This window comes from Centruroides sculpturatus, unplaced genomic scaffold (assembly GCF_000671375.1).
Source record: "Centruroides sculpturatus isolate CEXI.00-Female unplaced genomic scaffold, Cexi_2.0 scaffold1144, whole genome shotgun sequence".
NCBI lineage: Eukaryota > Metazoa > Arthropoda > Arachnida > Scorpiones > Buthidae > Centruroides > Centruroides sculpturatus.
In genome coordinates this window covers 53,979-120,276 of record NW_019385316.1, presented here as the reverse complement: position 1 = coordinate 120,276, position 66,298 = coordinate 53,979, and the positions used below count along the sequence as shown (strand labels likewise).

The 66,298-nt window shown below is 28.0% G+C and overlaps 1 protein-coding gene across 1 annotated transcript; it reads right to left on the bottom strand.

Moving 5' to 3' along the window:
* Window positions 1-6,238: 6,238 nt before the first annotated feature.
* On the bottom strand, window positions 6,239-40,187 carry LOC111637538 (ATP-binding cassette sub-family A member 1-like). Its single transcript, XM_023383046.1, has 42 exons — window positions 40,017-40,187; window positions 39,515-39,709; window positions 39,301-39,393; window positions 38,755-39,025; window positions 36,019-36,158; window positions 35,824-35,946; window positions 35,549-35,743; window positions 35,273-35,481; window positions 35,030-35,206; window positions 34,727-34,949; window positions 32,915-33,136; window positions 32,632-32,836; window positions 32,446-32,559; window positions 31,775-31,949; window positions 31,562-31,693; window positions 31,337-31,476; window positions 28,709-28,846; window positions 28,391-28,626; window positions 28,201-28,309; window positions 27,898-28,112; window positions 27,741-27,822; window positions 26,952-27,095; window positions 26,494-26,523; window positions 24,969-25,123; window positions 24,764-24,891; window positions 23,692-23,790; window positions 23,372-23,611; window positions 17,586-17,769; window positions 17,336-17,505; window positions 17,088-17,265; window positions 16,367-16,482; window positions 16,139-16,283; window positions 15,930-16,057; window positions 13,224-13,341; window positions 12,983-13,152; window positions 12,764-12,905; window positions 12,558-12,692; window positions 12,387-12,490; window positions 12,228-12,320; window positions 7,966-8,209; window positions 7,783-7,891; window positions 6,239-7,707 (listed from the first exon to the last, which is right to left on the bottom strand). The coding sequence occupies exons 1-42, from the start codon at window positions 40,185-40,187 to the stop codon at window positions 7,613-7,615; spliced, it is 6,492 nt and encodes a 2,163-aa protein (XP_023238814.1). The 3' UTR covers window positions 6,239-7,612.
* Between the last annotated feature and the right edge of the window lie 26,111 nt (window positions 40,188-66,298).

Sequence of the window (66,298 nt, the reverse complement as noted above, 5' to 3'; positions counted from 1 at the left end):
GTTCATTATTGCTGCAACATTTCAATAAAGTGCATACGAATTTTTCTTGAAAAAAGTTGTAATTGTAAAGGTTTTTATGAACATTTGTAAAGTGTGCAACGTATTAATGTGAATATGTAGTTGAAGTGTTTTTTAAATGGCTGTATTTTTAATCTTTTCCAACGTTACCAATTATACACCGAGGTTTTTAGAAAACAGAATCTGAGGTAACGTATAAGTGTAACAATTGTTTAATAGTTTTATGTCAGTAAATATTATCTACACGCGAAGAATTTTTGTAATCTCACTAATTGTATATAATTTTTAAGTAATTGTATATAAATTTTTTAAACAGTTTGTACTGAAGAGGGACTTAAATTACAATTGAGTCCGAAATGCATATGACAAATCAATAAAGGAAGTTCATAACCTGAATGCTGTATATGATAGTCTACCAAACTGAAAATCGGATTAAAGAAACAAATTCACAACAATGGAAATGTTACGTAACAATGGAATTGTTAAGAGAAAGCGACGTGCAATACGCAGATGCAGTTTTTTCATTTTTGCGGGAAATCGAACATATTTTTAGACACATCTAAAAATTCTCTAATTAGTCTGGAAACAAGGGGGACCCAATTCTTGCATTCTGTGAAAACGGGTAAGGTTGACTGTAACGTAATAATCTTTATCTTAGTTATCGTTACTTTTGCCCGAGCAACGCCAGGCCCACCTGCTAGTTAGATATATGGCAAGAAAAAGTACTGTATTTATTTCTAACCAAAACTTTCATTTTGTTTGTTGGTGTTTGACTTACCGCATAGTTATGTAGTTTTATCATCATGTGTAATAGCCAGGTTCTTCTCAAGCAGACTGTCTGTGCAAACAGCACGATGTTCGACTGGTGACTCAAGAGAGTTGCCACTCGAATCAGTGTAAATCAAGATCGAAGCGAGTCGTGGATTGTGTGCGAACGTAATGTAAGAAATTGAAATCCGATCTTTATTTTTAGTTATAGTTACAGTAGAGCATTTATTATCCAAATACCAATCAACCAAAATATTGGTTAACCAAAAGTGTTCCAGTCGGCAAATTCAAATTTCTGCTAGTGCTGTGGCTCTGCAATATTTGGCTATGTCTTGGGCTATTCCAATATTATTTTTGTTGGCAGCACTGGCATGACCATGAAAGGTACCCAAGGATGCACCAGTATTTGAATGAGGCTTTTTTTCCATCGTGAGTGGTGAGCTTTGTTTTGTGTGGTGTTTTTCTGAGGACTGTGTTGGGACGTGTTGTGCTGAATCTGAACGTTTTTGATACAAGATAAAAAATTTATATTTATTTTGTTTGTGCAAAATAAAGAAATAATTTTTAATGATACAACAGCCAGGATTATTATTTTAAAAAAATTTTCATTAGGCTTAACANCTGAGGACTGTGTTGGGACGTGTTGTGCTGAATCTGAACGTTTTTGATACAAGATAAAAAATTTATATTTATTTTATTTGTGCAAAATAAAGAAATAATTTTTAATGATACAACAGCCAGGATTATTATTTTAAAAAAATTTTCATTAGGCTTAACATTGACGAAAATTCAATGCAAAGCGACACACAATAGAGAAAAATTTCAACATGGGATAGGTTAATATATTTTTTCGTACATGATCAGTTATCCGAAAAACCCTGTTTTGAATAATCAATGCTCTATTGTAAAAAAAAAGATCTGAATAGGTCTGTTTTTTTGGTCAGAAATTCCTAAGAAATCCCCAAAATGTGCTAAAGTCAAAAATAGAAATCTAAATATACTAATTTACATCAGTGACTGATCTTGAGATGCACAGATATGCAAAAAGGCCAATGCAGATAAAAGATGACAAGCCCATCAACAGTATGGTGTAGCTCCCAACAGCAACCTTCATTGAAGTGAATTGCCTGGCATTCTTTGATAAGCAATCAGCTCATAAGAAGCATTTTAATAATAATCTTTAATTATTTTGCTGGAGATTTGATTGATTATATGAAAAAGAATTTCTTTCATTGATTGATTGTTTATTTTTTATATAATTGATCTTTACTTTTTTTTTGGACTATTTGAAATATTTATATATAAACAACAATTAGTAACAAGTATATATTATTGTGTTATTTTGGATCATTATATTTTGCTTCCCATTAAGTCCAGGCTTAGTACTTGATTTGAACCCTAAATTGTGTCGTGTGGTATATTACATAACTGGTGCCCACACAGTGATCTTATTGGTCAAAAACTTGATGACAATAAATACACCAATCTTTTATCTCCCAAGCGAAACAATGTCTGGCAAAAATACCATTACTCATGAGGAGTTCCTAGCTCTACAACAACAATTATTTGCACTGATTCAAAATATGGCAAGTATTGCCTCTGTCCTATCTTCCAAGCAGGTAGAACTGCAATCTGTGAAATGAACTGATCCAGAAGATAGCATTTCAAATATGCCGCCAACTTGTGTATCATCATCATCCAAAAAATTCAATGGCACTTCTGAGTATCCAGGATCTTGAACAATATTTCTTCATTATTCAAGTCTCAAGTAACCATTGGGTTGATACAGCCACCTTCTTATTAGACAGTTCACCTGCCAAATGGTGGCAGAACAATGGAAGGAAAAAAGTAGGTAATAGCTGGCAACTATTTACTATATTTACTTTATCCATCTGCTTAAAGAATTATATTTTCCTCTTACAGATGAAGTTGTTCTAACAAAGAAGGTGCATAACAGTACATTTGGAACACAGTTCAGTTTTATCATATCTGGAAACCCCTCACCAGGAATGAAGAAATCATCAACTGCATAATGACTCAAATGCTTCTAAACTTACACGAATATATAGAAATTAAACATTGCTATTCTCTTAATGAATTAGTGCAAACCACAAAAGAATATGAAGTTTAAAGATAATGGTCCAGTCAACAACTTTTTGAGAAAACTGATGCTTCAAGACAAATCATTCCTGAGTGCAAACAGACTCCAAGACCTGGTGTGGTGAGGGCTTCTAATATGATTCAAAGATTTCCCATGCGATGCTATACTTGTGGAACTAGTAGGCATTATTCGAGAGACTGTCCTGTAAACAAACAAACTTGAAGCAAAATCATTCCAAAAACTTCTAATCCTACCTGGGGCAAAGGTAAGAGGAGAAACCAGAATTTAAACTAAAACCAAGGCCAAGAGGGAAGGCTTGGTCCTCAAAACACAAAAAAAACTCTTCCATTTGGAACTTATAATGAAAACTAAAACTAACCATATTAATTAACGACCTAATGACTAATGTCAGAATTGACACTGGTACCAACTAATATTCACTAATAAATTTAGATATATGGCATCAAATTCTAAGGAAATCCCTGGAGATGACACACTGCCCAGGCCCTGATGATAAATTGGCCATAGAAGGAAGATACTACAAGAGAAAACACACCATATTACAATGAGTTCACTACCATGCCTGCTTGGAAAAGACTTGCTGCAAAAATATAAAGGTATCCTTAAATTTTTGTAATTTAGTAATGGAAACTGACTTCCCAGATACTGGGTTAATTACTAATTATGATGAAAAGGACCTACAGACTCCATTAAAAGAAGAAAATGTAATAAAACTAAAAAATACCTTGAATAATGTTTTGCATATTTTCAATGACAGACTAGGACTAACAAATTTTGTAGAACATACAATCGAGACTGGAGATGCCCCACTAGTCTCAAGCTGAACGTATAGGTATTCTCCAGTTAAACAAGAAGAAATGCATAGACAAATTAGTGAAATGTTAAAAGAAGGAATAATCAGGGCTACAGTGAAGCTATGGCAAATAGAATAATCTACACAGAGTCTTTTTCAAAGTTGAATAGTGTAACAACAACAGGCCAGGAAAATTTGTCTGTCATTTCAGAATTATTGAACTTGTTGAAGAATGCTAAGTTCATTACTACACTGGATTTGTCGTCAGGTTATTGGCAAGTGCCTGTAAAAGAAGGGGATAGGCCTAAGACAAGTTTTATCACTAACAAAGGACTTTACAAATTTCTGGTAATGCCATTTGCCTTGAAAAACATCCCAATGACCTTTCAACATCTAATGAATCAAGTTCTGCAAGGAATAAAGTTGTATTATTGTGAGGTATACTTAGATGACATAATCATATATTCTTCTACCTTTTCACAACACCTCCAACATATTGAGGAAGTCTTGTGAAGATTGTCAGAGGCAGGACTGACAATTAAATTAGCTAAAAGTCATTTTTGTTGACTGGATGTGCATTACTTAGGATTTCAGATAAATAATGAGGGGTTGTCCACAGAAAAAGGTAAAGTACAAGTCATCAATGAATTTTCAAGACCACACAATACGAAACAATTAAGTATGTTCTTAGGAATGGGTAGTTGGTACAGCCGAACCTCTGTATCAATTAAGATGGAAAAGAACCAAATGGAATTGGAGCCCTGAATGTGAGAAGTCTTTTCAATCCTTAAAAGAAAAGCTTATAACTGCTCCTATTTTATAGTTGCCTCAACAAGATGTTCCGTTTACTCTTTACACCAATGCTAGCACAGTTGGACTAGGGGCCATCCTTTGTCAAGAAAGACCCGTCACATATGCAAGTATAACACTCCAAAAGGCTAAAAGGAACTATGCAGCAACCAAATTGGAATGTCTGGCCATATATGGACTGTTGAAAAATTTAGAGAATATTTGGATGGAACCAAATTTATGATGGCTGTAAAGCTCTAAAAATCTCTCAGGTAGGCTAATGAGAATTTAATTTCTCTATTAGACACAGAAGCGGCAAAGATAACCATTTGTTAAAGCCTTTCATATCTTGATATGAAGGCTTTAACAAATGGGGGAGTTATTCCCACTTAAGATATAGTTAATATATGACTTATAGCTAGCTCATAAGTCTTGATATGAATTGTGGCTATTTAACAAGAACAGGTACTTTGATATCTTTATCATAGAACGAGTAAATAGAACATTAAGCAGATGATATCAGCATGTGGAGAAAAACCATCAAAATTGGGACTTGCATCTCCAGAATTAGCCTTTGCTATATGTACAAGTATACAAGACTCCAAAAATTTACAGTGGCCAATTTCATATAAGATGGGTACTCCAGTATTATTAAAAACTCATCCATTTTAGTGCAAAGTTTGCCCCCAAATGGTCTGGACCTTATGAGACTAATGGCAATATTACCATATTACCAGTCTATAAACTGGAGGACTCAGGCATGGATGGCATCATACATCATACATCAAATTACCTTTTTCTGCTACCTTTACCAACAAATTGACAATTGGAGACGACTTAGCCCTCAGGACTAATCATGAAATCCCCAGTGAGGGAGCACCACTAACAAGGTTGAACTTTTCTTCCATAATTTAGAACAGCACAAAAAGAGCAAAATTAGGCTCTTATGGCCTTGTGAAACCAACAACTGACGATTAATCTCCACCTAAATTGTATGAATGTCAACTGACTGCTCTATGACAATGTTGCTGTCTAATAACATTGTGGAAATGAGACAGTCACTGGTTTTAGTATTATAGATTCGGAAATAATTTCATTTCTTTTGTTAAGAGGGGAGGGATGTAAGGAATCAAAAGTCAATTTTCTTTTCGGACAGAAACTCCTAAGAAATGCCCAAAATGTGCTAAAATCTAAATATACTAATTTACATCAGTAACTTATCCCATGATGTATGGATATGTAAATAGGGCAATGTGGAATTACACTGACAGACAGATAAAAAATGACACACCCATCAATAGTGTGGTATAGCTCCCAACAACAATCTTTATCGAAATGAATTGTCTGGCATTCTTTGTTTAATTAAATGAAAAAGAATTTCTTTCATTGATTTGACTTTTTTTTTGGAATATTTGAAATATAAAGATATTGTTTATATATAAATAACACTTACAATTCTGAATGAAGACATTGTTCTTGTTCTCTGTAGTACAGGGAAAAAGCTCTTTTTAAGAATATGGTTAAAAGACAATTAGTCAATAAATAATTAATGTAATCCCACCATAAAAAGCCTAATTATTATGTAAAATCATACAATTTTGAATGCTATACAAGCCAGGATATCCGAAGATATTTGGCAACCCATTGATGGTACAGTAATACCCCGAACTTATGCGATAGGTGGGACCAAGCAGTAACCGCNTGAAATTGAAGAAACATTCACAAAATTATATATTTTTAAATATCACTTTTATGATAAATAAGATCACAATATATCACTCAAAAACAATTTAATTATAATTGCACGCAAGTGCTACCAATATTTAAAAATAAAAAGTGAGGATTCTGAAAACTTTGAGATTTTTTTTCAAACGTTTGTGTGACATGCATCAAAATTCTAAACACATCAGAGACCAATCTCTTATTCTGAACTGCCGACAGAATGTCTGAAACCCGTAGTGAAAGCAAATGCAGCAATTTGAGGAAAATACTAAATATATTATGACAGTATCACTTAAAAATCACAGACACATGCATGACGCAATTAATTTGACTACTACATAAAATAAAACAAATACAAATGCCCTTCCAAAGGGATGTAAATATTAAAAGAAAGAACAGGGTTTATTCTCCAAAGCTAGAGATGTGCCAATGCACGTGGAATGTATCTAGCACACAAAATAAAACTGACTACGTCCTCTGTGGAGGAAAGATTCCCGTTTCAATAAATGTACAATCAACAATCGGAACTAAACTATCACTAAACAAACATGGTAATAAAATAGTTCTTTTTCTTTTCTCCAGGAATATAATGGAAATACTTTTTTAAAAATTTTACAACTTTGAATAAGATCTGTCATATAACAATGTGTTTAATTATATTACAATGAACAGGATGATGGTGACATGAACTAAACTGAAACGCGCAAGGTTATCTACATTCCAACTCTTCCGACTCGATGCCTACCACAATTTGGGAACTTGGCATGATGTGGAAGACAAAAAACAACTGCCTAAAAAAATAATATGCACGTATACAATTGTCTAAAAGAAATCAGATCAATAAACAAAATTATGTACATATACACAGTAGGATAAGCCTACCGGGAGTGTGAAAACGAAAGTATCACAGGAAACTTTTACATCCAGTTTCGTGTACCAAAAACTGGAATTTATATACTGTTGTGTGTATGTATAAATTATTACATTGGCAAGCTTCGTTTAATTTTAGCTGGCAACTCTTAAATTATCAATTAGAGATAGCCAAAGATCAAATTTGATATTTTTTTGGGGGGCATGATTTAAAAAATAGTTTTCTGTATATTAATAATAAATACTTTTCTGTAATCTAACATTGTAAAAATAGGTAGTAGCCTGATAAATGTGCTAGGAACAGTTCTGTAAAATATAGGAAGTGAAACTTTGATTTGGGAGATGATGTTTCAACTGTGAAATGCATTATTTAATAAATATAAATTTCACTAAATGCCTCAACTGAATTATAAAATAAAAAAGATCATGTTGAATTGGGTTAATGGCATTTGGATATTCACATGTCCAAGATATTTAGGTCCTGAGTGAATGTATGAATATGAAACAAAACAACTTGGCAAGTCACTTATTCACACTAGCTCGGGTGGTATGTTGGGATTTGGTCTTCGGATGAACAGCTCGATATCTCCTGCTTGCTGTGTAATTTTGTTGTTTCCTTGGCCACCTAAATTTTATATATAATTAAACAAATATACTTTTAATTTATCAGAAAATTTAATATATATATATATATTTTTACTTTTCTTCTTCTTATTTAATGTAACTCCATTCTTGAAGATGCATTGAAAAGTTGTTTGTGGTAGTTCTTCACTGACATCTGCTTGCATTTTAGCAAAACTGATGAAAACCTTTTAACAAAAAGTTAATATTAAAATTAATAATTTATTCAAGTTAAGTAAAATGTATTAAATATTTAACTAACCTGATCTAGAGTTGTTTGTGAAATTGAATAATCCTCTATTTCAAGTAGCCTAGTGGCATTTTTTAATTCTTTAAATACATGAGAAAGAGAGAGAGTTGGTGCTAGCTGATATTCCATTTGATTCAGATGTTGCTCTTGAAGAACTGCCATTGATCCAAATGTTTTTTCAATATAAGATGCAACTTCTCTCATATTAGAAAGTTCACCTCCTACTCTTAATGTTAGTGTATATCCTGCACCATATCTGAAAAAGTTAATGTTAAATTTCTAGAACTTATAGATTTTTACAATTAAATACTAATATACAGAGCTGTATATAAGTGCTAGATTGTCAAAATTTTTCATTAATATATTTCACTCACTCAACCATAGCAAATGTAATCTGAAATGTATTTCTAAACCAGACAAAAGTTTTCTTTATGCTACAGTTTAATGAGACTTGAAGAATAATCCCTTTGCAATGATATTCTACTATAAGAACAGAATTCATGTTTGCAGTTTGAATTGATAATTTGGAAACAAACTATCTTGTCTCAGATGAGATAGATTCATATCTATCAATGGCCATTTTATATTCTGAAAGTCATTGATGATAACTATTAAATACCTAGTCACATCCCAATCACACATATGGGAATTATGCTGAAAAATGTATAACTTAGATTAAGATAGCTGTAAGTCAGAACAACCTGAAATAGGTTTTCATATTCATAAGGATCAGAGCTTAAAAAAAACTAAGATAGGTTATCAAAAATTGTACTTTTGTGATGAAATTGCATTTCATTTAAATGACAAAGTGAATCAATCAGAATATCACTTGCAAATAAGGAAATGAAATGAGCAATTGAAATTATTCTATTTGTGGATTTGTCACTTACATACTTAATTTGTGAATCTTTCTTTTTCTTCAAACTATAACTATTTTTGATATTTCTTATTTAACATGCTAATTAAAAGTACTTTCTCTTAAAGACAGCCACATATTATTTAAGTTAACTGTAATACCCGTTCGCACTGAGCATTTCAATCTAGATTGTGACCAAGGTCGGTGACTATGCTTGGTGCGACCTCTCTCGACCATTTCAATCATGATTGACTCAAGAGAGCTCCCACAATCCCATGTGTGCAAGAAAATACAAGATGGCTGCTGAACACACGTTGGGATATTGACAGAAATAAAAAAGATACAGTATTTGGAGAGACAATGACATCTATCTATTATCAAATATATAATCGAGACGGGTTGATGATAATAATAATAATAAGCGCAGAGCCCAAACGGTTGGGAGTTGAAAGTTGAAATTTGGTACACAGATAGGGTACGTCATGAAAACGCACACTAAGAAGGGATTTTTCGAAATTCCCCCCGGGGGAGAGAGAGACAGGATTAAAACTTCTATATACATTATGGATACGAGCCCAAACGGTTAGGAGTTGAAAGTTGAAATTTGGTACACAGTTAGAGTACGTTAGGAGAACGCATACTAAGAAGGGATTTTTCGAAATTCCTCTCCATGGGGGAGAGGGACAGGATTAAGGCTTAACACTTCCATCAACAATGGAAGTGTTAAGTAACAATAAAAGTTTTAAGTAACAATGGAAGTTCTCTTATGGCTGCTGCTATTTTCGTTATGAATTTATCTCTTTAATCCGATTTTCAGTTTGGTAGACTATCATATACAGCATTCAGGTTATGAACTTCCTTTATTGATTTGTCATATGCATTTCGGACTCAATTGTAATTTAAGTCCCTCTTCAGTACAAACTGTTTAAAAAATTTATATACAATTACTTAAAAATTATATACAATTAGTGAGATTACAAAAATTCTTCGCGTGTAGATAATATTTACTGACATAAAACTATTAAACAATTGTTACACTTATACGTTACCTCAGATTCTGTTTTCTAAAAACCTCGGTGTATAATTGGTAACGTTGGAAAAGATTAAAAATACAGCCATTTAAAAAACACTTCAACTACATATTCACATTAATACGTTGCACACTTTACAAATGTTCATAAAAACCTTTACAATTACAACTTTTTTCAAGAAAAATTCGTATGCACTTTATTGAAATGTTGCAGCAATAATGAACGTTTTTTTCAGGTTAATTACTATTAACACACTTAAGAGGATACATTCACACTTTTACAATATATTTTACTTTAATANTCGCATATAAATACATACAAATAATTTTTAATTGGGGCCGGAGACTAAAGAAAACAATAATTTAGAAAAAAATGTTTAATAAAATCTTAGATAATACATATGTATAACAAATTAGGCCTATATTATTTTAAAATTTTTCACATTTACTTGATTATTACGCCATATTTTTAACATTGTTTCCATCTCAGCAACAATACTGTGACATTTATGAATGATGCTTGAATTTAAAGATTGAGCATTTTTCACAGCTTCGAGAATTTTTTCTTTTCCTTTTATAATTGTTCTGACTGACAATTCTGGTAGATCAAACTTTTGCCAATTCACAAATTTTCATTTTTGTATCGAAGTCTTTAATAATGGGTACGTTCATAAAGTCAAACAAGTTAAATGCGTTAGACTTTTCGAACGATTCGTTACTAACGAAATAGGAATAACGATGACGTCATTCTCGTTTAACTCGTTCGACTTTACGAACATACCCAATGTTAACTTTACATTCCGAAGATAAAGTTTTTCTTTTCTTGTTTGATGCAGAAGAATTAGTTCTACTTCATTTGGATGACATAGTAGAGTCTCTCGAGTCTCCATAGATTTAACAAACACAGAAATAAATAACACAAAATAAATTGTAGCTATGTGTGGATTCCGCGCGACACATCTGAACATGTAAGCTGAACTATAGTGTGTGGGGAGTGAGTAATCAAGGGTTGCGTGGCCCTCAAACAAAAGACGAATCGACGAGATTTGAAAATCGCGTAAGTCGGGGTATTACTGTATTAGTCAGTCAAAGAATTGGCCCAAGTGCACATGACGGCCACTATCATACTCAGAAAGTGGGTCACTCCTAACATGGAGTCAATCACCCTGACAGTCACCCTTAACATAGGGAAACTGATGCTGTTTTGTTGTTTTCCCTGTAAGCATTTTGCTGGGCATATTGGGAAGACTTTCACGCTTTGGGAGGCCCTACCAGGAATATATACTATATTCCTGATGTACATTGCCTTCCCCACCAGAGTGAGGCAGCTAGCAGGGCATTGGGGAGGGTCATACAATCTAAAGAAAGTATAGGAAAAATGACATATGCAGAATCAGCCATTGGATTCATACTGTGAAATGCAAGTTTTTATCTTAACATTTATATATAGGTGATGAAGGGTTCACCTAGGTTTTATTGTATTTTTTTGGTATGATCTATTGTACGAAGATTTGAAACAAAAATGGAATGTGATAAATTCATCCCTGGTGGACATAGCAGGATATGGCATCACCACTATATCATCAACTTTCTTTTCAATAGAAAAGTTAAACCAGCTGGCATTCAACACAAACTCTCAGCATAGTTTGGTGAATTGATCCTATCACACACCACTGTCTTTGATTGGTACAATAAATTTTCTGAAGGCAGAGAGACAGTTACAAACCTTCCCTATGCTCACATGAACACACCATAGTGACTGAGAGGAACTTGGAAGCTGTATGGAAGAGCTCATACTGTCTAACTGGTGCATGGTGTAGCCATAACATGGGAAAAATCTGCAAAGGTATTTGAGTATTTGATTCCTGCATGATAAAACATGGCCTTTACAGTGCATCTGTCATCACATTGACCCAACTACAGTGGAAGATGTTCAGTCATCTGTCCTACAGTCCTGATTTAGCCCCTAGTAACTTTCATTTGTTTGGTCCATTAAAGGAACACCTTAGTGAAATTAAATTCTCATCTGACAAGGAGCTCATGCTCAGGATAAAAACTTATGTTGCTAGCATCAACAAGTACATGAAAGCTGAAAAAAACGTATAGATGTACAGGGGATTACAGCATAAAACTGAATACTGCTGTGCTTTTTGTGTTCTTTATTTTTTTTACAGTGATATAAAGTTCAGGTCAACACTGAACTACCCCTTGTGTAACTGAATTGAATCACTTATCCTTTTACTATTTTCAGGATTATTTTTGCAAAATATTTATAATCTTGAATTATATTCAAAACTAGATTTTCTTTATAAGTTAAAAAAAACTAAGATATAGAGTCACTATAATAAGCTATTAATTTTGAATAAATTACTATATGAATATACTTACTTATTTTTGAGATGTTGTATGCTCCCTAAACATCTGAACTGTCCATTAACCATAATAGCCAAACGTGTGCACAATGCTTCACATTCTTCCATACTAAAAAATAATTACTCAATGTTAAAAATTTTATTTATTTAGTTAGTTTAATTTAAAAAGTTTTACCTATGAGATGTTAGAATTACAGAGTGGCCCTCCTTTACTAAATCAATAATACAATTCCATAAAAACCTTCGTGCCTTTGGATCCATTCCGGTTGTTGGTTCATCCTATAAGATTTTATTATGTCATTTTGTTAATCTCTCACAAATACAGAATTTGAAACAAGAATTTTACCAAAAATATAACAGAAGGATTGCCAATTAATGCTAATGCAGTTGACAGTTTTCGTTTGTTGCCTCCCGAATATGTTCCAGCACAACGAGTGGCATAAGATGTCAAACCAAGTTTCTGAATGCCCCAACTTGCAACCTTATTAAATATATTTTACAATGAATATTGATGATTTTCATGTATTTATTTTGGTACAAAGAAAAACTTACTTTCTGCACATATTTTTCAGGTATACCTCGCAGACGAGCATAAAATTCTAAATGTTCCCAACCAGTAAGTAAAGAATCCAGTGCATCAAACTGTGGACAGTAACCAATATTCTGCCTTGCTTTATCTATATCTGTTTTTATGCTGTAAATATTCATTTACTCATTTAGAATTTTAACTAATATTCTTTATTTTAATACATATAAAAGAGTATAAATTACCTGTGACCACTAATGTAGGCATTACCACCAGTAATGCTTGTGTTTCCAGTTAACATCTTGAAAGTTGTCGTCTTACCCGCACCATTAACTCCAAGTAAACCAAAACATTCCCCAGCCTGAACTGCCATACAAAGATGATTAACTGCTGGATGTTGTCCACTTTTGTAAATCTAAAATAGGAAAAATTATGATTTAATAAATGTCATGAATAAGGGAAAAAAAAAGAATAAATGCTATTTACTTTAGTAAGATTTTCCATTCTTAAAACAGCATTATTTGTGTGACCAGAGAGAACTCTTGACCTTTCCATGGCAACATCATCTTCTTCTGCATCAGGAATGAAATTTGGCATGTTTAAACTATTTCAAAAATAGCAAAAAAATTATTAATTTATNCGACATAGATAGGTTAATTTCACTGAAAATGCATCGTGGACAACCTCATGGACATGGCCGGTGAAGTCTGAATGATCGCGCTCAAAACCAGCAATAATGAAGATTGGAGAATGACAATGAGAACGAGACCTGCTTGATCACCAAAGTGATTCTGCTTAGTAGTGAGTCCCAAATATGGCTTTGCTGTTTTACTTGTTTTTTTGTAACTGCCAATTCATAATACTGTTCTGGTTATAAATCTTACCACTTCCAATGATTGTGAATATAAAACAATTAATTCACATCATAATATTAATATAAAAAAAAACAAATCATATTTCCAAATCAAATTATTGCATTATTCAATTATTTAAAGATGAAAATCATTCAAACTAAGTCTCTCTGAAAATAATATATAAGCAGTGTTATAATTATTTTTTCCTGACATAATGCTCTTTTCAGTTCAATATTTCTATTAAATAGAAAATAGTTGACAAAATTAAATTAAACGTGTTATATAACTTATTTTTTCTTTAATTAAAATGAAATGAAATTAAAAGTCAAAAGTTCAGTGTAAAGTTAGAAATGCTGTGTATCAACTATCATATATCACTTTATAGATTTTTACGTCATTCAGTGATTTCTGATAATTTTTTGAATAGTTTTATGAAAGTAAAATTAAGAATGTACATTAACATTTTTAATAATTCAAATCATCCTCAGATTCACTTAAAATCACATAACATTACCTTTTATATTTTTGTGTATGATGAATTGTACAGCTTACATTTTTTATAAATCCTTATGCGAGCCTGGAGGTTTTAAGGGCATAAATTTTTGAGTTTAAGGGGTTAATGACCTTTTTTGAAGGAAGTGTAAACATTAGAGGATGAAAAAAAAATTTTTCAAAAGTTCCCATGGAAATAGATCGGATGTTGACTCTTACACATCAACAAGATAGGAAGGAAGAAAGGCAAGTCATTGCATATCTGCTAATTAGTCATCGTAACGTTGAATGACCAGTTGGCTCAGTGCCAATGACGATCGTATAAAAACGATCGTCCCAGGAAGGTCTGAGTACTAGTGTCTCCCATCCCAGTCCTGTCCGAGGAGAAGCAGGTAGAAGACATAAGACTGTTCCAGCTTCCACAGTCCAGAATGATCATTGCATACCGTTATCCAACAGCATATAAGGTATATCTGAATGCAGCAATCTTTGTAAACTCTCGCACTCTAGCGGCTAGAGGCTTTAGGCACGCGACATAGTGACTAGTTTGATTGGCTTTACAGATAGATTTATATGTGTTATCTGCATCTAAGCATTAATCAGTAACTTCTTTATGTATAATCCTGTACAATAGCCACGATTATTATTTTAATTGATTTATGCTGAGATTATTCAGAAATCAAGAAAAATCAACAGTATGAAAAAGCATAAGTTTTTGAAGTTGCATAAATACCCATAATTCAACATAAAGTGAAGAGAATGGAATAAGTTTTTTCTTAACCTTTAAATCAACTTTTTTAATAACGAAAAAGGAGTACAGCAAAATCTTTGTTATATGTTTTTGATGGAATAATATGAAAAAAATGCTTAACTGAAAACTGCCATTCTTTACAAATAAGCCTAAATAGATAGCATTTCATCATTTCAGTGGTGGCTATATAATTTGTACGCATGTACAATTTGACTAAATGTTGATTTTAATCATCACCTAATACAATGTTTAGTACAACTGTAATTTGATAAAATAAATAAAAATGAAACAAAGTATTTGTCTACTATATATATAAACTATTAACAATAAATTACATACACAAACCTGTTAATGGTGTAAAACTCAAATAAAAACAAATATACAGTTCCTCACAAATGTTTTCGAACCCTAAATGGTTCTTCTTCAGGTGAACAGCGAGGAACTGTATATTTGTTTTTATTTGAGTTTAACACTGGTAACAGGTTTGTGTTTGTAGTTAACTTTATCCTGGTATTAGTTAAGATAGTTAATAATAATAAAATTGTCATGACACTGCTTTTTTTTTTTATGACAAGAAAACTAGAAATAGTTGCATTGGGAATAGCCTTCCATATATGGAAGGCTATTTTTGAACATTTATAACCTTATTTATATTTTTAGTTATTTTTATATTTGTTTATTTTATTTAACCCTGTTTTATGATTTTCAATTTTTCTTTACCATTCCTCTACATATGATAAATGGAACTCTAAATTTGTACTGGTTTATTTAAATTTTGTTCTAAGTAAGATTCTATAACTTGAAAATGGCTGTTAAAAACAGTTGAAAACATTTGTTCTTATAATAAATTGATTGGTGTTAGTATGTGCTTTTATTCAAATCATTTTGTAATACATGTTGTTATTTTAAACTTTCTTTCATAAATTACAGTATAAGAATAGTATATTCATTTCACTGTTTCACCTTGGATTATCAGGATTCTATTGTAATATACATATATTTTGAACATTAAAGGAAAATTATAATCATAATTTATACAATTTGTATTCTAAGTACATTTAAACATTAACTCTTATTCTACTTATTAATTTTCACCTACCAAATCGGGCTAGCATTTCCACTGTCAACTGATTAGTAAACATGTCCATTAATCCTCGTCCAAGGCAATAATGAGGAAATATTAAAAATACTTTCCGGAGGATTCCAGCTATCGTAAGTAGTTCCTGACAAATAGATAAGATTAATAATATATATAACAAAATCAACTTTTACTAAAACACCAATTTAATGAATTTGACACTTACATCATCATTAAACAATTCCAAAACATAAGTTGATAAAGTTGAAACAATGCCAATAAATAAATTCAGACAAGCTAATGCAACAAAAGCAGAACTTGGAACACTGAATACATATGAAGCTGGATAGATTAAAGGTATGCTTGCCCAGCTGTATTTTAAAAAATATTATTATTACTATTATTATTAGAATGCAAATTTTTCACACTTTAGATTTTGAAATAATAAAATTACCCATATAAAAACAATAGGAGTACTAATCCAGAGATATTATTTCTTGAAACATAAGCTTCTTCACGAAAGACAACAAAAATGATGATAATCAAAGCAGCTGGAACCAGATAATTACACTAAAAAAAAAATAATTATGTTATTAAGTACAAGCAGCTTCATAAAATAACCATTTTTCTAATTGTTTAAATAAATTTACTTTGACCAAGTAATTAAGTTTAATTTTTGATCAATTTTTTATATCAGAATTATCATAAATTAAAAAAAAACAGTCATCATTCAACAACTATCTTTTTCATTTATGTAAAATGTAATAAGGCTTTGATGAGTGGTTTCCCAAAGTTGAATGTTTAGAATCTTTCATTAGAAGAACAAGGTAACTCAATCAAATATGCTGATCTGATCTGAAAATTATTCGCAAATTTCAAGCATTTATGTAATGCCAATGCATGAAAGTAAGTCACACTTGGTACCTTATCTCCAAGCAGAATCTATTAATATCATATTATAAAAGAAATGTCAATTCCAAATTTAAACAATAATTTATAAACAATTCTAACTAAGACAGAAAAGACTAATGATTACTAAGACTCTAACTAATAAAAAAAAAAATGATTTTTCAATTTTGATTTTAAAGTGAAGAACAAAACATCAAAGTTAATCACTTGATTAAAATGACAGCATTCAACAAATTTCAAGAATAATTCTAAAATTGTTTGCATACCAAATCCCATGTATATGCTCCAATCCAATAAATAAATGGTTTTACCCCACTGACAAACTGCAAATGTTTCGATCCAGTTATCCTGTCTTCAATTAGAAACATTACAAAACTAGCAGTGACAAAAGACATTGCAAATATTACACAAACTGCATGAAGTAGACTCAAACCACTTCTTTCCCTGAAAAACGAATTTATTATTGTAAAAATTAAGAAATAGTTTAATAAAAACAAGTGTCTAAATCACATACAGCACTTCTACTTGTAATTGATCTTGAGTAAAATTCATTGGGTGATTGATGACTGATATTCCATAATATTTATGATTTTGACCTGGAGGAAGATTGGCTCTTAACAAAATATTGTTGAGTGCATTCATATATCCTACTGAAGCTGCCCATCCTCTATTGTTAAACCAAACCTAGAAATAAATTTTAAATTGCTTATATAATATCCAAAATTCTATGAATATTTTAACCATTAAATATTTATTTAATTTACTTTAACATTATCTGACATTCCAATGCTATGTATTTTTCCTTCAATCATGTTCAAAATATTATGAATAGTATCTTTCTGAGTATCTTGGATCCAACCAGATGTAAGTCGATCCACTGCATTGTGGGCTAGCGTGAAATCAACTTTCGATACGGGATCTTTAAATCCAAAAGTAAATCCTCCGTATCTAAAATAAATGCATAAATTGTTAATTAAGAAAGTATTCCACTCTGTTTGAAATAAATGCTATTTATGTATTTTCTTAAATTATAATTATAAATTTATAAGTAATTAAATGTAAATTAATTTTCAAACAACACAAATTTATGACTATATAATTCAAATTTCTTTTTTTGTTGAAAAAGTCATTACATTAAATATATACACAATCGTCCAAAATGAATGCTACCATTTTAATTACTGTAATTAGGTTAATTATTATCCAAGAAATATGCAATGTTGTACTGTACCAATCAATAGAGTAAATGTTTAAGTTTCATCTCTCATCTGCATTCAAATAACTTGTTATCTACTATCTTCAGGAGGTGCCATAAAACAACATTCTGACTTTACAATAGAGAAAATGTTTTGTGTTCTGTATTTTACAAAGTTGGAATCACTCATCATTGTGCAGCATGAGTGACTTGCAGGAACTGTAGAATTGTGATTGCTGAGGGAGGAGTAACAAAGGATATGTTGTAACAACTTCCTCAAATTTTTCCTATCAGTTGGATGTATGGTATATGACAAGATGCACACAGTGAGAAATTGTAATGGGCAAATGTAAAACTTGTGCATTAAAACATTGGAAAACTGTCCATTCAATTTCACTCAGATACTAACTTAATTAACATTGGTACCATTTTTTAAATTATTTTAACTTTCATTTTGGAAGACCCTGATATAGCTTAATATATATTTCAAGTTACCATACATGGTCATGCTATTTATTAAATTTGTTCTAAAATTTATTATGCTCCTTTTTATCTATCTATATAACCCAATGAATGCGTATCCATCCGTCCATGTAACAGTATGCCAAAAACGGGCACTAGAGACACCCTAACGATGATTTTAAATTAACAATAAATTATTTTTATTTGTAATAGGAATTTATTATTGATATGAATTTATTATTTATACCACGGAATGGTATAAATAATTATTATATGCCTTGATTAACCTTGCGCCGCACATTTACAACATCCTATGACTCACAAGTCAGTGAATGTCGTGCATTGACTCACTGGAAATTTGTTGAAAAAATGGCGGATACATTTAAAATTGAGGTTTACAACCGAAGGTAAATAAACAAACTATTTTAAAGTTTTATAGAATGTTTAATAGATAGAAATATAGATCCATATGACACGTTTGGGACTTTAACAGAGCTGTAGAGCAGGGGTGTCCAACCTTTTTGTTTCTCTGGGCCACATTGGAAGAAGCCATGGAGTTTTGGGCCACAAGTATATTTTGACCCAATCCTTAAATATACTTGTATATTTAAGTATTAACATGTCTAGATTATAGTAATAAGTATTAAAAGTTTATCACAAAAAAGAATATTTTTAAAAATATCTTTTACAGACACTTTCAATTTTTACTTAGAAATAGATAAATTCATTTATTATAAAGGAGACAAACAAACAATTTATTTGAAAAACACAAATATTTGTTTTATTTGGGTCTCTAATTAATAAAAAATGACGAAACACCATTTTAAAGTGCATTTTTATTTAACTAATATATTTATAAATAATATGTAGCCCAAAACGTAGCCAATGTGCCAACTGATATTTTTTACATCAAACTAATAAAAGGATAGCCAAATTTGGCGCAAAGTAGCCGAATCTTGCAATGCTGGAAGGAATACTAAATAAAGCTGGAGTTGAGACTCAAAGGATTATAGACCCACATGCTGGGAAAGGAGAAAGAGGACAAAAGATAAAGAAGTGAGGATGGTTGGAAAATTAAGCGTCCATATTGCATAACAGGAGGTCTGTTTAACCTTTCTCATTACTTTTTATCTTTAGGTCTTTTTCTCCTTTCCCCGAATTTGAGTCTATACTCCTTTGAGAGCCAACTCCAGTTTTATTTAGTACACCTTCCTCATTCATACATTTCTAAGTATTTGAAAATATTTCTTTTCCACTCAAAAATAAAATATGTATAAAGGTTTATGGCTTTGTGAAACTTCTTTTTTGAGTTTATGCCATTGAAATAAATAAATAAATAATTTTAAAAATTGTCGGTTTTGTGTACACGTTTATTGGGCTGCATTCGAACTTTCCTTGGGCCACATGTGGCCCAAGGAAAGTTCGAATGCAGCCCAATAAACGTGTACACAAAACCGACAATTTTTAAAATTATTTATTTATTTATTTCAATGGCATAAACTCAAAAAAGAAGTTTCACAAAGCCATAAACCTTTATACATATTTTATTTTTGAGTGGAAAAGAAATATTTTCAAATACTTAGAAATGTATGAATGAGGAAGGTGTACTAAATAAAACTGGAGTTGGCTCTCAAAGGAGTATAGACTCAAATTCGGGGAAAGGAGAAAAAGACCTAAAGATAAAAAGTNAATTTCTAAAAGTACAGTAGAGCGTCATTTATCCGAAAGCTGGTTATCCGAAACGTCGGTTAACCGAAAGCATTCCATTCGGCAAATTTAAATTTTCACTAATGCTGTGGCGTTGCAATATTGGGCTACTCAAATTTTTTTATTGTTGGTATGTGTGTTTTAGCTGGCAGCACTGGCACTTTTGTGTGGTGTTTTTCTGTAGACTGTGTGTCGTGCAGAATCGAATGTTTTTGATACTAGATCAACTTCTAAAATATAATTTTTTTTGTGTTTATATTTTTCAATATATATATTTTGTTTGCAAAAAATAAAGAAATAATTTTTAATGATACAATAGCCACGATTATTATTTTAAAAAGTTTACGTTAGGCTCAACATTGACGAAAATTCAATGGGAAGCGACACGCAACAAAGAAAAATTTCAACATAGGATAGGTTAATATATTTTTTCGTACATAAACGGTTATCTGAAAAATAAGTTATCTGAACAACCCCTGTTCCCAATTGATTCAGATAAATGACGCTCTATTGTAGTATAGTGAAATGTCAGTATAATAAAATGTAAATTATATTAAATTACAATAAAAATTCATTCATCTGTAATAAAAAGTTATCAAAAATAACATGAGCAAACAACTAAAATAACAATACAGTAGTACTGAGTAGTTGGAATAATTACCTCTTTAATTGTTATTTCTGCTTGAAGCCATTATTTTCTGGTAAAATTTTTGTGTGTGTCGTTTCTGTAATCAGTTTTTTTGATAAAATACAGTATTCATTTAGTTAACCTTTTGATTCGACAGCCGTGCTGATCTTGGATTTGTATTATATCTCAACATTATTGTAAATATTGCATAGCTGATCCAAATTAAGTAAATTATTTATTTGCCTGGGTCATTTCTCAATTTTTACCGGCAGAATAAAAGATGTGGACAAGGTAGGACATGCCACGTACAGATTTTATCCATGCCGCTAAAGACGTTATACAGGTATACCTCGCCTTACGTCGGTAATTGGTTCCAGGAGAACGACGTAAGTTGAATTTACTTGTCTCTGAATCTACTTGCCACTAGGCTAAACCGTAAATTACCATTCCCGGTTCTGTATTTTATTTATTAATGCATTTTTAATAATATATGGTTAATAAAAATCTATTTTAAGCTTACAAACAAATAAATTTTAGTTTTTAATATAGTACAGAAAAAAAGTAATCTAAATTTACGAATTCATGTACTGTAAATACAGTACATACTTGTATATATTTTAATATGATTTTATGTACTTTAAACGTTTTTCTAGTGATATTATGACTTCAATATTTATGGCGGACAGACGTAAAGTCGAATAAAATGACTTAAACTTGATTTTTATTTTTCCATATACTTTTTTGACAAATGATGTATAATTGGAAACGATGTAACTCGAAACGACGAGGTATGCCTGTACTAGGGTTGTCGTTACATCCAATGACATTATAATCGGGTTAAACTGTATATTGTTTGCGCAAAATAAAAAAATAATTTCAGACAATACAATAGCCACGATTATTTTTTTCAAAAATGAGAAATTTTTGTTAGGCATTGACAAAAATTCAACCCAGGCCGACACGCAACAGAAAGAAATTTCAACATAGATAGGTTAATTTCACTGAAAATGCATCGTGGACAACCTCATGGACATGGCCGGTGAAGTCTGAATGATCGCGCTCAAAACCAGCAATAATGAAGATTGGAGAATGACAATGAGAACGAGACCTGCTTGATCACCAAAGTGATTCTGCTTAGTAGTGAGTCCCAAATATGGCTTTGCTGTTTTACTTGTTTTTTTGTAACTGCCAATTCATAATACTGTTCTGGTTATAAATCTTACCACTTCCAATGATTGTGAATATAAAACAATTAATTCACATCATAATATTAATATAAAAAAAAACAAATCATATTTCCAAATCAAATTATTGCATTATTCAATTATTTAAAGATGAAAATCATTCAAACTAAGTCTCTCTGAAAATAATATATAAGCAGTGTTATAATTATTTTTTCCTGACATAATGCTCTTTTCAGTTCAATATTTCTATTAAATAGAAAATAGTTGACAAAATTAAATTAAACGTGTTATATAACTTATTTTTTCTTTAATTAAAATGAAATGAAATTAAAAGTCAAAAGTTCAGTGTAAAGTTAGAAATGCTGTGTATCAACTATCATATATCACTTTATAGATTTTTACGTCATTCAGTGATTTCTGATAATTTTTTGAATAGTTTTATGAAAGTAAAATTAAGAATGTACATTAACATTTTTAATAATTCAAATCATCCTCAGATTCACTTAAAATCACATAACATTACCTTTTATATTTTTGTGTATGATGAATTGTACAGCTTACATTTTTTATAAATCCTTATGCGAGCCTGGAGGTTTTAAGGGCATAAATTTTTGAGTTTAAGGGGTTAATGACCTTTTTTGAAGGAAGTGTAAACATTAGAGGATGAAAAAAAAATTTTTCAAAAGTTCCCATGGAAATAGATCGGATGTTGACTCTTACACATCAACAAGATAGGAAGGAAGAAAGGCAAGTCATTGCATATCTGCTAATTAGTCATCGTAACGTTGAATGACCAGTTGGCTCAGTGCCAATGACGATCGTATAAAAACGATCGTCCCAGGAAGGTCTGAGTACTAGTGTCTCCCATCCCAGTCCTGTCCGAGGAGAAGCAGGTAGAAGACATAAGACTGTTCCAGCTTCCACAGTCCAGAATGATCATTGCATACCGTTATCCAACAGCATATAAGGTATATCTGAATGCAGCAATCTTTGTAAACTCTCGCACTCTAGCGGCTAGAGACTTTAGGCACGCGACATAGTGACTAGTTTGATTGGCTTTACAGATAGATTTATATGTGTTATCTGCATCTAAGCATTAATCAGTAACTTCTTTATGTATAATCCTGTATAATTAGCTTTAGTTCTATAATAAACTCCTTCTTTATTGTTTAACCTGTGAACCTGACAATCATTGCTCGCATGGACACCCGTTGACTTTCTCAATCCCCTCGCCACTTGATAGAAAGCCATCCAGTGACGCTGTGAGTGGATCTCGCCAATCTGACAATTAGAGGGCTCTGTCCCCTCGCCTGTATTCTCACACTTACATTTATCATAATTCATTCAAAAATAATTATTTATTTCAAATTATACCTTTTCTTATGATATTTTCTCCAAGTTTTCATTATCCAATCAGAAATGTTACGTCCTGTTGCATTTAGTAAAATATCTGTAGCAGTTGTCTGAACTTGCGGAGGATCAGGAGGAAGTCCAACAGGACATTGCATAGTTCCAATTTCACATTTACATTGAATTACTCTATTAGCTAAACTAAAATTATATGTTGGTAATAATTCTGATCTATTAAATGGAAGAGGCTCACATGGCAGTCGTCTGAAAAAATTAAATAAAATCAGTTATTAAAATACCTGCAAAATCTTAGATACAATATTTATTATTTCTGTAATAGTTACTTATGTGATTTTGCTTCTACACAGCGATCTCCTAAGCCAGGTGGTGAAAGAAGAGTGTCTACATATTTTCGTGTGATAGGATTCCTTGAATCTTCATTGCTATTGTGAAAATATTTTTAATTTTAATTTTACAGAACCATAATTTAACTAAATTTAATACTGATAATTCTAATATTTTAAACAAAAAAACAAAACTGATTAAAATTAGATGTTATTTCTGCTACAAAAGTACATTTATGCATCTTTAATATGTAAGAAAAATAACAGTGCTGAAAAATGAAAATATATAATTGATTTATAAGTATAAACTATAATTTACTGTGTTTTCAAATTAATCTATAAAAATAAAATATTAATTTTTAGGAAAATTTAAATTTACTTCTATATTATACACATACACAAACAAACAAAAATACACTATCTGTCAAATGAATGCTACTATTTTAAATGACTATAATTATGTTAATTTTTATAACCATCAGAGTTTCATCTCCCATCTGTATTCAAACACTTAATTGTCTACTACCTCTAGGAAGTGCCATAAACGAAAATGGTGATGCTACAATAGAAGAGTTTTATGTTCTGAATTTCACAAAGTCAAAATCACTCATAAGAATGCAGCATGAGCAATCTGCAGCTGTAGAATTGTGACTGCTGTCAAAGGAGTGATAATGGATATTCTGTAATGAGCATAGGAAGAATTTGAGTATTGGTTGGATACGTGCAGTGTGACATAAGATATGCACATTGAGAAACTGTAATGGGCAAATAAACTCGTACAGTTTTCTAAAGTTTTGTACATTACAATGTTCTCAAATAATAATTAACATAATTACAATAATTTAAAATGGTAATATTCTTTTTGGAAGATGCTGTATTTTATATAAAACTCTATTTATTTGAATAATAATATTCTTAAAAATTGATATAATATTGAATACAAAATATTATGGCTTATTAAATACAACATCAACAGGAATATTAATATATAATATTTTCATATCATAAAGCAGAGTGAGAGAACTTAATTTTTCAGTTAATAATTAAAAAAAAAACAAACAAACAAACAAACCTGAAAAATACATAATTTGGTGGATCATACAGCCAAGGATTGAGTTCTAATGGTGGTTCATCCATCATTGGAGGAATTGCTAATGTCAAAAGGAGAGCCAAACAAACAAATAAAGCAGGCAAAACAATCTAAAAACATTTTTAAAAATAAAACATAAGTTACGTTTTGCATTATCTTTTAAAATATTAAACTTTTTTTTACATACTTCACAACATAAACCTTTGTAGTTTCTCCTTGAGTGATGAAAACGTCTGATATGTAGTGCAGCAAGCTGCCTTCGAATCAATGAAGTACCCGTAAATTTTTTGCTTGCAGCAATTGTAGGTGGAGGAAGAACAGGATCTTGATTTTGATCATTGTCTAGATGATACAATTATTTATATTATTTTAAATAACAACTAATAATTAAAAATAAATCTACAATTAAAATCATGCAAAATACTTTAAAATTTTCTTTCATAATATTAACTCCTTAACTATTAAATTATACTCAAACAAAACAATAACTAGTATATTAGCTGTGTCTAAAAATAACTTTCATTTACACAAAAATTAATGTATTTTTTCCTATTACAATTATATTTATTAAACCTACATTATTTTACAAAGTAATTTTTACTCCTGTTATACATCATTTGATTTATATAAGCAAAATATAATATGATACTTGAATCTTTAAATAAACATATGTTATACGTACACTTTTTACTTTTAGATTATTTACAATATAGAAGTATCAGGAAATAAAATATTACATACATCTTGTAAATTTTATATTTATGTTAAATGAATACAAATATATTTAAGAAATTATTCAAATGAATCGTAATTATGTTCAAAGAATTTCTAATTTTTTTCTTCGTTATAAAGAATACTTACTGAAAATAATCATAAAATAATAATTTAAAGAATGCTGTTTATGTATATTTGTTGCAATTAATAAACTGTACATAATTTGTTGTAAAAAATATATTTCAAGTTACATATATCCCAAATATATAAGATGAATTATATATAAGATCATCAACAATATATCTATACCATATTTATTAAGATGAATTGAAATTAATTCATCTTAATAAATATGGAGTTAATTAATAGTAACATTTTATTGTAATTAAACATGTTTATCTAACAATTTTTAATCTAAAAATTCAAATTAATAATGAAAGCAAAACAAATAGTTTTTGTTTCATGCAAAAATAACTGTACAAGGTAAACTAAACTATCTCTTTAAATTGTTATATTTCATTATAAACTTTCTTGGGGAACTAACTTTATAATGTTTTAAGTACAAAAACGCTTGTAAATTTTAATAACAATGAAGTATTTATTATAAACAATATAATGAATCAGATATTAATAGATTACATATATTAGATTAACTATAAAATAATAAAAATACCAGACCAGATATACAAATATTCTTTCAAGAAACAATATCACTACTGTTATAATTATGTTATTTCCATAATGTTTTAAATGGTAAATTTTGTAACATTAAAGAATTTTGAATCTTTGCATAGTTAAGGAGTTAATAATGATATATTTAAAATATTTGTATAATGATATAAAAGTTTAATTATTTTTCAAAGATGTCACCCACCCAGTTAAGCCCTCTTAAGTGTCTAAGCCATGCAAATTATCATGCAGTTCTAAGTGAACAAATAAAAATAAATATAAAAACATCCACCATGTTCCCAAGCATGCAAATCACAAAGTCAACTCACTGACTCCATCTGTGAGCCTCTGGCGTACAGCTGTGGTGAAAGAAAACATTCGGATGATAATGCTAAATGGCATTTTTATCAGCAACAATTAAAATCTCTACAAGACTCAATAAATAACAATTTTAAAAGTATTTCTTAATCAAAAATGCTATATTCTATATTACTGTGAATAACTAATTAGTAATTTATCTAAATACATTATTTAATTAAATTCCAACTATTAATCATTTGTGTGTTGCAGTTTAATTCAAGACAAAAGCTTCATCCTAAAATTAGCAATAACAAAACAAAAATAATAAAACACTGCTCGTGCTTCTAAAGATTTGATTTAAGTTGAAAGCATGAAAGCAGTGCATGAAATTTGTACTATTAGAAAGATTAAAAATCTTTTAAATTATTCTTTCAAAGAATTAATAAATTAAAGCATCTATTTAAGATCATCAACAATATATCTATACCTGAGTCATCTGCATTACTAATACTTTTAGTTTTATTCTCTTGGTGAGATTTAAATATGCTGAAGTTCCTAAGTGATTGGCAACAGTTGAATTCTTCAATGGTTAGGTTGATCCCTTTTATATTGTTATATTGATTATTAGAATCTAAATAAAAAAAGGTTTTAGTTTTTTCAGATCTTTCTATTGGACTGTAACATCAATATAAATTATTAAATATTATAATTATTATTAATCATATTATTTATAGAATTCAAATATATTCTTTAAATAATAGACTTAAATATTCAAGATAAAACTGGTTTTGTTTCTAACTGAAACAAAATCAACATAACAATTATCAAATATAATTGAATTTATAAGAAAATTTATTAAAATATTTTAAGTTCATGATTTATTTCATTTGATATTGTTAATTATTTATTTTCTTTTATTTTTATTAATTATTTATTTTTATATTTATGGTAATTGAATTTTTTATTTGTATTGTTATTTTTAAATTTGTTCTAATTCTTATTCATTTTTAATCTTTTTATGTTCAATTCAGCAACCAAGGAAGATCCATAAATTGAATTGAAAACCTTTTTGGTAAATTAAAATACTATGCTGGAGTAATTGAAGGTGTTTTGCTGTTATCATTAAGTTCCTCTTCTAGTTTTATTGTGTTTTAACTCTTAAAAAATAAAATGAGAATTTTTCAGAGTATATTTTTAAAATACTTTATAATTTAGTTTTCAATATCTTAGCAATAAAACTAAAAATTTTGTATTTTGAATTATAAATAAAAATCACCTATATGATTTCCAGTAATACTTTCTGAACATTCTTCTTCTTTTGTTTTCTCATTTGCATCACTTGTTACTTTTAAAAATATCTATAATTAAATTATTTAATATTTACTATTTTGTAAAATTCTGAACTAAAATCATTTTATGAATAAAAATGTTACTTCTTCTAATGTTGTTTCTGAGATTCCATAACTTGCAATATGTAAATCTTTCAATTTTGAATCTAGAGCCTCAAAGAGTCTTTCTAAAACTCCTTCTCTTTGAGCTGACAAAGGAAGAAGGTATGATAATTCTGTGCCGACATCTTCTACCAAGTGAGCATCTGGCACAAAAGACTGAATGAATGCTGTTACTTTGGAAACAATGCATAAGCCACCTAAATATTAATAAAAGCATAAAAATATATTTTAATAACACAACTATTAATTAAAGATTTTAAATTCTAAAATCTTCTTAATGCCAACCCCATGGTATAAAAGTTGAGGATGCAGCATCAGCAACAGCAGTACTATCAGAATAATCAGATCTTGAATCAATAGTTGACATGTCAGCGACTCCTTCATCAGCATTTTCCTGAAAAAATTGAATAGATACAGTATTTCCATCTTTATAATTATAAATTTTCAATTGCAAATATCTTGTGAAAACACTCACATTAGACATTTTACTTCCGTTATCTGTAGATATTGATCTGTTGTTTTTAAAATCACCATCACCCACAATGTAATCATTAGCCTTTACTAAAGTTAAATAATATCCATTTCCAAAACATGTTTTGAGAAAGAGTGATGAACCACAGCAAAGCAACTTTCCATTTGCAATCACAGCTATACGATCACCAAGCAAATCAGCTTCATCCATATGGTGAGTAGTGAGAATTACAGTACGGCCTAAATTGAGATTTATAATGTATTACTTTATAAAAAATTAATTTATTCTATCATCTAAAAAGAAAATTATTATTAAACTAACCTTTCTTGTATTTTAGAAGTAACTCCCAAATTGATCTTCGTGCATAAGGATCTACACCAGCAGTAGGTTCATCTAAAATAACTGTTTTTGATCCACCAACAAAGGCAATTGCAATTGATAATTTTCTCTGCATCCCACCTAATAAGTAAATTAAAGAATATAATATAAAATAAACTAAGTAATAATAACAACAATATATACTGTATATTTGTGCAGATAAGATGAAGTATAAATTTTCGTCAAAGTTTTATAATTTTAGCATATATCTGTCCTATAAGACGACCCCCAAACTATCAACAGCCTATGAATTTAGTTTAGATCAGCAATTATCATCTAGATATTCATTATTCATTATTTTTTATTGCACAAACAACATATACATCCTGGTCCCGCAGAAAGCATTACTAGGGAAATGTTTACATGGATAAAATTCAAAGTACATATTTAAAAATAACAGAATTACAGTAAAATATTAATACGTTACAGAGGAATTCCATCAAATAATAATATTTACATTAAAATAAGTATTTTCATGAATAAAACAGAAACAAAATGTTATGTTTAAAGTGGAATGTTGATGATTATTCTGTATATAGATAATTATACATAATTGCAAATAATATTCATACATCTCAAAATGCATTTGTAATAAAATTCATAATATAACAAAGTAATATGCCAACAAACTAGTGAACAGACAAGTGAATATATAAGGATTATATTTATACATTTTAAGACAAATTAGAATAAGTATTTTTATATAAAAATGAAATTAAAGATGAAATTACAAAAATATATAAAGAAAGTATGAAAACAAAGTAAGAATTTTGGGTGACATAACACCAAAGAGCAAGTCCTCAATTGTATATGGTGATACGTGAAAACAAGAGAACCTCTTCACTAGTCTATTGAATGCTTGATAGACATCTTTGCTCTTTAAAATGTCAGAAGGAACACAAGGCCAGATAATATTTCTTTCCTGGAGCAGGAGAATAAGTTCCAGTCTTTCTTGTTCCAGGGCTACACAGTTGTAAATGTAATGTAGGGCACCATCTTCTACTTGACACACCGGGCACAGGAGAGATTCCCTATTCGTAAATTTGCACAGTAGCTTGCAAACTTTCCATGGTTAATGAGCAGTTGTGTAGTGTAAAAGTTTGCAGAGAACCATTGTAGATAATAAAAATAATTTATATTAGGAATGAACTGAAAAGTGTGGCCATTATGATAAGAACTCCATCTATTTTGCCAGTCGTTTATGGTGTCTTTCCATAGCATCTGCCAAACAGTCTGCTTGCTATATCTATCATATATATTATCAGGGCTAAATTATCCTCGGCAGCTAGTTTTGCAAGGGTCTGCTCTTCCATTCCCTGACTCTCCTTGATGAGCGCGAATCCAAGTGATTGCAAATGTGCAATCAGAGACACTAATGAGATAATTGATCTCAGCTACAATAGGATGCGACCCGATATTTTTAACAGCATTATATGCCGACATAGAATCGGTGTGTATATGAACAGAACGGCAATTATAATTGCAGTTAATCCATATGATTGCCATTCTTATAACAGTAAGTTCTGCTTGAAATACACTGCAGATTTCTAAACAAGATATCTGATAATAGATTTCAACAGAATTCGAATAGGTGACAAAGCTACAGCCCACTGCATTATTAATCTTGGACCCATCAGTATATATATCCATATCTGGAGAATCTATGTTGGTAAAAGTCAAGTTATATCTGCATGTTAAAAAAAAGTGTTTTATAAAAGGCCTTTCAATCTTCTTGTTATCAAGCATAACATAGCTTGTCTGAACATTCTTCCCCTGTCTCAGCAGTTGTATCTTTTGAGTTTGTATGATTATTAAATCAATAAGAGGTTTTCTTGCGATAACTTGAAGACTTACAGTAGATGTAGTGAAATACGCTTTAGTTATGATTAATAAGCCCTTTCTTTGGGAAGAGAGGGCTTATCATCATCTAGATAATAATACTGTATAGCGTATACAAAATTATATCCTATTTGTAATTTTTCGAATGAACAAATTTTATTTTCTTGCATCTGGCAGCACACCTTGCTATTGTTGCAAACATTCGCACTGATTCGGGCATTCGGATAATGACCATGATATTCACAAAAATGTTGCATGGGCTATTCTATTTTGTGGATGTACCCTACTTCTACTAGTAAATAATTATGATTTTTCTGTTTTTTTTTATAATGNTTTGTAATTTTTGAAATAACTTAGATTTTATTTTGTTTGCATCTGACAGCACTGCCTTGCGATTGTTGCAAACACTTATTCAGGCATTTGGGTAATGACCTTGACTATTCACAAAAACGTTGTATGGGCTATTCTATTTTGTGGATGTACCCTACTTCTACTAGTAAATAATTATGATTTTTCTGTTTTTTTTTATAATGATTTTGATTTATATAAATTTCAATCAAATTTTTTTTTTGTATTTGTCCTATAAGACGACCCTGGATTTTGGGAGCCTTTTTTTATGATTCAACTATAGTCTTATCTGGGGAAATATACAGTATTTTAAATTTTAATATATGTATTCAAACTTAAACTATATTTATTATATCACTTTAATAAGCTAATGACATTAAATACCAGAAAGATTTTTTGAAAGTTCATTTTTCTTGCTCATTAATCTAGTATCATTGATCATTTGTTCAGTTTCTTCCATGACATCTTTTTCTGATGCACCTTTTAAACGAGCATAAAACCACAAATGTTCCTGAGTTGTTAATCTGCAATATAAAATTTATTTCAATGCTAATAAGAAAATGTCTTGTTTATAAATATTAATCACAAAAAGCCTTGTTATAAACCTACTGATCAAATAATACATTATGTTGAGGACATGTCCCTAAACTTCTTCTTACAATATCAATGTCTGTTCTAATATCAGCCCCATAAATTTTTGCAGTTCCTTTAGTAGGTGGGAACATTCCAGTCAAAATTGATCTGTAAAATATAATTAAGTCAAATTCTACTAATAAAGTACTTACTTACAATAAAATAGAAAATAATTATCATAAAATTTACATCGTAGTAGTTTTTCCTGCTCCATTGTGACCCAAAAATGAAGTAATTTGATTTTCATAAAAATTGAGACTGAGATCATCCACTGCAACTTTTTGATTGTCATATATTTTAGTGAGGTTGCGAATGGATACTCCCAGAGGTAAATCAGTTGGTTCAGCTTCATAATTTGATCCACCTGATAAATTTGACATTGTGTTAAAATAATTAAAGAAAAAAAATTATAAAATCATCAGTAACATTCAGAGTATTTAGCATTTTTCAATATAAATACATTAGGAAACTTTCATTTCACAATAAATTAAAAAAATAATAATTATATTAACAGGACACTTGAAAACAGCAGATATAAGTATAAGAATATGTTGATTTAAAATAAGATAGTATTGTGAATAGCATCATGTTCCAACTATCCTCAACCCAGGTTTATGAGCCAAATGAGTTCTAGAGATAACTAGATAAACTCTGAAGAAAACCTTTCTACTGTTCTGTGTAGCTATTAGATATCTAGCTCTAATACAAAACTAAGTAAAAGTTATTAAAACATATTNATAATTAAAGAAAAAAAATTATAAAATCATCAGTAACATTCAGAGTATTTAGCATTTTTCAATATAAATACATTAGGAAACTTTCATTTCACAATAAATTAAAAAAATAATAATTATACATACAAGATATATATGGTCTCTCTTCATCACAATCTGGGTTATCACATGCTCTTATTGTTCCACACCAATAAGATTTAGTAATAAAAAAGTACCATGGTTTTGGCACACCATATTGGCCTAAAATGAAGAAAATACAAAAAAGTATATAAAATTTCATATTTTATTAAAACAAATGTAGAAAAACTTTACCTGGGAAGACTGCTTCTATATACCATGTGAGAATACCATATATTATACTATCTAATATTAACATTCCCATACAATGAGCTAAACTAAATTTATCACCAGACATTGTACTAGTTGCGAAATTGGACCAATTGATTCCAACACCATCTTCTTCATAATGAGCAAAGTAACTGCATCCAAAACCAAATGCTACATTTGATAATAAACTCTAAAGATAAAAAAATATATATAAAATATAAATTCTGCTGATTAATTTTCACAAATAATAAATAGCATTCAGGCTTACACTTCCTGCTTTCTGATGAACACTAAGTCTTTCTTCCCATAATACTAAAAATGGATAAGGTAGATAAAGAATGAAAAATATAAGGCCTCCAGCAGCAGCAGCAATATTGGCTCTTGAAAAGAATGTACTAATTAAAAATCCTTTCATAATAGTAGCAACGGTGTAACAAAGAAGAAATAGATAGACGACGGCAGGATCTGAATTTTCCAATACGTTCCCATACTATAAAAAATTAATTATTATTATAAACTGACTTTCTATTTTTGATCATAAATTGAAAATATATTTAAATATATGATTTTAAAATAAAACTTAATTTAGTAAATTTCATTTATAAAATTATAACTATTATAATTATAAAGTGATTATAAAGATATTCTTTATCAAGTTTAATATATTCTGTTTATAATAACTTATCATTATTATGCAAGTAATTTATATTAAATAACTGTAAACATAATGCATTAGTTAAATAAAACAATCATTTGTTTTCAATAGATAACTTTATTACTCATAAAAAAAAAATAATAAAACTAATAAAAAATTTAATTTAAACATATTTTATAGTATATCATAAGGAATTCTGATTGATACTAATGCAATAATCTTCTTATATAAAAATAAAAAGTACATCTAAAAAATCATATAAACGAAATTATGTGATATCTTGAATTAAAATTATAATGTAAAAATTCTTATAAATAAAAATATACAAAAGAAAATTAATACATAATTAAGGTTGGTTCATGCTTTGTGAGGAAGAAAAAGAGAAAAACACTCTCTATTATTCTCTTACCTTACACATTCATACTTCAAAGTAAAAAGAAAAATGCGTGTGTTTTTGTTACCTACAGTTTAAAATATGGCACCTCTTGGTTACAATAAAAAGTGTACTTTCAAATCACCAAGATATACCTCTAGGGATCTACAATGGCAGCACTGTCACAGCAGCATTTAAAAAACTGTTCAATATGCTTTCTGCTGCTCAAAGTCCTATATTGCAATTGAATTAGCACATTAGCAACAGCTGAATGCAACAGATAAGAACTAATGAGACTGACTTCTCTTTCAACGCGCCCTTTTAGTTCTACTAAATGCAACTCCATCTAAAACTACTTTTCAAATAGCCCAAAAATCACAAGATGTGATTTCTGGGCTATTTGAAATCATTGACAAACACGTTAGGCAATATGTCTCTCACAATGACTGTATTGTGAGGTCTTGCACAATACAGTCTTCATAAATAGGATCTACTCAAACATTCTCTCTGTTGTAGTTTGGGGATGACAAAAGTTTACATTATATCTTCAGAAAACATATTAAACAGTTTCTTTAATGTTGCTGTGACATTATAGGCCCTAGCAGCAAAAACTAACTATTTTTTTGAAATTCTATCCATAGTTTTCCTGTGTAAACATGACTGCAAAATTTTACTAAGATATCTCTAACATTGTGTCTCTCCAGAGTGGTATAAAGGGGTATACTTTAATTATACACACACTGTACAATGCTACACATCTTAATTATTTTTTTTTAACCATTTCAGATAAATTTCTAATGTATATAAAAAATATTTTAAAATTTTGAATTAGTTCTTTAAAAAATATAAAAATAAGTTATTTCTTTTGTTACACTCTGAAATCAAAATAATTGTATTACTAAAAAATACATTTTTAAACCAAAAAACCTTTTAAACTAAATTTACTTATCTAAAATTAGTTTACAAATTATCTTACTACTTAATTGAAACAGATAGCAAAATTATTTGAAAAAATTAATTTTAAGTAATAATAAATTAATACATATACTTACTACTAATATGATAGTCAAAAGGGCACAGCTCATTGCCATCAAAATAAATGATTTAATAAACCATGCTAACCATAAAACACCATTACTCAAACCCATTGCTTTCATCACTTCCTTTAATCGTTGTTCCTTTTCATAAACAATACTCTTAATGATCATTGAACAAGTATATACCCACGAAAGCACCATAAACATTGGAAATGATCGAGATAATGCCATAATAAACCTATTTAAAAAATTTTTTATTATATTTATTATTTAATTATAAATATCACATTTTATATATAAATTATATTAGATACTCACTGATCATATATGTGACATGGATAAGGAAACTGTTGCAAATAAACACCTGTACTTCTATTACTACCTGTATGCTCTTGAATAATTGAATGTTCTATGATATCTTGCAAAAATGCAAATCCATAAGTTAGATATTTTAAATCAATAGCTGGTCTACGTCTAGGCCCTGGACGAGGAAGTCTGTAAGTTTGCCGTTAATTAATTTTGAGAAAAACAGCTTATAATTAAACTTTAATAATCACTTACCTATCTTCAACTTTTTTTGTACTATCAACTTTATTTGCATCCATTCTGATTTTGTATCGAATATAAGCTGGCAAAGTATCATCCTTTTTTCTTTCCATATTCATAAAAAAAATTCCTGCCCACAATTTATTTTCACTTATCAATTCAAGACCTTTAGTAACAATGTCATCTTCTGTATCATATCCTTCAAATCGATCTAAATCAAAGCACTAAGAAAAAATAAAAATTCAATTGTCTTATTAAAATAAAAAAAATTTTGTAAAATATTCCAAATACCTCCAAATAATCTCTAACTTCTTCAATGACTTTATTAAACTGTTCCAGCCATTCTTCCCACCTCTCTAAAATAGTATCAAGAAACCAATACAAATTTTCTACTGAAGAAAGCATACGAATGCTTGTCCAACTTTCTGATGATGATGATAATTTTTGCAATATTTTTAATAAAAAATTTTCTTGGAATGTAGCACTCTTAAGAATAAAATTTTTTTTAAATAAAAAATCCTTACATATTTTATTTGGTTAAATTCTGAACAAAAATAAAACAATACCTTCAAAATCTTAAAAATTGGAGTGTTATCTTTCATAAATTTTGCCAATACAAATTGATAATTTTCTAGCCATAAAATGCTTAGATTACGAAAAGATTCGATAGGAATAAAAGAATGGTTAACCTAGAATAATATAAAAATACATATTAATCAAAACTAGACTAGTTAAATAAATTTTCAATGTATGTAACATACTCGTTTCATAATCCTTTCGGTAGCTGGATTATTAGGAGCAAATAAAATTTTTCCTCTTACAAATGGCTTAACTTGTTTCCAGATCATTCGTGTTATCTCATTTTGTTCCAGAGAAGAAAACAATGCATTACATTTTGATGCTAAAAAAGGAAAATAAAATTACATATTAAAAAAATATATTCCTTTAAAAAAGTGCATTTATCAAAACTAACTTTTGTGATGATAAAATTAACAAGTAGTTCAATTAAGACAATTATTGAACAGTTGACTTTATTTAACTGTTAAGACAATGTATTAAAAAAGTTTCCGTGCACAAGACGCTTTGCTAATGTAATATAAGATTATTGATAAGAGAAATGTAAAGTGATTGAACAGAAACTGTTATAGTTGAGAAAACATAAAAAAAAATCAAATGAACATATTAATGGTATTGATTATGAGATATACGAGGGTAAGATGAGATACAGTCGATCCCCTTATAACACTGTTGATAATTCCATTTTGTATGAATTCCTTGTTGTATGAGTCACTTAGATTTTACAAATATGTGTGCCGGGCTGTGAACGGCTCACGTATTTGTAAAATCTAAGTGACTCATACAACATGGAATTCATATAAAACAGAATTATCAACAGTGTTATAAGGGGGGGTCGATTGTACTGCTATTTAACACAATCATAATAGTACAGTAATACGTTACTGTACTATTATGCTCTTGTGTAAAACTTAGTTTTGAAAGCTCAGCTTATCATAAAATAAACAAGAGAATATTTATAACACCATAAATTTTGCAGTCATAAAGGTAATACAAAGTGATAATCAGGATCAGAAATTTTATACAAAAAAATTTTTGAATATAATCAACTCTGATTAATTCAAACTTTGTGCTATTCCCTTGAATTCATATTTCAAAGTGTTAAAAAATATGGCAAATTCAAATGAATATATTTCATATTTCAAACATGGCACTTGGTAAGAAGAAAGTAGAGCATACTAAATTGATTTACAGAATGTGAACATTCTAAAGATTTCTAAAAATCATATTTCTCTGAATTTCTAAGACATGGAAAAATTGTCACATTTCACAATTTTAGTGACATTTATGTTTTTCTAAATATAGATATTGTAACAGAGTTGTTGAGCTGTAAGTGCAGAATAAACACAATTTTATCTTTAACTTAAAGTTGAAATGATTAAACAAGTTAAAAAGAAAGAGAAAAATATGATAATGCGAAATAATATGGAATACCATAGAACACAAGAATGATACTTTCAAATGCAAATGATAAAGGTCCTTTTCTGCCAAGGTAAATTATTTCCTTTTATAACATAGAAGTAGACACTTTGGAAATGAGTCAGTTTCTAAACAGCATTGTTTAAGAGTCCTAAAGAATCAACTATGTAAAGTTATTATGAGATGGTAACTTAATCTCTTGTTAAATTTAATATGAAATGGCAACTTAATTACCTACCTCTTGGCAAAATTACTCTACATCTAATTATTAAATGTAGCCGTAACAAAGCCCAATACAATCTGGCAGATCATTGGCATTATAATGTACATTTAATTGAAAATCTTGACAAATTTTTCAGTTATATAATGAGTTCTATTTAATTTTAAAATTGTTTTGTAAATTGATATTCTGAGATCCTTTCTCCATGAAACTTTGAATCCTGTCAAACTTGCATGTGACAGGATTCACAAGTCCTTTCTAAACATATTTATTGTTTATTACATATGTATATTAAATAACTTACTAAAATTCTGATTTTATAATAAAAAATAACAGATAATGGAACAACAAAGAAATAACAATACTTCACGCATGGATGTCTAGGCATTAAAAGCTATAAGTAAGTAGTTATAAAAATCATATAAATTGTAGTTACAAAAAATTACATTTTTAGTACCAGATATCCTAGCTCTAATAATTATAATGATTTACTGGCTAAAGAAAAAATTTTAATGTTAAGCATTAAAAAAATTTTTAATAATTATACTGCATTTTCATAAAACTTTTTCTGCATATAAATGAATAAATTCATAAATAGTTAAAAAAAAACAAGCTATTAAAAATATTTTGTATGTATGCATATATCTTGGCAGAACTATATGCAATACGTGATTGTTGCACAAAATATAAATATTGTAATTTTTCACATAAACATTTAAAAGAATCACAGAAAAATCTGTTAATTATATTTGTGATTTTATAAATAAAAACTTGTTTATATATTTTTATCATAAATTCTGATTTTGTGTGATTTGACTGTAAGTAAATTTGCAGCCTTAAAAAGAAAATTTTTGTTTGAAAAATATTTTTATTAGAATGTGAATTTAATGTACAAAAATCTAAAATTATTTTAATGTAAATTACATATCTACTTTTAACTATAAATATTTAGTATTTATAGTTATTAACAGAAAACTTTTTAAAAAAATCTTAATATTATCAATTCTTTATTCGAACAGAAAATGAAATATATTATATAAAATATCAACAAAATCAGAGAGAATCCAACATTAACATAATACAGTTTATGACATTTCTGAAAAAGTCAAAAGTTTTTGAATAACTTAATTTCTCCTACATTGCACATTGCTTTTATATAAGAAAGAGAAAAAGTCTCATTTCAGTAGATAATTTAAAATTATTTTTCTTAACTTATAAACATTTGATGTGTATTCATTTCTTTTTTCTAATTAGCAAGTTATAATAAAAAAATTTAACTTACTTGTTGTATTATCATAACTATATACATATTCGGCTCTATTTTGACCAAAACCTTCCCGATCTTTTTTCATTTGCTCTTTCAATTCCTCAATATGTCTAACAGGACCTTGTGTTTCAGGATCAAAGAAAGTAGATGTATTCCTTCCACAAACAGCAAATTGAATGAGTTTAACAGTATTATTTTCATTATCAAAATCAATAATTTCTTTCAGATTTTCTAAACTTGATTCAGTTTGATTCACAAGTATGTTGAGACTGTTTAATTGTGTTGCCTGAAATTAACAAAAGTTTGGATTAAAAGCTTTAAAATTTTGATAGAATATTATAATTATAAAAAAATTATTATTTAATTANAATCAATAATTTCTTTCAGATTTTCTAAACTTGATTCAGTTTGATTCACAAGTATGTTGAGACTGTTTAATTGTGTTGCCTGAAATTAACAAAAGTTTGGATTAAAAGCTTTAAAATTTTGATAGAATATTATAATTATAAAAAAATTATTATTTAATTAAATTTTACAAGAGTAATTTTAGTCCAATCATACTTTCAAAAAAATTACTTCTCCATCTTTAACTACTTGTTTCCAGTTCTCAAAAACTAGTTTTCTTCCAACATGTTTGGCAGTGATATTGGAAAGCTAAATACATTTGAAAGAATAAATTAAAAATAAAGTTAATAAAACAAATTAAACATTTTTAAAAATGAATTTAAATTAAATTAAGAAAATTTAATTAACAAGAAAAAAATTATTAAACTACCTCCACAAAAATGGCTGTTCCATTGATTTCTTTTATAATTGCAGAAAACAGGATAGATAATTCATCTGAATCCAAATTGCAGATTTGTTGTTGAATTACTTTTGCTTTTGTGCTATTACTTAACCGAAAGAGGTGTCGAAAACCATCTCCTTCACATAAGTAATGGTGAGATTCTTTGTAACCTTTGTCAATAACCTAAATTGTAATTCATAGATATTTAATTTTTTAAATATCAATTATATATTGTATACAAAGTATATTAATAATTTGTAATATTTTATTTTAGTTCATTATACTATTATTTAAATATCAAACTTTGTAATAATTGCATAAACTAAAACAATTCAATTAAAATGTAGTCATTAAAGAGATTATAAAAAATTCTACATGCAAGACAGGTGTCAAATGTAACAATTATTGTAAGATCTTAATTTAGTTTATTAAAAATTAATATCTTACAAATTAACTAAACCAATCCATTTACATATTATAACAAGAATACCTTCTGTATTCCCTGAAGAAGAATTTTCTTATTAAGTAATAAGTCTACAACATCAGAGTTAAGGGAGAGATTCTGTGATTGAATAGTTTCTTGTACATTTTTTGGATTTTTCAAAAATGTTTTTAAAGCAAACGAACCTGAAATAAATAAGTAACAGTAATTCAGAGCCATTTTTACTTTTAAAAAAAACAGATTTTTTAAATTCTTGATTTTTAATGAAAATAAAGTTTCATTAATAACCACAATTAAAAATCGTATTATATTAAAATTAAGTTATAATAAATTGAATTATTTTTATAATTTTTATCGTCATTAAATAATTACTACTGACTTTAAACAAATACTTTAATTAATTTAATTTTAATTGAATTACTATAAAATATTAATTTAAAAATTTTTGTGTGTATAAATATCAATAGTACCTATTTTTGACAATTTCTTTTTAAATATTATAATAGTTTTCTTTGAAAATGAATACACAGATTGATATGGAAATTGCTATCAAACTATTAAAGAATTCCAGTTTCTAATTATAAAACAATTCATAAAATTAATCGTGTCCACAAAGTAAAACAATCAGGAATATAATTTCCTTAAATTTAAGTTTATTTATCAATCTTTATAGACTTTCTTCACATTTTAAAATAACTTTTTAATTTAAAGGAGCATACACATATATCTTGAAGATGGTTAAATAAACTTTAAAACATTTGGATCACTTTGAATTGTTTTATTTTATAGATTACTTTATGAAATTGACTTTATAGTAAAACTGAATCAGACTAGATATTAATTTTAAGACTAAATTAAATGGTTTGAATTTAATGAACATAATATAAAAAGATACTTATATACTTATGAAAAAGATACTGATGTGAAATTCAAAGTTAATAAAAGCATTTAATCCTTTAAAAGTTTAATAAATTTAAAATAAAAATGCCCTCAACCAAAGGAATTTGACCCTACAAAAACAAAATATAAAGTACATGAGAGAATTATAACTCTTTTTGTTTAACTATAAACATTCTCACGATCAAACCGTATATAGTTTACAGTTATCGGCGAAATTCGTCATATTGTTGTCATTCTAACACCACCTTTAACCCCACACCTGCTAAAACAATTGATCACCTGACGAATTTTCCCACCAAAAAGGTATAAAAGCCATCCTCCTTCCCCCTCTCCGGGGAGTCGCTGATCAAGAAGTCGCCATCGCACCATCAAGACGGACATTCGCTTCCCTCTAACCGGCCGCACCACATATTAGAAGACCTTCGATCCCAACCCTCAACTTGGATCCCGCCTTNTAATAGAGTCCCAGATATTCGATTTAATGTGAACTTGAGCAGGTGAAAAGTTATTGAAAATAAAGAATTTTACAGCTGAATTCTAACATATAAGTATATTAACTGGTACCAATAATGACTATTTCTATTTGTTGTTAAATATTAATGTAAAAAAAATATTGGCTATTCAGTCTACTTTTGAGTTAGTGAAATTCAGGACATGGCATTTTGCAGTGACACCTTGGAAAAAGGGTTATATTCTTTGTCAACATGTGAAGTTGATGCTATTATGAAATGTTATCAATGAAGAACAATAGCTTATTTGATTCTAGTGTTAAATTATAAAGATAAAATTTATAACTTTCTTTTTTTGGATGACAGACAAGTTTTACGGAATGTCAAGTTATCGAGGGTTGAGTTTCTGGGACTCTACAGTAATAATTTACAAAAAATAGTATAATTATTAACAATATTATATACCACATATCTCATTCTTTTTTATGGCCTATATTAATGTAAACATCATCATATAAATAGTTTAATCAACAATATTAAATTGAATATTTATGTAACTTGAAAAATAATTTAACTGAAACAATTATAAGATGTTCTGAAATATTTTATAAAAAAATATTTTTGACTAATTAAAAAAATGTAAGCTTCATTTAAATTTATTTACTGGTTATAAAGATAATGCCATGGGCAAGAATTACCTCCCCAGACTAACAATATAACAACCCTTTAAAATTATATTTAAAAAAATATTACAAGTTAGAACATATATAAATTAGGATATTAATAAAATTAAAATGATGATACAATGAACATTTTTGAACTGAAAATGAACATAAAACACTAACAAAGTTTTACAATGTCTTCATAATTCCCTCATCTTCACTTCTCAGGAACAATAATATCATAGAGGAAAATCAAGTCTGCCATGTGACTATTGTTTCTAAAGTATATGGTTCTTTTATTCTTTTAAACCAATAAACTTTAAAGTTAGATATTGCCTTTTGACAACAGCGAGGTTGAGGCCGAAGTTTTAAATGCAAAAACATGTATGTCGGACATTCAGCACTGCTTTCCTGTAAGCCTAGAAGTTTGACAATGGTGTTTGGAATGTCGAGCATAATTCCACTGACTATCCAAACACCATTGTCAAACTTTTAGGCTTACAGGAAAGTGGCGCTGAACGTCCAACATACACATTTTCGTATTTAAAACTTTGACCTCAACCTCGCTAATATATAACTTTTGCAAACATCAGAACATTTCAAAATATTAAAAATTGAATAAAAAACAAGCATTTGCCACACTGGAATTTAAAATATAAAGTGTCACCAGAAATTATTGATTATGATTGAATGACTGCATGTTTAAAGAGAAGGATCATAACAGACTTGCCAAGCTTGTGAAATTGAGCTTTCTTTCTTGCACTGATCCTTCCAGAATAGTGCAAGAAAGAAAGCTCAATCTTACAAGTTTCACAAGCCTGCTACAAACCTTCTCTTTAAACATGCAGTCATCCAATCATTGTCAATAATTTCTGGTGATGTTTTCAATTTTAAATCCTGGTTTAATGAATGCACATGCAATTTTCAGTTATTCCCTGAACATTTTGTTTTAAATTTTCTATTCGAAAATTACTGTTTATAATTCAAATTTTGTAGCTGTTCTTTGAACATTCTGCTACAGAAATCAAACATTACATCTTTGATCTCAGCTATTCCTGACAAAGGTCTACAGAATTCCAAATTTGAATAATAAATAATTAATGAAAATTGTTCTCTGTGAAGAAACCACTTTCTGTAATGAGGTACTGTACAATACTTAAAAATTGAATACATTTATTCTGCTAGTTTCTTAAATTCAGAAAAAACAGTTAATTGTTTACATTACTTTCAAGAAAACTAACACTAAATAGTTATACTGTACTTTATATAATATCATCCGTAACTTACAATTCAAGGTCAAAATGAATTAATATATAAAGTCAGAAAAATCCATTAAAATCATTTACAAGATATATTCTTAATTTATTAGCAATAAACTGATATTTATAACTTTGTAACGAGTTTTTGATTCAGATTGTTTCCAATTAAATCTACGAATTTTCTCTATATATTATATGAGAATTAAACTTTTGTATTAATTAAACTCAATCAGTTGTATGATTATTATTACTATTTATTTTTTTAATACTACAGCATAATAATGTATCATTTTAATGTTAAGAATAAAGATGAATGTACTTCTTTAAAGTGCAAGTCATTTTATAAATTAATTATACTCAAAATGTAAATTATTAAATTAAAGCAAAAGAACATTGTTAAAGATTAATTGAAGAATGTAAGACTCATTTTTTTCTAACCATTCAGTAAAGTAAGTATGAAATTATTATTAAATTATAAAATTTAATGTAAGAAATTTTAATTAAAAGCCAAGTTACAGTGCTTTGACATTTAAAAGAATGTTTTATTTGAAGAATAATAATAAATTAGTCTATATTTTTATTCTTTTATTTAAAAAGTTAGTTTATTTTTTGTTCATAATTGTTTTAATATAAAAGATTAAATATTTAATTAATGTTGAAATTTTTTTCTAATATGTCTATTTATTAGACAAATGTTTGAAGAAAAAATCAAAAAGAATACCCTTACAAACTCTCTTACATTGCATCCCAAAAACCCCTTAAACCTCCAGCACCCCACTGTCAAGGAGCTGTAAATCCATAGCTATACCCTTGCAATGGTCGAAGTAAAATGTTCTATAATGGATATTATCAATCACTTAACAAAATGATTTAATTAAATTAAGTTTAAAAATTTGTTTAAAGTTAATTTCTTGTATCCAATATAATAGTAATGAAAACAGAAGATTTTCATAAGGTAAATAACTGTTTTTCATATATAATAGAGTCCCAGATATTCGATTTAATGTGAACTTGAGCAGGTGAAAAGTTATTGAAAATAAAGAATTTTACAGCTGAATTCTAACATATAAGTATATTAACTGGTACCAATAATGACTATTTCTATTTGTTGTTAAATATTAATGTAAAAAAAATATTGGCTATTCAGTCTACTTTTGAGTTAGTGAAATTCAGGACATGGCATTTTGCAGTGACACCTTGGAAAAAGGGTTATATTCTTTGTCAACATGTGAAGTTGATGCTATTATGAAATGTTATCAATGAAGAACAATAGCTTATTTGATTCTAGTGTTAAATTATAAAGATAAAATTTATAACTTTCTTTTTTTGGATGACAGACAAGTTTTACGGAATGTCAAGTTATCGAGGGTTGAGTTTCTGGGACTCTACAGTAATAATTTACAAAAAATAGTATAATTATTAACAATATTATATACCACATATCTCATTCTTTTTTATGGCCTATATTAATGTAAACATCATCATATAAATAGTTTAATCAACAATATTAAATTGAATATTTATGTAACTTGAAAAATAATTTAACTGAAACAATTATAAGATGTTCTGAAATATTTTATAAAAAAATATTTTTGACTAATTAAAAAAATGTAAGCTTCATTTAAATTTATTTACTGGTTATAAAGATAATGCCATGGGCAAGAATTACCTCCCCAGACTAACAATATAACAACCCTTTAAAATTATATTTAAAAAAATATTACAAGTTAGAACATATATAAATTAGGATATTAATAAAATTAAAATGATGATACAATGAACATTTTTGAACTGAAAATGAACATAAAACACTAACAAAGTTTTACAATGTCTTCATAATTCCCTCATCTTCACTTCTCAGGAACAATAATATCATAGAGGAAAATCAAGTCTGCCATGTGACTATTGTTTCTAAAGTATATGGTTCTTTTATTCTTTTAAACCAATAAACTTTAAAGTTAGATATTGCCTTTTGACAACAGCGAGGTTGAGGCCGAAGTTTTAAATGCAAAAACATGTATGTCGGACATTCAGCACTGCTTTCCTGTAAGCCTAGAAGTTTGACAATGGTGTTTGGAATGTCGAGCATAATTCCACTGACTATCCAAACACCATTGTCAAACTTTTAGGCTTACAGGAAAGTGGCGCTGAACGTCCAACATACACATTTTCGTATTTAAAACTTTGACCTCAACCTCGCTAATATATAACTTTTGCAAACATCAGAACATTTCAAAATATTAAAAATTGAATAAAAAACAAGCATTTGCCACACTGGAATTTAAAATATAAAGTGTCACCAGAAATTATTGATTATGATTGAATGACTGCATGTTTAAAGAGAAGGATCATAACAGACTTGCCAAGCTTGTGAAATTGAGCTTTCTTTCTTGCACTGATCCTTCCAGAATAGTGCAAGAAAGAAAGCTCAATCTTACAAGTTTCACAAGCCTGCTACAAACCTTCTCTTTAAACATGCAGTCATCCAATCATTGTCAATAATTTCTGGTGACGTTTTCAATTTTAAATCCTGGTTTAATGAATGCACATGCAATTTTCAGTTATTCCCTGAACATTTTGTTTTAAATTTTCTATTCGAAAATTACTGTTTATAATTCAAATTTTGTAGCTGTTCTTTGAACATTCTGCTACAGAAATCAAACATTACATCTTTGATCTCAGCTATTCCTGACAAAGGTCTACAGAATTGACTAAAAACATTTGAATTTCATATTACTTTCATTGACGGACTGACCAGAAGTTCATATGTTGTTACATAAAAAATATTTATTTAAATGTTTGCATTTTATTCATTTTTATACTTTTTAAGATATTTATATTATATCTTTAATACAGAGTATAAACCAAGAAAAAAAAAATGCTTAAAGGATTATATAAGTCAGAATATGTATAGTACAGATGAAATATTTTCAAGACCTTTTACCTCAGCTTCGGAGTTGAAGGATCTCAAGTTGAGATGAAAGATCTTGAAAAATGTTTTATCCACATACAATTCTTCTAATGCCTATAAAATCCATCAAACATTTGTTCTCTGGTATTATATTATATTTAAAATGGAGTTATTTATAATAAAACAGATTTTATGATATCCTTAATACATTTTATTTTCAAAATATTCCCACATAAAATAATGAACTCACACAACTAAATACTCTTAGAATATATTTTAAGATGTGAAAAATCATATTCCAGCACTAGTTTAAATAATAAATAAAACTCATTCATTAATAAATTATGATAAATACTTTATTTCTGAAACTTCTTTCCTGTATAATATATTTTATACAGAGTATTATAAGATTTCAATGTCATCCATTCAAGGTTAAATTTATTAAGTTCTGCCAATATTTTTTTTTATGCAAACACGTTCAATCACAATTAAAATATTAATAACTAATTTTATCTTGAAATTTACATATAAATTCTAATAAAAAAATATGAGAAAGTAAATTTTGTTATAATTAATTTTAACACTGGGTAATTAAACAATAAAAAGAAAGAAAAATCAAATTAATTACCATTAGGTCATTAGCTGAGTAAATTAAAAATCCTAATTAATTTTTTTAAAGTAATTATACTTATAACTACAGACCCACATTAACTTATATTTAATATAGCAGAACATTATGCAAGTAAAATTTTTATCTTGTATAAAATTGTGATGTATTAAATTACTATTCAAAGCATACATATTTTAAATTATAAAAATAAATAAACTGTTGAAACTTTTTGTAGTATAAAATTTATTATCTCTAAAATTACTATGTGAATTACATTAATATTTTTGAATACAAAAAGCAACTAGACCAGAAATTATATTTATAAAGAAATTTTTAAATGTTTAATTAATTTATAACTTCCATTATTATGTTCATAACTTTTTAATGAAAATGAATATTAATATTTAAAATGCATACATTTAATCTGGAATTTGAGATAAATATTCCAAATATGTCTCATCTCTCAAAAAAATTTCAAACCTAAATTCTATCAATAAAATCTTGTTAGACTTCCTTGTAGGATTTGAATAATACAATTTTTTAAAACAGTTTTTCAAGGAGTTATCATCTTCAAAAAGATTAAGATCAAATAATTTCAAAGACAAGAAAAATCAATTAATTCTCACATTTTTAAAACCATTTGATGAGGGAGAAAAAATATTATTGTCTTCAAAATCACTTAATCTTCAATATCATCATCATCATCAAGCTGCCACTTGATGATAAAATGATTTCAAAAATATTAAGTTAATTGACAAGTCTAACAGGATTTTATTGGCAAGTTAATTTCAAGGATTTTTGTTTATTTTTAGTTTAATTTAGCTGTAAAGTATGAAATTTTATACTACTAAGTCTTACAGTTTAAATTATAATATTTAAATTTGTGTACATAATTGTTAATTATGAGTTTAAAGTAGCCTATATCTGTTTCATCTTATTTTAAAGACAGGAAAAATAATAAGAATTTTACAATAGATTTATTGAGGATGATGATAAATAAATTTATTATTCACTTTCATTAAACTGTCAAACGTAAAATGTCATAAAATTATTGATTATTCATGAGTTTCGTTGAAAATCCAATAAATAATGCTAATATCTAATAGAATATCATTATCAATCTAATGACTATTAATACCATTTTAATGTTTAACTAGGTTACTACTAGCTTAGCATAATTCAATAAACCATTCAAATTTAATTTTTAAATCTGAGTTTTCATAGAAAGTTGGCTCAGATAAACTGGAATTTTAAGCTAATGATATAGTTAAAATGGAATTTGTATTTTGAAGAAGTTTAATAGGAAAGCCAATAATGTGAATAACTTTGACATTTTAGATATAATTTCATAAAATGGAATCATTTCAGAATCACTACTTTTAGTGTAGAAGGCACATTCTATAAATCAAATTTTTGATAATCTCATATTAAAAACTTTAAAATTTCATTGCTTAATAACATGATGAGTAAGAAAACATTTAATATATATGGTCTTCCAAAAAGAATGCTACCATTTTAAATTATTGTTGTTGTTATCTGAGAACATTGTAATTTACATTCAAGCATTGGAAGCTGTCCAAGTTTCACATTTGCCTATTACAATCTCTCAATGTGTGCACCTTGTGTCACACTGCACATATCCAACCATTACTCAAATTCTTCCTATGCTTGCTTCAGCATATCCATTGTTACTTCTCCAACAGCAGTCTTAGTTCTATAACTCCTGTAAATTACTTTGTGTTATATAATGATGAGCGATTTTGACTTGTCAGTTACAAAATAAAACTCTTCTCTGTTGCAGAATTACCATGTTTGTTTACAGTGCTTTCTAGAGATAGTACATAACAAGATGTTTGAATGCAGATGGGAGATGAAAATCAGATGTTACTGTATCAATTGTTGTGCATCACATACTTCTCAGATAGTGATTAACATAATTACAGTAATGTAAAATGATAGCATTCATTTTGAAGACTCCATATATATAAATGTAACTTAAGATATATAAGAAATACAGATTGAGTATTCCTTAATAAAATTTAAATAATTGCTGTAAAAATCCTAACTTTCAACTAACTTTCAAAAAATCCTACATTTTCAACTAAACTATAAACATATTTTTAATAAAAAAATAGAAACATTAAAAAATGTATTCATAAACAAACAATGAATTTATTAAAGAAAATAATAACTTCCTTCTATTGTAATACTTACTGTATATCAATCAATCAAATCTTATTTTAAAAAACTATTCAATGTATTAGTTAGAATCCATGCATGGCTGAACTAAGACAGTTTCTGCCCTAGGGACTTAGCTAATTCAATGGCATTTATTGTTTAACAAAAATAAATATTATGTTTGATCTTAAATGTAGACAAGGAAACTGATCATAAAATAATTACAAATTATCAGAAATAAAACGAAACAAAATTTATTCATTCATTCCAAAACTAAATAAAAAAAAATTATCATGTATTACAATGATTAAAATGATTAAATTTTGTAAGTTTACAGTATTTACAGAAATATTTACAAATTTAATTTCTTAATCTTTTTTTTTAATGTTGAAAAATTAAAATTCCTTTGAGTCATTTTCTATGTAGTCTTATGTAATTTGCATAATGCTTAGAATTTTAATACTTATTTATTTACTTTTAAATAATTTATTGATATTAATATAGTTATTAATGATGTGTTTTACAATTATGCAGCAAGTGAATCTGATAAAAGTAAAATACTTTTAAAATTAAATTTAACTTACTTTTGCATAAATCCTGACACAAATTTAAACTTGCAATATTTATAATTTCTTAAATTCCAATACATTATATTATAAAGTTCCTTACATTTATTTCTATAGAAAAATAAAGTAAAACTGATTAAAGTTAACTGAAGGTTACAGAACATAAATTAGCATTAAATTATTAAGTATTTTCATAATTAGGTTAATTAATTTTCAATCTTGAATAAGGAAGTATAGAATTATAATTCTCATTACAATTAAATTATTTAATTTATAATACTTACATACAAGTTAAACAATTACTCAACAATAATCTAATTTTTCTTATGAATATTATAGTCACTTTATTCTTGGTTCAGGTTAGCAAGTTTTAAAAAACTGTTTATCATTCAACTTTGAAATAACCAAGTTACAAAAGTGAAAAAGTTCAGTTACATTGATTGAAAATACAATTACTACATACAACAAAAAGAAATTAATCATTTTTAGTTTCATCTTTCAACAGTACATCTTAAACCTAATTGTATTTTATAGCAGAATAAATTTTTAACAAATCATTAAAATAAAAACATTTATTTTGATTTGACTTTGCTCTACACAATTATGTTAATGAAGAGCAAATTAGAAAAAAAAATATTTATTTTCAATTAAGACTAACCTCCAGAACTGAAAAAGCTAAATTTATTTTCAAAATATTTTAGAATTTTTACTTCTCACATCTTTTAATCATTTTGCTTTAGAAAAACCAAATCTAATTCCAATTAAAACATACTTTTAATTATAATTTTTCAAATTATAAGTTTAGTTATTTGAAAATCTTTATTTGTAATAATAAATCAGTAGTTCATCACAATATAAATTCCAGTTGAAACACTTTCACATTGATTGAATGTGAAACTGTTTTGATTCATCCTCAACTTCAATGAGCAATTTTTAATATTTTTTGATAATTCTTTTAAATCTTTTACTTAAAAGTACTTTTACAATTAGTAAAATTATTTTGGACTTTAATTTATGTGAATCATAATCATTTCAAATATCAGAATTGCAATATCAATGAGATTATTTCTTTAATCAGGGAGTAAACAAATGTAAAATCTTCATATTTCTATTATATTAACAAAAAATTTAGCAAAAATATTCATAAAAATTAGTCAAACATAGTTACTACTTCCAATGAAATGTTGAAAATTATCTTGATTGTCTTAATTTTAAAACGTAGTATCATTTAAACACACACACACACACAATTATATCTATGAGAGATTAAAAGAAGTGTTAACAATATGTAAGTAGAAATTATAGCAAAAATCAAACAGCTATCGCATGATATAAAGAGAAATCTAATTACATTTATTAAAGGAATGCAAAAGTTGCATGAAAGTTAATGTTCAAAATTAACATAATTATCCATAAAATAAGAAAAAAAGAAAACATAAATGTGTCTAGTTGATATCCTGCATAAATTTTAAAAAAAATGAAGAGCTTACATTTAAAATAACTAATGGACAAAACATATATTCTAAGCAATTATATTTATACATAGCAATTCTTTCTAGACTGCATATTGTAATATCAAAACACTTACTAAAACTTTTAGTAAGTGTTTTGTAAGGCAAAGCATAAAGGCCTTGCAGTTAACTTCCGGGAATCGACTAAAATATCGGCAGCATGGTCCTCTAGCTTAATATAAAATTAATAATTGAAGAAAGTAATTAATATGTATCTCAAGTTATATTTTTTGAACGATGTCGGGAGATGGCATCTTTAAGTATTTATATTTAGATAGTTATGTAATCTTTTTATATTTCCGGTTACAATGACGTCATGTACAACGGATTATAAGCGAGTTCGAAAGATTTGAAAAAACAGTTATTCGTACTAAGCGTTCGATTTACGATTTTGTTGTTTATTTTGTTACTTATTTAATTTTATTTTCTTGGGAAAGTCTTTTAACAAGACCGAAAACGTTTGAAAGTTGTTATAATAAAGCGTCGGCTGCAAGAAAAGGTGTTTTAGTAAGTGTTTTTTATACATAGCTGTTGATAATAATATGAATATAATAGAATTTGAATTTTGTAAAACTCATCTTAGTTTTAACTTTAGAAAATTTTAGTTTTAGTTTTCAAAAATATTTATCCTATTTCAACAAGCTTATATCAGTCACGATATTTTAAAATAAGTGTACATTACACTTATTTTAAAATATCATGGTTCGGGCATACTTCAAAATACTCCAAGTATCTTATTTGTTAACTGCAATAAAAAATAAACAAACACGAGAAGCAATTCACACAATAAAACTTATATAAAATATCAAAAATATAAGTTAATGTTTATTTAATTTGAATCTTTGTATTTGGATAATTCATTATTCAAAATACTTGATTAATGATTAAAAGTATCAACAAATGTTCTTGTTTTATTGGTTTTTTTTTTATTAACAGTAAAAATTGTGGGATATGAACTAGAGAAATGAGACTTTTTTCTATTTTCCCTGAAAAGAGAATGAAGTATGTCATGAATAATGCTCAAAGTATTGCAAACTAAATGAATTTCATGTTAATTATTATTTTTTTCCAATCTCATGAAGTATGACTTGGCCTTATATGAAGGGAATTTTTATAAGATTTTTTTCTTGTAAGAACAGATTTATCAAACTTAAATCAGAATACCGTTTAGTCATTCATTAGACACTAAATGTTTCAAAAATTTATGATAGAAGATAAAACAATCAATTAACAAAATACAATAAATAATGATGATTTAAAGAAGCCATCTTAAATTCCAGAAATAAAATTTACATTATAAATAATTTATGAAAAAATTCCTGTAAAGTCAATATAAATTAAAATAAAACAGTAATAAAAGCATAAGGAAGTCAAACAAAATATTAAGAGTGATTTTTGAATGTATAATTTCAAACTTTTTCCTTTATACGTGACAACTTCAAACACTTTTCTTTTAAATTTTTATAAGGAATGCAAATTCATATGTTTGTTGCAGGCTAAATTATTTTCTTTATTTTAACAAGCAATGGAATATACTTTTAATCCGATAAAACCTTTAAATTTGGAGTTGCTTCTGTTTTTATTTTTTAAATGTTATATTTTAAATTTAACTGAGCTTCTATGATGTTTCAATACTTTTTCTAGTGTTATGTTTATGAATGTAATAAAATTAAATATACAACTATAATCATTATTCACGTAAAACTTCTTTTTTCTTATTCAATTTAATAAATGGAAAGTTATTCTTCATGAAATTTTACATATTGTAATGTAATAAATATTTTATTCTAAATGCTTTGAAACATTTTCTTCATTGCAATAAAAGGAAAAATACTTATATTGCTGCTTTATCTGAGATTTATCATCATGTCTTTCTGTGAATTTATTTAAATTAAAAGATTATTTGAGCTATATTCTTATGTATTAAAATATAATTTGTTTATATTTGGAGAATTTCATTAATAAACTGCTAATAATTATCAGATACAAGAAAATGGAAAAGTTCTTTAATAAAAAAATTATACAGATATCCCTGATATAACACAGTAGTTACAGTCCAAAAAAGTGCTGTGTTATGCAAATCTGTGCTATACAAATCAAAGGACAAATGCAAAAAATATTGTAAAGTTCCAGAAGTTAACAAAAGTAGCCTATACTATTCTTCTTCATTACTAAGAGTAATAAGTTCATTAAAGCAATCGATAGTTAATTATTGATTATAAATAAATTAACATTTACAATTAAAAGTACTGTTAATATTAAAATTAGTTAAATGAGGGTGTTTTATTTTTTTACAGTATTATCATCATCTGAGCTTTTTTGTCAATTTTGATAAAAAATATCAGCAACATCTTCATTTTTCTATTTTTATCATAATTTTCTATGGATGACAAAATAAAATTATGTTATTAATCGATAATTTGTTATAGCGGGTCACATTTGTTCAGTCAAATACCAAGCAATTTTTTCCAGAATTTGTGCTCGAATACCAAATTGTTCCAGTTGGGAATAGTTCAAGTATCAAGATACCACCGTATTTCGTTTGTAATTATTATGAATGATTACTTAACTACACTTACAAAAACATTAATAAAACTTATCTAAAAATGTTTAAATCAACTTTACTGAATGAGAAGATTAATCTATAAAAACAAAACACAATGACAGTCTTAAAGGCTGAAATCTGAAAGCAACAATACTATCTGGTTGATATAAAGGCTAGGACAAGGAAGAAAAAATTCTACTATCAGTTTTGAATAAAGTAAACCTGATGAAAGGCACAAAATAAATTGAAAATTTCAATATCCTAAAACCCATGAGCAAATTGAGACAACATGCATGCTTGCTAGAATAAAAAAATATAAAATAATAGGAGAAACTTTTATCATACAGGCATTAAATTACAAATAAATGTCGCTAGACCGACAAGCACTTTCGACAATAATTATTTTCGTCTTCCTCAGGTTGTTAAAAATGGTTAAATTCCATTTTTTTTATTACAAATAATTGACCATTCCCAGCACTTGTTGGTCTAGTGACATTTATTTGTAATTTAACACCTGTACAATAAAAGTTTCTCCTATTAAATGGTCAGTGTGCTGTCTACTTCTGTATTATAGATAATATAGAATAATGAAGTTTGCCCTGAAAAACTGAAAGTTTTCTACATAGGACTTCCAAAACCAAGTTAGAGCAAAACCAGAAGTTGTGTTGTACAGGGGATATCCCCAATTTTCCAACTATGTAGAGCAAAACCATGCTATAGAAATACTGCATTGTACAATGGATACCTGTACTTATTTTTCAGAAATTCCATTTATCTTGGCATCAAAATTTAATATTAAACAAGCATAAGAAAAAATAAAAAGTTTTGCAGAATCAGGATATATATGGCAAAAAATTCAGGACTCCAATGTGGATCAGATTCAATAAATAGTCATTTCCCACATTAAAGAACATATTGATAATCACCACTCTGTTCACTATATTTTGATGCTTGCCACAATACTAGAAGACAGGCATACTACACTATTCCTACATGCAGATAAAAGTAATTTACCAATGCTTTAAAAATATTCCAGTTATACATATCTAAGATAAACAATACTTGAAGAACATAGAATTGTCCCAGTTAGACAAAGTTTCTACATCTACTTTTAACAGTGAAAGTATGCCACATACTTAGAGATAAGAGTTTAATGGTGTTCCTACATTTCCACCCATCTCATTAGGATGAATGCTTCTTGTCTATTTCGAATGGTTAAAGAACAAACAAAAGTAGCCTGTAGGACCAGTAACAGAAAAAAACTTTTGCTCCGACCTTAAATATGAAATCTATCATTCATATGCTCATTAAACATTAGACCATTTCATAAAGTTATGAACACAAATGAAGTCATTCAAGTATTTAACAGACTGATCTTAACAAATGAAGATGTTCTCACAGTTCGTGACTACACGAGTCTCTTTCCTTCCATACATTTCTTTTCTGGTGAGGAATAGATCTGCTTCATAGAAAATGAAGCAGATCTATCCCTCACCAGGAGTTTAATATGTACGAGCCATAACCTAAAGGTACTTCTGCTTATAAAATAGTATCTGACTATCTTGGCCCTTTTCACTTTAACTTGTAATATTCCAGAAATGGCAACTTTTATGTCCAGAAATCTAGGATTTCTATGAGGTCACATGCTTTAGAGCAGTGTTTCCCAACATGGGGCCCACACCCCACAAGGGGGCAATTCAATTGTTAAGGGAGGCAATTTGAAAATCAGTTGTTGTCCTTTTTTTTTTTTAGGCATCAGAATTTTTATCGAGCTATTCAGACTTGAGTAGCTAATATTGGAAGATTAATCGCGGGCCACATAAATTCATTAGACAGGCCGTATGTTGGCCATGCCTGGTATAGCTACTGTATATGTTAGGGGGGCATGAGAATTTTAGAAAGGCTTAGGTGGGGCATAGCATAAAAAAGGTTGGGAAACACTGCTTTAGAGGATCTTAATGAGATAGTAGTCTCATGAAATGAGCAGCTTCTTATTAGAAAATACTGAGAGCATAAAAAGTGTAAGTAAATATATAGGATCTTGATGTAAACTAATGAAATTTAATGTAACACATAGAACAACATAAGCTTTTGATGTTAAAAGTATTTTTGCCTATTTTATTTAAAGTTTAATCAGTTATTCCACAAGATATTCAAACACAAAGAATGGAACATACGTCAAATAACATTCTTGAAATTTTTATTTCTGAAATACATTGTTTAAATTTGAAAAATGCTCTTTTCAAATATTTAAAAAAGAATAGTATACAATAAATATGTAAATATAACAAAAACAAAACAATACATTTAAATACAATACCAATCTAATAAATGTAAATAAATATAATAAAATGCAATAATGGAAAATAAATACATAAAAATTGAAAAATTAGAAATTTAAAACATTTAAAAAGAATAATAAAATAGTAATTAGGAGTGAGCTTCGTATAAAGTAAAAATGATATCCTGGAGATGGAAGGTGGTTTTGTTTACAGGCTTGTTTTGAGGATGAGCAAGGTTTCAAGAAGAAATATATGCACATTTCTCCTGCATATCAAGAAAGCTTCATTCCTGATGATAAAAATTATGATGTATAATCAATTCTGAAAATTCAATAAAACTTTTTTTTGCTTAAACATCTCTTTTGTATTCAGTAATTATGTATTGTAGTGTGCATGAAGTTGCTCCAATATAGTATAGTGTGTATACAGCATATTACTGGTAGGAATGGAGATTTTGTATATATCAGAAAGATCCAATATGTTCCAACAGATTATATGCAGATGTTTTAATGATGTACTCATCATTTGGCACTCAGACATGTGAGACCTTTCCTAATTGGCATCAATAATAATAGCAATGAAATTAGACTGCAAATAGAACAAATTTCTGAAGCCTCAGTAAACTATCTAGACCAGGGTTGTCCAACCTTTTCTCCTTATGGGCCAAATTAGTACAGTAATTTATGGATATTCAGTGGATCACAAAAGTACCTTATATAAATATATACTTTTAAAAAGTTCAAAATATGAATATCAAATTTTAATAATGAATATATATAATTACAAAAAATATTGTATTATTGACAGTAAAAAAATTATACTCACCAAAATAAAGATAAATGCAATGCAATTTTTGACATTGCCTTCCTTTTATAATATTGTCAATATCTGCTTTTATGACACTAGTCTTAATTAATTCTAAAAATGTTAGTTAATCTCTAAATGTTAATCACTCAATCTATTTCTTTCAGCAGTTTTGATGTTTTTAATGCACAAAAAGAATTGTTCACAACAGTGTGTCCTACCCCACAAGCATAACAGTTTTCTAGATAAAACAATTTTTTAGCAGTAATTACATCATTATCACATCAAAGCATATCTACTGAAACAAGAATAATTTTTACAACATACTTTACCAAAATAAATGAAAATGTACCTAAAAAATTTAGGGTGCAGTTGGCTGCATAAAAATATTAAGTGGGCCACAGTGTGGCCTGCAAGCTGGATGTCCCTGATCTAAACCTTACTATATTCAAGCATGTAAGGAAGTACTGTACACTACAAAGATGTTCCAAAAAACAATCAGTTGAATCCTACATTCATCACAAACCTTAGAATGTGGTAACATACAAGATGGCATCTTTATGCTCATTAAAAGAACCATATTGCTTCTAACCTAAGTAAAGACTAGGAAATAGAAATATTACATAAGGAATGTAGCAGTTGCACATGGTTTTCCAAAAACCAACCACCTTGCTTATTTCTTCATTAGCTTGAAATGACTAACACACATATAGCCTTCTGATTAAAACAAATACAATGCTTAACAGTCATTGGATGCTTATGTAAATTGTTCTGATGATACACCAACAATGTTCATCACCAATTGTTAGTAAAATGCATGTCTTCAATTACTCAAATTTTCAGTTAATTAAGGACATCTATAGAATAGAAGACAGGACAGGGGTATATATCATAAAACTTCTTAAATAGGAAGAAAGTTATTATTACATAGATAATGTTATCCTTATGGTGGTCTCTATCTGTTAGTAAAGGCAACGAGTTAGCTATATGTCTTTGGCACAATGGGCAGTAGAATTAGGATGTAGAAATCTTTTGGAATCACCATCTAATAATCAGAGAACATAACAAGCATATACATAAAAACCAGAATATCCAGCAGGAGAAATATTTTAAAAATTGGAAGAACCTCATTCAATTTTTAAAATATCTTTCCTGCTGGATATTCTGGTTTTCTATATGTTTACTTGATATATTTGCATCCAGTTTCTCAAGTTATAAAGAGAAAATAACTTCACTCTGAAACTTAGGAATTCTAGAGCAAGTATATATACATTATTTTAACAAAAACAACAAATATATACAATAGACAGACTGATAGAATATTCAGCAGCTTTCCAGTTTTATAATTTGTTTGCTTTAACATAATTATTTAACACTTTTTACACTTTTTTCTAATTATCAATATTTTAACCTTTTCACTTTTTGTACTTATTCTTTAATTATGTTATTTGTTTTTTAATTAATTATATTTATTATATAAAAATAATTTCTGAAATTTAAATGTTTTAATAACTGAAAACACCATTTGTATTCTGAATTCTTCTTTCAAAAGAGCTGAAGCTAGTCAAAAGAAAGATCAAAAATGTTTCTCAAAGACTTTTTAACCACTGGTTTCCTTAATTAGCTGTTTTTAGTTTCTGGCATGTTTGTTTAATAATATTTTTTGTTTGATGATCTAAAAACTAAATTTTAAAAGCAACAGAAATTTATATTGAAGTTTTAAAAGTTATAATTTAGATAAAATTACAACTATTATCCAATGAATACTATCCACTATAATCCAATGGATTGTATTTTCACATAAAATAAATATTTTAATTGCAATTTTGACTCTAAATTAATTAATATAGTGAAACATTACAAGAGAAGAAAAAAATACTAACAGATAAAAAAAATTATGGTAACTATGTCATTAATCAAAGGTATTGCTAGGAAGAGACAGGAGCATATAATGAAAAAGAACACAGAACTCTTCCAACAGACAATAAATAATTTTAAAATATTATTAATAAAAAGTCAAATGTTTAGCTAATATTAATATTGAAAATGTTAAAAAGTTTCGTTTTATTTATCATCTGTTTATACTGTTAAAAGATGTACTATAGTATATGCACACATATTTTATAATCCTATGGTGTTATAAAAAATTGTTTTAAATTAATGATGATAAGTTGTAATGATGTATTGTTGGATTTATATGTACAAAGTTTTATAAAAAAAAGTATGTAATCACCTTTGAGTTTTATCCAATGTAATGGCTGACAAGGGATTTGTTTCAAAATGCATACTGTACTGTAATAAATTATATATATTGTTAAGGAAGATAAACAGAACTTATTCTTACAATTTTTGTAATAACTCAGGATGTATTTCTTCATAATTCAAAGTTTAGACTATTTACAAAAAGTCAAAAGTTATTTTGACTTTTTGTAAATAGTCTAAACTTCGAATTATGAAGAACTTATTCTCTTTTGATCTGTACACCCCATGCTGGTGTAATAAGTATAAGATATAAAGCTGTTTTAATGCCATAGCACATATAATACTTATACTTAACTTACAACAACCTTATGCACAAATTTGAAAATTTATATGTTAGCTGGCTGTTTTTGGGTTGCAATTTGAAAAAATTGTAAACCTATAAATTCCCACTGTTGTCCATCCGTCATTCCTTAATCTTGAGAATGGAGATAGATAAAAGCCAAGATCTTATATCAGTGTTTCCCAACGTGGGGCCATGCCCCACAGGGGGGCAATTCAAAAATGGACTCGTCCAGAGTTTAAGTTAACCATATAGCCGCTGTATATGTTAGAGGGGCATAAGAATTTTAGAAAGGCTTAGGTGGGGCATAGCACAAAAAAGGTTGAGAAATACTGCCTTATATGAAAAGCTTAGAGACAGGATGCCTCGATTAACTATATACAAACTTCCAATGTCATTCCAGAAATCACATTATTTAAATATTATATTCTATATTAGAATTACTTTTAAAACGAAAAGTTTTTGTATCTGTTTATGTCAGTGGCATACCGTGGGTGTCAGCTGCCCGGGGCGTAGGAAAATTTCGGCCCCCCTTATTTAGGTATTTCAATTTAAAAGACCAAAATTCAGTTTTGTCACAGAACAATCAATGAAAAAAAAAAGGTCAACAGGTTTCGCAGGAACTCCTCAAATAAAAAAGTTACTAGTTCACCCAGCGAGCCAATTCCCGGACTGTCCGGATGATAGCACTATCGTAGGTGCAATGCAAGTATAGATTAGGATGTTTCAAACTTTTACAAGATATTATTATTATTTATTGTGAAATTTTGCCGCCCCCAGTACGGTACCACTGGTTTACGTTCTATGTTCAATCTGACTAGAGTTGCATAAATCACAATACTTGATCACCTGTACTTCTTAAAAATACATATTCAGATAATTTTAATTTAATGTACTTTCTTATTCCATTTTGCTTTCAATAGAAGCTTAAATCAAATAATTTTTAAATGTTTTAACATTACTATTTTTTATACATTATATTATATTATATTAAGGATATTTAAAACTCAAAACTTTGAAAGATATAGAAAGGCTAAAAAAACTTTCAATTATAATTTTCAGTTTTAACTCATTACAGGTATACCTCGCCTTACGTCGGTAATTGGTTCCAGGAAAACGACGTAAGTCGAAAAACGACGTAAGTCGAATTTACCTGTCTCCGAATCTACTTATCACTAGGAAAGCATTTTAAATAATATATGGTTAATAAAAATCTATTTTAAGCTTACAAACAAATAAATTTTAGTTTTTAATATAGTACAAAAAAAATAATCTAAATTTACGAATGCGTGTACTGTAAATACAGTACATACTTGTATATATTTTAATATGATTTTATGTGCTTTAAACGTTTATCTAGTGATATTACGACTTCAATATTTGTGGCGGACAGACGTAAAGTCGAATAAAATGACTTAAACTTGATTTTTATTTTTCCATATACTTTTTTAACAAGCGACGTATAATCGGGAACGACGTAACTCGAAACGACGTAAGTCGAGGTATGCCTGTATTTATAGTTTGTTTTCACTTCTAATGTTATTGAAAATAAATAAACATTTCAAATTTATGTGAAATATTACAAAACATGAGAAAGTTTATATTACTTTCATTCATATTTGCTTAATTTGAATGTAAAGATTTATTTTAAATTCTTAAAAGAACTATTATTAATAGTAATACAAAGGTTATTTTGTATAAATACTAATTTTCCTTTTTATGATTTATCTAAAAGTTAGTAATTTCTTGATTACTTTTATAAATAATTATTGACAATTATTTCTTGTAAATATACATGATACAGTATTTAAAATTAAAATATGATGAAATGTTACAATTTAAAAGCCCAAACTGCTAAAACACATATTTTATTACTATTCTTAAATTTTCCAATAAAACAATCAATGAAAAATAAAATTGAAGTGCTTTTGAGAACATGAATATTTATTTTCTTTAAAAAATTTTTAAATCACATTTTTTAAAACTGATACTATTTGTGAGAAATTCTATCTAATGAAAAATAATTAATGCTGGAAATGTCAAATATTTCAACATTTTTTTGAAATATAAGCTACCATTGTTTAATTAATGACCTAAGCTTCATGCAAGAAGTGTCAGATTAAATTGTACTAATTGCAATACATAAGCTTAACTTGCTTGTTATTGGAATTCTATCTATAATTCCAGGCGATGCATCTAAAATTTTATCAGAATTTTTCCTTTTTATTTTATTGTTAAAACAGAAACAAGAAGTTCACTACAAATTCAAATGTAATATGAGCTTTATTTTTAATTTTATTGACCATATCTATTGTTGAGAAATATGATGAATGATTCTTTGATAAATCTTGACAAAACATTACTACGTATTACCTTTAATAGGCATTTTAAAATTTATTTTCCTAGTGAACTTGCTGGAATAAGTAAGAAAAGTGTATTTTGTGCATGTACACACCTAGTGAACTTGATTTATACTTTATCTAGAAATAGTTAATATTTGTCTTTTAAGATCTTGTTTATAGGCAAATTCATAACTAATGTTGGCATAACCAAATATTTTACAAAATATTCTGACAAAAGTTTAATTTACAGCTTGTTTTGATTTACAGGCTGAAATTTTTATCATTTTGTTTTATGAATTACTTTTAATAATAATGAGGAATTACTTAGTGTGACATTATCAAAATGCTAGACTGCAATTTTTATTCAATATTTTAATTTAAAAACAAGCTTTCCATATCTGGTCTCTATTTTCATCTATCTAACTCTGTTCTCAATATTAACAAAAGATGATTGAACAGACTGTGATGATGAAAATACATAGGTCCGTAATTTGAAAATTGCAGTCCAATAATAAATATAATATTTACATCATTTAACTGTACTAATAGAAAGCATATACGATAATTCTTGTTGTAGAGCGTTGGTTGTGGAAAAGTGGGAATATAGAAAGCATACAGTTGGAAACCTAATTATACTTATTTTTTTGTTTTAATAGAAATTACAAGAAATAATACAAAAATATTTAAAATTTTACTTCAAAAAAAAAGAATCAAATTTAATATTATATCTATAGTTTGAATAACTAAAAACATCTGAATTCATTCCAATAAAAAAAAAATTAAAATTTTTTTTGAATAAAACAAAAGCCTTATAACAATTATATGAGAGATTTAGAAACTACTGAATTGAAACTACTGAACTGAAACTAAACATCTGATTAAACTGAGAGTAAGAATGATCAACATAATCCATAAAACTTGGCACCATAATTAATAATATTCTGTAACATTTTCAATTCTCATCAAGTTAATGCAAAAATATTTGTGTGTTAATAATTAATTATTGCTCTATAATGTATTCAAAGTAAAAGATGATTTGAAAGTTAAAAACATTTTCAAAATTAAAAAAATCTTTGAAATTTGACTTCCTTAATAAGCAATGATATAGATTATTATACCAGTAAGAATGATCATAGTTTGGATTTCATTTTTGTTATGAGAAGAAAAATGAAAAAAATATATATATAATTGTTGTTATAGTAAACTTCCTACTACCCTGGAAAATCTTTAAGATTACACTAAACAATAATACAAAATGTAACTCTACAATTGTTAGTCTATGTTATCAAAGAGATTATCTGATAGATTAGAATTCACAGAAATGTAAGAACAATTTCAAATGTTTCTAATCTCTCAATACATTTAGGTATTAATTTTTTTCTTTAATAAGTAAAAATAATTATGTTTATATTATTCTACAACATTTTATCATCAAAATTAACAATAAAAACTTAAACATAGTTGATCTTTTTTCTTTTCTATAGAAATACTTCATTACAAATTGTTTTCTTAAGAGACTAGATCTGCTTTTGTTTTAACATCTTCCATCACTTTCCATCTGTTGGTAAAACTTCCATCTTACTTAATTGAAAGGAGTGGACCTAAACTTTTGCAATGCACCTTATATTGAATTAAAAGATTTTTGAGTGAATATTTTATGGAAGTGCAGTTTTGAAAGAAGTTAATATTAATATAAACTTCCATTTCTGGAAGTATTTGAATGTTATCATGATACAATACGATATACATAAACCTATACGTAGGAACAATCATTGGGTGGAGGGAAAAATGAAAGAAAACAAAATTTTATACCAATTCAAAAAATTTAAACATTTCACATTTTGATCTCTTGTTAAAAGAGCACACACACATTGCCTGGAGGATGGTGACAGGGAAGAGGAATTAACAGGTTTTATGTTAATAGAACCTGTTCTTGGCAAAACAGCATGGATGCCCATCTATTATTAATAAAATATTTCAACATACACTCAGACTCATTGAATATTATACAACATACACAAATTACGTATTAATAAAACACTGAAAAGACAATATCTAAGTCTAAAACAGACACCTACCAAAGGCGAGACAATTGATGGTAATCATATATAATAAGGCACTATCCAAAATCCACAGAGAAATTGTCAGAGTAACTAGTGTTCATTAGCACAGACATTCTCCAACTATTTTTTCACTTATCAGAAATGATAAGAATCCAATACCTGACCATTACTCATCTCGTATTTATGCAGTCTCCTTTTATTTATTTATGTGATGACAGAATTAATTGCATGTTATTATATATCAGTGTTGACTGTGAGGGGTCTCACAATGAGAATGAAGTAAACTATCAGAAAGTAAGTTTTCTTCACAACCTTAGTAAATTATGCTGGGAATGAAGATGTGTTAATTTACAGGACACATGACTGTTACATAAGATTTTTTATATTTCTTTCTTTCCATTTTTTTACACTGGTGATGATTCTGACATAGGTTAATATACATTTTACTATATCACTAGAACATATAAATAGACCTATGTACTTCCATAAATGGAAGTTTCTAATATATACTTGTATTTTAATTTTCAGAAATATAACCTAATATTTTATATAACTGCAGATGTACTGTACAATTCAATTTGTTCATTTAAACTCAATGCATTCAAAAAAATAACTTTAAACTGAATTTGTATTCATTTTAATTTGTTTGTTTAGTTCTGCTTTCAACATATTTTACCTAAAGATGTCTGTTACGAACATGAAAACATTAGTAAAATTACTATTTTGAGTTAATTTGTGCTGGCTTCAGGTGTTGTTCTTCATTTATGCAAGTTCTTCCAGTGTATGTTCTCTAAAATCTCAAAATGAATCTTTTCAATTGCAAAGTGCTAAGTTAAAAAAACATATAATTCATAACAGATCGTAAATATAAATTATTCATAAAAATGATGAATAAAGCAGCTAGCAGTGTGTAAAATTTCTGGTAAATACCTTCATTTTATAAAATGACACCTTTTTTAATTCACTAATGTTAGCTAATAAAAGAATAACAGAAGATTCAATTCATCCAGTAAAATTACATAATTTAATCAGAAGGAAATTATGTTTGTTTAATTTTCAGATTAGTGGTAAAGTCTGAATCACTAACTTGGTGATTCAGACTTTACCAAATCAAAATAGAATAATTTGTTTATTGTACTTAAAAAGTGTGCAGTCTATTTTTGTCAACAATGGCAACTTTCTTCAATGAATACAAGCAAATTTTTGCTGAAACTATTTAGAATTTGAAAAGTATTATGTGAAAATTAAAATAGAGTAGAGCACGCCATTATGACATTAAATGACTGATTAATATATATAAATTACTCCAACAGTTAAAAACATCTGAATATTTTTAATTATTATATATATAAAGTTTTAAATATTTAAATCTCTAATTTATTTGCTAAACACTTTTTCTATAGAATTCCTGTTTCTATGCTAAATTATAGCTGTATTGTGTAATTTATGTTATATTTTCTTTAGAAAATTCAGCAATTACTATATATATATATAATTACATCCCATCATTTTGCACATAGTTTTTAGAATTTGGAAGTGCAAGTGTGAACTGCCGGGAGGGTGTAGGTCTCTCGATCCGGCAACAGGTTGTTAAACCTTCTCACTGTCAGGATGGATTACAGTTTATCTTTTTACTATATATCTATTTATAATATTCACAGGACACAGTATTAAAGTGACGGCGGATGAATGACTCCCCCGAGAGGGGAAAGCAAGTGGCTTTTATAGTTTCGTTGTGGGAGAACGGTCATGTGACCAATTGTTGTGAGGTAAAAGGTACATGGATGGGTCAAAGTTGTCCCAGGGCCCATGCTAACTATCAACTTTGGAGTTGGAATGTGGGATTGTTTTCGAAATGGACGGATGTTTACCCTGAACAAAAGGGGAGATTAGAATTTTTTCCTTTTTTTTAACGGAAGTCTTTTTTCCCTTTTTAGTTTAGGGTTTAAACGGAAAATTTAATTGGGGGTTTAGAAAAATGCGGAATATTAATTGGAAAATTCGATAAAAATTCCGGATTTTACACAAGTATTCTATATAATTATTACATCAATATGTTATCAACTATAAATTTATTTCAATATTTATTTAAATGTTTTTGGACTTTCATCATTCCTGGAAATTTTAAACTTTTCAACATCCTGTAATATTTTATTTCTTTAACAAGCTTAATACAAGCTTACAAGCTTTTTATGATAACATATATTATTAATGAATATAAACTTTGCAAATATAAAGCTAAAGTACTAAAAGTTTTATTTCATATTAAAATAACTTTTTTCAATAAATCAGATTTTAATGTAATTCTTGCATTATGTATTGAATAAATTAATGAAAATTAAAACTTGTAAAACTTATAAATTATACTAATATTTTAAATTTATAAATATCATGATTAATAAGAGAATTTATATACAGTGGTACCTCAGGATACGAAATTAATCCGTTCCGAAACTGAGATCGTATCATGAAAATGTCGTAAGGTGGATCATCTTTTCCCATACGATTACATGTAAAACCAAATAATTCGTTCCAACGCGAAAAACATACTCAAATTAAAGCCATGTAATACATTAAAAAAAATAACTGTAGTAAGAGAAACAAATGAAAAATGCGAACTAATGTAACGTCGTATGGTGAGTTTTTGTTCGTATCGTGGAGCAAAAATATGTTTGAATTTCATGTCGTATCCTGAAAATTTCGTAT

What these genes read in the sequence shown, in the direction of transcription:
- LOC111637538 (XM_023383046.1), bottom strand. Translation starts at nt 40,187, where the DNA reads ATGGCTCTGAATTACTGTTACTTATTTATTTCAGGTTCGTTTGCTTTA. An exon ending in TTTTGACTATCATATTAGTA is followed by an intron (nt 33,137 to 34,726) that starts GTAAGTATATGT and finishes AATTTTTTATAG; the next exon opens with TATGGGAACGTATTGGAAAA. An exon ending in CAATTACAAGTAGAAGTGCT is followed by an intron (nt 17,266 to 17,335) that starts GTATGTGATTTA and finishes TTCGTTTTTCAG; the next exon opens with GGAAAGAAGTGGTTTGAGTC.